The 62,500-nt window shown below is 36.5% G+C and overlaps 2 long non-coding RNA genes across 2 annotated transcripts; both read left to right on the forward strand.

The window, feature by feature from the left end:
• Positions 1 to 27,968: 27,968 nt before the first annotated feature.
• On the forward strand, positions 27,969 to 28,865 carry LOC136829121 (uncharacterized). Its single transcript, XR_010850298.1, has 2 exons — positions 27,969 to 28,527; positions 28,749 to 28,865. It is a non-coding gene; the product is annotated as an uncharacterized lncRNA (long non-coding RNA).
• A 5,137-nt stretch (positions 28,866 to 34,002) lies between these two features.
• On the forward strand, positions 34,003 to 35,585 carry LOC136829123 (uncharacterized). The gene is made up of 2 exons (XR_010850299.1): positions 34,003 to 35,245; positions 35,467 to 35,585. It is a non-coding gene; the product is annotated as an uncharacterized lncRNA (long non-coding RNA).
• The last annotated feature ends 26,915 nt before the right edge of the window (positions 35,586 to 62,500 follow it).

The following is a 62,500-nucleotide window of genomic DNA, read 5'->3' on the forward strand; positions in this document are numbered from 1 at the left end:
AGAGAGAGAGAGATTGAAGTTTTCTTCATCAGCCAAGCAGGCGTGCTAGCAGAGACTTCAGATGAATAAAAAGAGGTAAGTACGTCTTTTTAGAATACGTAATATATATATATATATATATATATATATATATATATATATATATATATATATATATATATATATATATACATATATATATGTGTGTGTAAATATATATACTGTATATATATATATATATATATATATATATATATATATAAGAAAATAAACCACAGATATCGCTTAATATCTAGTTCACTAGAACTCGTGAATAACTCACACCCAAGTGGAATTATACTTGGCAAGTGCATCGTCGGAGGTGGGATTCAAACCGCTGCCTGGTTCAGAAACAACGGTGTGCAGTGACTTACGACCACTGAGCGATCAAGAATCCCCTTGGTGTTAAAGCACTTATCAATTATAATTCCTCCTGGGTGTATAATCCCAAAGTATAGTAAATTAGGTAATGAACGATATTTGTTCCTCTGTAATTGTGAACAATAAAAATGTTAGGTGTATGTGACAAAAAAAAAGAAAGAAAGAAAAAAAAAAAAATATATATATATATATATATATATATATATATATATATATATATATATATATATATATATATATATATATATATATAGTTTTGTCCCATTTATATATAAATGAGAGTGTTTTGTGTCTGTGTGCGTGGGAATTCATGTTTTCTCTGCGTTCCTGCAAAGCCATGTCATAACTAACGATTCAAAACACTGAATCGTTAGTTATGATATGTTTTGCAGGAACACACATAAAACATACATTCTCACGCACGCAGACACAAACACACTCATTTAAGGGAAAATATAAAATGCTTGAGTACTTCTCTAACTGAATTTTAAGAACAGGTCTCTTAATAAAGAAAAACCCTACCACATTTTTTTCCGGAAGTACAGAATTTATTTCAGTAACAACGATAATGAGCAAAAGATAGAAAAAATATTTGTTGACGGGCTTATCAGGAATGGATATTTTATTCGCCTAAAGCTTCCTAATGAGGCAAAATTAATAAAGAAGTTCTCGTCTGGCACTTTACGACGAGGAAGAGCCTTCTCAGAAATGCAACTCGCCTTTAAGAGGGCAATTGCGTGCAGATGCTGGAGCACTTCTCGGACGATCTCAGTCCCAACAGTGATCCAGGAGTGGGAGCAGGACGTATCTCGGTGTTTCATGGAAAAAGGTTAATTTTGAAAAAAAAATTAAGGACCTGAGTTTGTTTGAATAAGTTTTTCCTAGTTGTTTTAAGAATATTGCAATAAAAAACGAATTTACAAATGTGTTTATTTGCATATATATATTCATGCACAAATATACATACAGATATACACAAATTCACAGACACACAGACACACACACACACATATATATATGGGTATGTATATAATGTATGTGTGTATGTATGCATAATGAATATACATATATATATATATATATATATATATATATATATATATATATATATATATATATATATATATATATATATATATATATGTCTGTGTGTTTGTTTATGTGGGTCATCGCCACTTCTGACTCACTGCAAAATCGTTCCGACCTCTCTCTCCCATTCCAATAACATAATAACCGGTACAGCGACTCTTCCGATGAATTTCCAATAGCCTCATAAAATTCCTATTTCGTGAGAGGTTTATCTCACACGCCTGTCCCAAACACGACCAATATTTGTAAATTAATAATATGAGTCCACTTCGTGACAATGAATTGCAGTTTACAACATTGGATTTTTACCTCCCAATAAATGAAAAGGCTTGTTAACTCCTATTCGGTAAAGCAGAACCAGTATCAGGAGCAAAAGGCATTAAATGCCGGCAATTAATATTTCGAGAAGTGATTTCATTGACGTTAACTTCAAAAAGCACCATTCATTTCACACGTTTCAATCAATCAGTCAAGACTGGGAGAACGAGGTTTAATATTTTAATCGCTTATGCACAATGCTCTTTTGGGGATGACTTCACACTAAACTATGTGAGCACATAATGTTCATGCACACGCAAGCACAAATACACACACACACATACACACACACACACACACACACACATATATATATATATATATATATATATATATATATATATATATATATATATATGTTATCACATCCATTTTTCGCTACTTCGGGGATATCACCGAAGGGGATGAAAGTCTTCCCCAGGTAAAACTGAGTTCGACACTTAGTAGTTGTGGCTTAATGTCTGTGAGCCTAAAAGTCTCGCGTATAAGTGGAAACCTATTTCAAGTACATGCATACGTAAATATAATCATATACATATACACACACACACACACACACACACACATATATATATATATATATATATATATATATATGTGTGTGTGTGTGTGTGTGTGTGTGTGTGTGTGTGAAGTTTCTTCACACATACTATGACATCCTTCATTCTGTTGTCACTGGCTAGCGTCTATGACTATTAGAGGTGTGATACCGTCGATAATAGCTTTGCAGTTTTTGTCATCAAAGTTCACATTCCCATCTGAGAAATATCTAAAAATGGGTTTCCAATATTGCTCTATCACAAATTTGGATGTGCCATCATCACATCCCAACCTGAATCGGCAGAATTATCATCTGTCAGTACTTGACAATTTCATTAATACTTTTCTCTGTATTCCATGTCTCGCTTAATTTCTCATTGGACAACTTATTATTCCTATAATGAGAAATTAGATTAGATTTTAACCTCCGTTGCCAAAAATCTACATTAACTCGTCACTCATGAAAAGGTTCCGTTCATCATTGCATTCTCAGTCACACAGTCTTCGGCAGTTCAGAGTCTAGTCTGCTCTGGTCTCTACATTGCACATTTACAATTTATAATGGGTCTACGAAAATTACCCTATTTCCTTTTACTTAATCCCCTTGGATATTTTTTCACTTCCTTTTGCATCTTCATCACTATAAAAATGATTCCGTTATGCCTTCAAGCATTCCCTATAATCAGTCGTTTTTTGTTTATCAAAATAAATATTTTAATCAAAACCTCTGACATGTCTTGATTGAAATCTAGTCCCTCCATGTCGCTCTGGGTTGAGAGACATTATGCCATCAACAATATTTTACTCAACACCGCAACCTTCCTTATGATGCAATTTAGAATGGAAAATCTTCTTTGTCTTTACAGCATTTAAAGTAAATTCCGAATGCCTTCCTTTGCTCAGGATATGATTTAATACTTAAATGTGTTTTTCGTTCATATATTCTTTTATAACATAGCTTTCTGTAATATATAAATATATATATATATATATATATATATATATATATATATATATATATATATAATATATATATATATATATATATATATATATATATATATATATATATATATATATATGTTTACTGTGAATCCGTCCTATTAGGTGATGACCAAGATGGTTTGTCAACATGGATGACTGTACATTCTGAATAACAACGCCCCTGTAGTAACTAATCTACGGCTCATCCCAGTTGTTATATAAAGCAGCAATGGCGATATTGGACGCCTACTTACGAGACACTAATTAATTGCTCTTCGTCGTGAAACAGTATGATGGATTCAATAATCTTACTTATAACCTGTTCCGTAAACAATAAGAGAAGGACGGGCAAGAGAGAGAGAGAGAGAGAGAGAGAGAGAGAGAGAGAGAGAGAGAGAGAGAGAGAGAGAGAGAGAAAGAGAAAGACGGGCAAGTGAGAGAAAGAGAGAGATAGATGCTTTTGTTGCCGAGATGGAGTGGGAGATAAAGATAATTATTATCTTTTTCTTTAAAGATTGTACTCTGAGAGAGAGAGAGAGAGAGAGAGAGAGAGAGAGAGAGAGAGAGAGAGAGAGAGAGAGAGAGAATGCTTTGCTGTCGAGATGTAGTGGAAAATAAAGAGAATGATTGTCTTTTTCTTTAAAGATTGTTCTCTTTGAGAGAGAGAGAGAGAGAGAGAGAGAGAGAGAGAGAGAGAGAGAGAGAGAGAGAGAGAGAGAGAGAGAGGGAGCTTTCGTTTGCTAGGAGAGAAAGATGACTTAAGTAAAAGATATTACCAAAAGTGTGAAGGAAGTGCTGGCAAGAATTCATTAAAGTAACAGAAAGCTCTTGTTTTTGAGAGATTTGCCTTTTAAAATTCTGATGAGAAGAGCGATTATTAAGGCTACGGATACTGAAGCAATTTAGTATCACTGAAACCTTGCATATATAAACCACGAAGTTTCGAAAACCCATTTTCCTTACTAGTTATGTGGTTTCTTTTACCCCGTTTTAATGCGAGAGATTTCCAGCCCTTGGACTGAATTTTTCTAGACTTTCGATAAGAGGATTATCGTTCGTTCTTGTGAAACTCGAGGACTCTCTCTCTCTCTCTCTCTCTCTCTCTCTCTCTCTCTCTCTCTCTCTCTCTCATTTACATCTTGTTTATATGAAATGCAAGAATAATACTGAAAAATACGAGGCCGGATTTAAGACCACTCTAAGACGAGCTTAGGGATTCTAAATCCAAGGTAATGAAAAATGAGATGTCGATATTGCCTCTTCAGAGGAAATTTTAGAGTGATTAAATGTAAGATGAAAATGGAGAGGACGCCAGCCTCAACTCTAATTAAAAAAAAATATACGCGAGATTAGTTCTCCGAAGCATTAATGGAATCATGTCTGTAATGGGAGAAATTAACATCATTATTATTATTTCGTTATTGTCATTAGGAGGAAGAAAAGAACAGTTAGTGAAATTTATGTTTTTGCTATTGTCTTGATAAATAAATAATTTTATGGATGAAATACTGAAAAAAGACTGACCTTAGCTTACGATATCTCCAGCAATCATCTTCAGCGTCCTCGTGTTATCCCAAGGACAGTGAAGGTGATAGGAAGAGTCATCTTAAGATAAGAGCAGTGTTGTATAAGTGGCGTAATGATTTGTTAAAGATGGTGTTGTTATGAACATCTATAAAACAACGAAACCTGAATAACTTCCCTTTCGTCCCTCCTCCCATCTGACAGAAATATTCTAGAAGAAGAGAATGGCTACAAAAAAAAAAAAAAATACGTAGCGTTAGTTAAACATTTGTTTGATAAAAGCTGATCTAACTGTATGATTTATAAATGTTCTCCTGGTCAAGTTCGGTATTTTAGGACGCACCTATTTTGGTAGAAGAGATTTTATCTGTATTTTCATCCGGCAGAATATAGGATTTCGATAATAGAGTAAGGAGAAGAATACAGTGTTTGTCTCGGGGAAAATGAATGGGCATTGTACAATAGGATCAGTGTCCAAATATTAAGGGAAAAAGAAGAAAAATTCTCCCACAAAGCGGATATTTCAAGACGGCCCAATTGCGAGACCATACAAAAGAGAAGCTTTATAATTCATTAATATGAAACCGTGATTAGCTTCACATTTCTTCAAGAAATATAAATCAGTGATTACCTTAATTTTTCGGGTCATTCAAGTAAGAATCCGTCTTCACTGCCTGTTGAATAACTTTTATTCATATAAAATTTAATTGCAAATATGAAACAATAAAAAAATCATTACAAAATGAAACTGAATCCCCCACCGGCAAGCATCCAAATATTATTGCGGGCCATATTTTTCGGTCTTTCTGTTTTGTTTCATAACAATATTTTCCAGTTCGTGTGCGAACTTTATTCCCGCCCCTCGAAAGACTTGTTGAACTGATAAAAAGCAGATCACATTTTCCATATTTTCATATTTATTACAAGGGGTTATGAATTCTCAACAATATTTCGAAGAACATTGCGAAAATAGTTCGCCAATATTCCAGATCTGTACGACTCCAATTAATCACTAGGGGAACCTATTCCTATTTTTCGAAACGTTTTAAAAATGAGAAAAATCAACGGGGTATGTTATTAACAAAGGTAAAATATATTTCACACTTTCACCATTCTGACATTTTTTCCTAACTTTCTTCTCTCTCTCTCTCTCTCTCTCTCTCTCTCTCTCTCTCTCTCTCTCTCTCTCTCTCTCTCTCTCTCTCTATATATATATATATATATATATATATATATATATATATATATATATATATATATATATATCCCTCCCCTTTCTTTATGCAGTTACATTTTTTTAAATGGAAACTTGTGTCAAGCGAATGTATAACTAAGAATAAATTCGTTGCAAAACTTCATAAAATATAATAAAAAGAGCAAAGGAAACGACGGGCTATTCACTGATCTTTTAAATCCACGTTTCATTCAATAAATAAAAGTCTACGTCTTCTTCAGTATTTTATGGACTTCGAATAAGTCCTTCTTGAAATTTCTGCTCAACATTTTACATTTTATATTGCTTCATGTGCCCCGTGGGACTGCTTGCGTTTGCATGTATTTAATGAATAAGTTCTGGTACTGTATCCACGCGATGCTAAAGAAATGGAAGCACTCAGATTCAGTCTACGGAAATCAAGATAAAAACATGCATGGTTATCCTTCACCCAAGACATTACAGTAATACCCTCTGACGTAAACACGATGTTTCTATTATCCTTCTTTTGTATAATTTCGTATCGTTCTCTGTCAATATTCATTCACTATCTTGATTTAGCGTTCTTTAAAACCAACTGTCATTCGGGTATTTTGGTTTGATTTAATTCTGTTATGATTTATCATTAGATTGCATATTTCAGTATAATGTTTGCATTTAGTACCATTTCATGACGACTTCAGTAGCTTTTACAGAGGCGTCATAACTTTCATGCTGGATGTTCACCAAAAGTTCATGAGCTTCATCTTTTAATCGGTATTTAAAATATACTGTACAAAGAAAATTGTTGATGTTCCTAAATTTCTCCCTTCCTCTCCCGCTCCCATTACAATGAAAGCTCCTCAGCCTCAACATTTTTTCTCTAGAAGAATAACCATTGATTTCTCTGGCTTCGCATTTCATGCTCGGGAGATTTTTGCCATACATAAATACTGACCGATCAGTATACAAACAGATTTGACAGTTTCACTGTCTTGGAACTGCTATGAACTAGAGAAACCAACATTATGCGATGGTTCGGTCTCGTTGTTAGAACCAGGTTGTTACTCCGCAAGATCTCTTATGAAAAGGAATGGAATATAAGTTTAGGTCAAAGGCCAAGCACTGGGACCTATGAGGTCATTCAGCGCTGGAAAGGAAGTTGAGAGCAGGTAGGTTTGAAAGGTGAAACAGGAGTAAAACCTCGCAGTTGCACTTTGAAATAATTGTTAGGGGACTGGGGGAAGGGATAGTAAGATGGAAAAACGATAATATGAATGGAGGTACAGTAAAAGGAATGAAAGGGGGTTGCAGCTAGGGACCGAAGGGACTCCGCAAAGAAGCTTTAGCAATGCGTTCAGTGAATCCGTGAGGCGGATTGGCGGCGCTAACCCACCCCCCCTACGTGAATGATCCCTTATGTAACGAGAGGTTCTTGTACGCTAAGAAACTCCCTCGTGGTGAGTTCTCCGCTATAACTAAGGCAGTGTCGAGTGCAGCAATATCCTTGGAATGGGGAAAACTGTTCAGTCCTCTCAGGGACGGAAGAGCTAACGCTAGAGAAATCATTCATTCTATTACACTAATTGTTTTGTGTAATAATCCTCTCAATAGCTTTTTAAGTAGGAAAACGCGCTAGTTAATTTTGTCTCTGCTTGGTGGACGTGCAATATTTAATATTTCCTTTCCCGTGATATGCAAAGTTAGTGGTCACCTTTATTTTCTCCCAAGCAAAATCATTAAATTAGTCGTTTTTACCAAACACTGACATAATGTTCAGACATTTGTGGCAGAAGCTACATAGATATATATATTTCAATAAGAAAACCAGGTGCTCTTTGGCTTGTTATATACGCGTCATCTAGTCCGAGGTGCTAGTACTAAACATGGCGGAAGCTCCTTGGGACGCCGTGTTTAGTACTAGCCCCTCGGGGATCAAAGTGTTATATACGTACACCCGTTTCTATATTGTATGGTCGACAAATTATATTAATAAACGATATCTCCGGGCAGCCGTCTACTTTACATTTACTATAAGGTGTTTAGTACTAGCACCTCGGAGTAGATGATGCTTAGATAACAAACTAGCACCGAAAGTCAATTAAAGCCTTATTGTCCCATTAAACACATAATAAACCATAATTTAACAAGATTAATTTACTGGATATTTATAGCCTTTTGTCTTTCAGTGTTGATAATATGAAATTAGGAATACCCAAGACCCGACGAACTGAATGGTTTTGATGATGTAAGTAGAGAAGAATTACCACGTGTTATTGGCAATGCAATTTCATTTCTGACCTCTGATTTTTTTCACTTTACCAAGTGAAATCCCATATCTGTACGTACATGAATATATAAATATATATATATATATATATATATATATATATATATATATATATATATATATATATATATATATATATATATATATACACACACACATATATATAGGTAAACATTTTCATACCATCCGTTATCTGAACTCACTGTTTTATAGACAGCCAGATATTTTCATCTTCCAGCTCTGGTTACAACTAAGACCAGACAAAAAGCTAAATCTATTTACATACTCACAGAAAAATTTCAATGAACATAGTTTCTTTAACGTTACAGTCACCTTTATTTTTTAAGAGCATCAACAGTAAACCTACTACATGGCATTAATACATCAACATAAGAAAAGAATTAATGATTATAGAAAGGTTAACAGACGCCAGCATGCACATGAGAGAGAGAGAGAGAGAGAGAGAGAGAGAGAGAGAGAGAGAGAGAGAGAGAGAGAGAGAGAGAGAGAGAGAGAGAGAAGATCCCGAAAATGTCGAAAGAGAAAAATCCTGACCAAAAGTTTTCGGGACGCTTAATTTCAGAAAGCAGGAACAAAAGTGTTAAAAATCCATGATTAATATCCCGAACTTCAGAAATTATTCCCATAATCTTAACATCCAAGTAAGAGGCTTATTTCGGGGGGTCCTAATGTTAGAGAATGAAGAGGAGAAGAATTATAAGATAAATATATTTCCTCTCGGTAAAGGATACTGTATAAAAAAAAATGCTCGCTCTTTGTAAATTATTATTTTCTTGCTTACATTGAAAGGTTTCGTTTATTTACAATTTCATCAGCCGATCTGCAGGAAAAATAAATTGGTCAACACATCGCCAAGATGTGTATATATATATATATATATATATATATATATATATATATATATATATATATATATATATATATATATATATATATATATATATATATATAAATATATATATATATATATATATATATATATATATATATATATATATGTATGTATGTATATACACATACACATAAGGCCACAAATATCATTTAATTAAAATAATATCTAAACAGCTGACTGGTAAGTTTGTAACTCTTGACTACTTAAGAATTTTTGTCACTTAAATATGCGAGAGTCTTTCCTGTTCACAAAATAGCCACATAATTTTTTTAATGTCCAGGCCACTATACCTCGGGAATAATTTAAAACTAAGGGGAATTATTACTGATAAATGCTTCGTCACCGGCAGGATTCGAATCGCTGCCTGGTTCACAAACAACGATGTGCAGTGACTGAGCCATCCAGAAAGGTGTAAGTTGATAATCTACTCGGATGCATCTGTGCCTGTCGAATTCAGGTTATGTATATACATACATACATACATGCATACATACATACATACATACGTACATACATGCATACATACATATATATATATATATATATATATATATATATATATATATATATATATATATATATATATATATATATATATATATATATACTTCAATAAGTTCTTCATTTATACAACCTACAAAGGGTATCAAGAATTTATTGCGTCATGGTGAATATTATGTCTTACATGTTATTTGAAATATTGGCAACTATTCTTAACATTCATGTACAGCATTTATTCGGAACACAGCAATGAAATCGAGATTAAAATCTTTTGTAACGCTTCTCGTCCGGAGAGCAAAAGAATATGAGGTTTCATGTTCACATTCATTTATTTTGTCGTTTGGATGTAAAATTGACGAATTGTAGATTTCAGACCAAGGTAACCACTGTAAACTGTAATTCGAAAAGCAGAAAGATTAAGCAATCCTGATCAGCATCCGGGGGAGAGAGAGAGAGAGAGAGAGAGAGAGAGAGAGAGAGAGAGAGAGAGAGAGAGAGAGAGAGAGAGCATACCTTTTTATATCTATTACATTGGTATTGCATTCATGATGTGAGTAAATTCTTATGATAAGACCAAGGGAAAAGGGAAACTCATCAGCTCAACGCAATATTCAACACACCAAAATATCCGTTTAGAATGTCCCCTGTCTTATGTCTCTATATTTTCCACACGTCAGCTCTAACTTGAAAACAGCTCTATCTTTTTCAGCTCCTTTCTACAACTACCACACGCAGCAGTCGTTCTGACAGCGCCTGGAATAAGTGACGTGTTCTTCAAGAAATATAAACTCATGAATATTTCTATATATTTTACGGCGCTTGCTATTGTTGGGCGTTTTTATTCACTTTATATGGAGTTATTTCAGTAAAAAAATAACCCCTACGCCAAATTGTATAAGAAATATGGAGCGAAGAAGAAAGAACCGAAGAATACCTACTCTGTAAACATCAAAATACTTGAGAAAGACAGTTTTTGGCTTCCCTATTTTATTGCATAGCAAAACAATATTTCCAAGTATCTGCATTAATTCCCATTCCTCTTAATATTTGTTTTACTATTTGTTGTTCTGATAAAACTCAAGTTGAATTTTCCAAGTCAGAAAAACTAAGGAGGTGAAATGTTTTAAATGAATACAATATTTTAAATTCTCTCTCTCTCTCTCTCTCTCTCTCTCTCTCTCTCTCTCTCTCTCTCTCTCTCTCTCTCTCTCATACACATACGCACATGCACACACACACACACACACTCACACACGAGTGATGGAGGTCAAGGTAAGAGCTTCATAAAATGTTTAGCAAGAGTAAATATGAAAGGCATTCGAGTGTCAAGATTTAATAATATTTCTCCTTTAACGAATAAAAATAGTGATGTTTGCTCTTTATTTTTAAGACTTCGAACAGTTTATCGGTTAACTTTGTCATTTTATTACTGTATTTTCATCCAAGTGTCCTGTTTGACTGTGACTCCGTTTGTACATTTATAATATAAATATAATATAGATATAATATAGATATAATATAGATATATAAATATAATATAGAAATAGAACTTACCTATAATATATTATAAGTAAGCTCTATTTCTATATGTGCGTGGGACTACAGAAGGTGGACTGTACGCACACACAAACCAAAAATTAAATATCTAAAGAAATATTCAACATGTAAGATAATCGTGAGAGTAAGAGATTACTGCAATGTTTTAATGTGAATTTGTCTGGTAAGATTATCTTAATTTTACCAATCACAAATATATCATGCTGTATCGCGATTTTATCATGTCTGGGTCTTATTTTATCATTTCAGAATACCAATCATTTCTTAAATGGCCTCGCCATTCTTCCAACCTCTCATTCCCGAGTATCATCCAGTCATTAATTGCCATCATTTAGTATTCTTGGGAAGCTATTCAATCAACTTAACATCTTTCAAATTTTTAATTACCCTACTTAAGATGTAACTCTCTTGTATTTTAGCATTATTTTGTCATCTTTAATATAATTCTACGTTTCTCTTTGGTATACATATCCATTATGGCTAAACGTGAATTTACAGGCACATCAGAAGTTTAAAATCTTTACGCGTTTGAAATTCATTACTGATTGGATGTTTCCAACTGGTTACAAAATCTGTCGATAGGTACTGTACTTGCAAATATTAAAGATGTTTTCAACTGCTGACAATATCTGTCGATAGATACTGTACTTGCAAATATTAAAGATTCAAAGTACAAATGAAATACAGAATACGTTGGCGAAAAATTACCACATACGTCTTTGCAAAATATCGTGGGAGAATGCCATTCAGACCTTCACTGCACCTCTCCTCGTTCCTTGCTTTTAATGAAAGTGCTCAGAGCTAAGAGCAAATTGAGCAATATGTGGCTATTAACGGCAGGTATCAACAATAACCCCGGGCATTTCTGTGGAAATACAGTCACCTTTTATGACCTCGCAGGCAGCACAACACTTTGGCAAAAACAGTTTTAGTCTTCTGTGAAAGCAAACTATTGAGATGGCTATTTGTCTGCCCGTCCGCACTTTTTCCTGTCCGCCCTCAGATCGTAAATACTACTGAGGCTAGAGGGCTGTAAATTGGTATGTTGATCATCCACCCTCCAATCATCATGCATACCAAATTGCAGCCCTGTAGCCTCAGTAGTTTTTGTTTTATTTAAGGTTTAATTTAGCCATGACCATGCGTCTGGCACCGCTATATGTGCCAAAAACCCAGGCCACCGCTGGACCGTGGCTGTAAGTTTCATAGGCTGCGGCTGAGAGTCTCATTCAGCATTATATATGTTGTACAGAAAACTCGATTGTGCCGATGAATCTCGGGCGCATTTTTTATTTTTTATGGTATTTAAGTTCTGAGGTGGAGTTTAGGCACTGAGGCGCTCATTACTAACACACTGTAAGTACAGAGGTTCGGATACTTAACACAGGGAGCAACAGAGAGACAAAGTCTTCTGCCTCAGGGACCTAGGAAATGCGTATATAAATAGGACAATATGATGCATCATTAGAGGGACAACAGAGGCATATATACAGAGAACAACAGAGTGAACATTGGAGGAATACCTACGCTTCCAATATCTGAGCACAACTCTTTCATCTCTTGGCATAACAATCTCCGTGTTCTGTGCGAGACTTTCAGTCTGATCGGTTGAAATATCCTCGACTGTTAAAATACATTATTCTCTCCGCATGCCATTTCGTTTTTTCTTTTGGAGTTTATCAGTTTAATGGTTTGGAAATAAAAACGACGGCTTAAAAGCACTGGAAATTCATGTTATCGTTTTATTACACGAGTGGCAACACTTCCTGTTAGCGAAACGTTATTAGTTATAAATGTAACCATGAATAAAGAAATTCTCATTATTCCTGATGATTTCTCAAGAGCCAAGAGAAATGATAAGCTTGCTGTTTAAAAACCATCTAGCATACTAGAGGAAAGATATTCTAATTACTAGATTTAATCATCATAACACATAAATGCACATACAAACACACACACACACACACACACACACACACACACATATATATATATATATATATATATATATATATATATATATATATATATATATATATATATATATATATATATATATGTGTGTGTGTTAGAATAATCAACACACAATCACGTGTGGAACAGAAATAAATTTCTGACTCACATCAGGATCGAACCCCGGTCTTTCAATTGGAAGGCAAGGCCGCTGACAACTAAGCCATACAGGTCATAAAAGAAGTTGGAACCTAAGCACCACTGTACCTAATTTAGGGCTTTACCTGGGCAGGCTAACTGCCTCGCGTACCAGCGTGTTTTCCCCAACTTCCCGACTCACCAGTGACCCAGTTGACAGCATTTTATTCGAATTATCCTTCTGATACACACACACACACACACACACACACATATATATATATATATATATATATATATATATATATATATATATATACTGTATATATATATATATATATATATATATATATATATATATATATATATATATATATATATACATATATATGTATATATATATATATATACATATATATGTATATATGTATCTGTATATAATTGCGTGTGTGTGTGTGTGTGTGTTTGTGTGCGCGAACGTACAGTATGTGAAAATCGACAGGAAATTGCAGGATGCAATATCAGACCTCACATCACGACATTAATGTCTCCGTTTCTTTTCAACCCCGACCTAATGGAATCTCATTATCCCAATGAGCCTGTCATCACGCTTGATATCCGAACCGTTCAATTTCTCCTAATTTCTCCTTCATTCGCGAGAGCCGGTTTTAGACACAATATTATACATTTTCAGATAATCGATGTTGTTGGTATGTTATGGGAGAGGCAGTTGAAAATATCTACAAAAATGATAAAAATTTGTAGCATAAATTAAAATTACGTGATATCTAAAGCTGCTAATTTGAAAATCACTATTATATATGGATTAATATATTCAAGTAAGGATTTCTCCGGTTCATAGTTTTTTTTACGGTTTCGTGAAAACAACTGCACCATAATAAATCAATTTAAAGTTAAAGTTAAAGTTAAAGTTACTGTAAGTCTTCTTGCAACAAGGAGCCCAAAGAGAGTGAAATTAATTATTGCAGAAAATTTCATTAGCCCCAATACCTCACCATGTAACCCTCCTTTAAAGGCATATACAATGATGTCTTTTCCCGGAGCAATGTAAAATTAAATTAATTTTTAATTAGAGTTTGCTATGGTTTTTTTCCGCCATCTAAAAGAAACAGTTATGCTATAGTCTCTACTACACCTTTTTTACGAGCATTATTCCCTGAGAACAGCTTAAGTTCACTGAAGAGGAAATGAAAGTGTGACTCGTAACTAAATCCTCTTTTCTTATTTGTGTAGAGGAAAACGTCGAATATAAATTTCCCAAGTTTGTCGGGACTTCGCCTTGGGCAATTTGCTAGTAACGATTACATACAACTGGGGAACAAGCTTGGAATTTTACATATCGCGGGTCAACTGTGTAGATATCATTGTTCAGACATGACAATTAACAAATGTATCTAATCAACAGTTATTCTTGTAAAGAAATATATTGCGTTTAAAACTGCTAGCGGTAAATCTATCAAAACTAACATCTGAGTGAGGGAAGTTTTAACATTCATAAAAACAGTTGAATATCAATAAAGTTCACAAAATTTGCTCGCTAAAGCCTTTTGAATTTGGGTATATGAACAAATGAAACTGAATAATATATTCTAAAAAACGTAAGAACATTAGAGATGAACTTGAATTCATCCTTGGAATGTAATTCTCGCACGGAATTTACTATTCATTTTTTATACCTCATTTAATGAGGTATTCAAAACAATGATATAACTACATAAATTCTAATTAAGGAAAACATATTTCTCTCTCTCTCTCTCTCTCTCTCTCTCTCTCTCTCTCTCTCTCTCTCTCTCTCTCTCTCTCTCTCTCTCTCTCTCCACACATACGCACAAGCACGTACTTCATATTTGTTATACTTATTATAATTCGGCATTTCAATAATTAATAGATGCTTATAAAACGTAATTTACACATTACGGACCTATTAAAAAGGATTTTATTGGATAAAGAACTCAAATTATATTTGTTCATCTTTTTTACAGTAAACCCAATGACCGAAAAATTCAGTTTATTTCACTCGCTCTTTTTATGTAGGAAAGGAAATCATTACACAACGTGTTAGCATTATAAATACAGCAAGAACTGTTGAATATTCATATCATGTAGATAAATACCCAGTACTTTACACGTGCTGTAATTACTAATTCGCCGAGCATGAGAAAGAGTCACAATTAATTATTTCTTCTACAAACAGCAAATGAAAACGGAAAATATTTTAAGGTCGTATTTGCTTGCATGTTGCGTGTGAATTTTTCTGTTGTAAACGAGATAACGTGAAGGTTACGAAGAAATATATTTAAAGTTTTCCCAATATTCCTTCCATTATTTCAGTGTATCTTGTTCATTTATTTATCACTATTTACAAGTCTTTTTGTCTATATCGAAACGCTGCTTCTTATTTAACGTGAAATTTTAAAATAAGAAAAGGATAAAATTATTTCCCTGTGCGAATGCAAATGACTCATTGGGCCTTGAATGTTACTTATCAGTAGACCGTGTGAGAATGAGTGATATTTCCTATCCATTCTACTGCTTCACAGGTTATTAAGATTTTCTTATTAGGAGGGACTATTTATTGAAAAATCTTATCTATGCATTGCTACGCATAACCCAATCCTTTACAAAAAAAAAAAAGCCAAACTAATTAATATATTTAATCCAGTTTTGGAAAGTGATGCCGCTGCCCATTACAAACTTAATATTTTATATTTTCTAATATCTAAATTTCCCACATGGCCGAAACCATAAAAGTTCCATGTGACGCTAAGCCTTTTTCTTATCGTAAGATGCAATGAAATGACGGCTCTGGAAAATAATCAACGACGTTATTGCCCGTGAAAGAGATTTTAATGATAACCACTTTGATCCTTTCCGATAACTAAAATTCTAAATGCTTCTGAAATATCAGTCGTTAAGTAGAAGAATTTCTCTTTTTTTTATGTTTTAGTTATATAGACAAATAGACAGGATTCCTTTTTACGCGTTCCGGTATGTTTCATGAAAAGCCTTTCATAGCACTCACCACGAAACAATTTCCAGTCTAGACTGCCCACTCTATTTGTGCTTCGTGGGTTTTTTCCTCTCTCTTAAACGAATTCCATTGTTCTCCCTATGGTATTTTCTTATTTTCTTTCGGGATGCATATTCAGGTGACCGCCTTCAACCCGTGTATACTTATGCATATGCATTTTTATGATTTCTATTGAACCTCCCCTAAAACTCTCTCTTGCCTATATACTTATCTTCATTATGGCTCTTCTAAGTTTTTTACTGTTTTTTTTTTTTGCAGGTCTGCCTTTCCTAGAAAACTATCTAACCAACTGTTCTAACTTTCTATCACCTCTGACTTCATGTTTTATTATTATTATTATTATTATTATTCTGTACAAATCTGTCATTCCAATATCTCTATCTTTCCTATATTAAAATCTCTACTGCAACTTTAAGTTTCCTATAGCTATATCGTTCACTCGGCTTTTCTCAGCAAGAGCCACAGATAGATGGCTCTTCAGATAAGCTCCAAATGAGTTTTTCTTCATATAAAAATATAGTTTACCCTCTGCGAGCGTCAGTGCTCACAACATATGAGATTAGTTGAGTCTAAATATATCTATCTTATGCGAAATTTAATCATAGATCCGGAGTGAAAAAAAACGAATGAAATGAAACTGAGCTCTCATCTGCAAACATTAGAATATTATTGCAAAACATATTTTCAGGTCTGTATGTTTTATTTTCCGCATATGTTCCAGTATCTGCACTGACTGCAATCAAATTCCTCGAAATGTTTGTTGAACTGATGAAAAAACAAACTGGATTTTGAATGACTAACATTTTCTTAAAGTTTATTGCTTTGATATCTGAATTCACGATCAATTTCAAAGAACATTTTGGAAGCAAGTCTGGCCCTTTCGTAACGTGTATGACCCAATTACACTTCACGCGAACCTATTCCTATTTTTCGAAGTGTTTGAAAAATCGGATGAATCAACGAGGTGAATCAAATCTGAAACTCTCGCTTTCTCCCATATGCGTATACACGTGTGCGTATGCACGTCTATGAATGCGTCACTTTATACATGAAGTTATAGAGTTTCGTTAAACATGAGCAGAAAGATTTAATGTGAAGGGTTTTGGAGGAAAGATTTATCCTGCTTCTACGCTCACTGGAAAGTACCATTTTATCAGTATTTAATTGACCTGGGATACTTTATTCATTGATTTTTTATGTACTTTTCTAAATTTCATTTTTTAAAGTGACCCCTTTGACTTTGTTTTTACTTGAGTGTATATTCTATACGCACGTGGAGCCACAGAAAGTGAAGTTTACACATACTAAAACAAGTTCAAAAATTCAAGTTCCAAAGAAATCTACCTAATAACATCATATAAGGATGTCGAGAAAACAAGGCTTACAGTGCAGTCTCTAATGTAAAGCTATTATGCATAGTTATACACTTTAGTTACATTTTATTTGTTGTACCAATTATCAATCATGCTTTAGTAATATTTTATCATTCTCAAGTCTTCGGTCATCCTTGAATACCACTCAATCATTCATTGTCATCATTAACTTTTCAGAAATATCATTATACTATTTTTCTCTTGTAATTTCATTATATAACTAAAAAACTATCATTTTTTAGAATTCTATCTCCATATCAGCATAAATTCTCTCTTTTAGTTTTTAAAAGACTGACACATTGGAAAGTCACACAAAAGTTCAGAGCTTGTAACCATTTCAAAACCCAGAGATATACTGCAATCAGAAAATTCAAAATTTTTATGTTCTTTCTCTTTCACATCTTATTGTAATTTCATTCAACATTCGGAGTTTTCTCCAAAGGAAATAACACACTGACATCCCTGCTTAAGAAAAGCTTAGGAACGTAATTAACACATGAGTTTACATACATCACAGACTTGATCTGGGGTTGCATAAGCAAACAAACTGCTTTGATACAAGGACTTAATTGCATAGCGTGTTGTCCGTTGCAACTGAGGCAATATCAAATCCCAGCAATATCTTCCGGATATTGGTCACTGTTTGAGGCTATTAGTGACAAAGAGCCCATAGTAGTTCATGAAAAATTACATTTAATCATAGCAAGTGGCGCTGCTTAAGTGAACATACATTACACTTTTTATTTAAAGAAATTGACTTGAGGCATGATACGCTCCGTGATTTTTTTCAAGTCGAAAATGAGTAACTTGTTTCTTAACAGTAAAGATGTTTTTTGTAATTAGTGAACATGCAATATTTAATAGTTTCTTTTCTGTGAACTGCGGTCATATTGTTCACCTTTCGCTTTCTCATTTATACCTGCATTCTAATAAGAAGATTTAAAGCCTTTGCATTCTACTTACCACATTACGAGCTGTAATCTGACAAATACATATTCACTATAAATTAAGAACTCACAGTTTTTCAGTGTTAATAACATGCAATTCCGGGTGCAATTTACACATTTAATTAGCAGTCCAGCTTAATTTCTGAGAACTTAGACTTTCAGTTTTACTATATATGCACATATATATTCATATGCATATTCACTTGCATATAAGCATATAAACAATCTCATACCGTCCTTCCTATAAATCTTCGTTTTTTCAACTTGTCAAATACTTTCTATTTCAAGTCTTGGCTATTTCATAAATTAAAAATATTACTAGATACAAGTTACGGTCCATTCGTCCAGCCAGATACGTTTGCATTCGGAATTTTTTTATCGGGGTTTATGCCAAAGGCCAACCGCTGGGAGCTATGAGGCTATTCAGCGCTGAAACGGAAAATGACAGCAAAAAGGTGCGAAACGTGTAACAGGAGGAAAACCTCGCAGTTGCGTTATGAATCAGTTGTTGGGGGGTAGGGTGGAAAGTAAGATGGAAGAATTGGAATACGAACGGAGGTACAGTAAAAGCAATGAAAGGGGCTGCTGCAAAGACCCTTAAGTAATGCATGAGGCGCACTGGCGGCACTAATCCCGTGCGGGGTTAAAAATTCATTAAAGTTAAGGCGATAGACAGACAGACAGACAGTAAAACCAGGAGAGGAACAAATGATCCTAACAAAAACTGGACAAAAAATTCTCATATTCTAACACCTTTAGTTCTCGCTACGACTGTCGGCAAGTCGCCCTAATCTAAAAACAAACTTCTGTACATTTTGGACAACGCGAAGGAGAGCGAATCCTTGTGAGTGCGTAACAACGATGATTCTTCGAGTAAAATTCTCTGGCAGAAACTTCTCGTGACAGGAAAGCCAAGTTCGTACTCAACAGAACACTTTTAACTACTTTCGGGAGTAATAAACTGGTTAAACGAGGTAGCATGTACGAGTAAAGGCTAAAATCTTATTATGGTTCATTTTAAGTGCATAATAATATTATGTAAATGTTTGTAGCAATTCTGGCTTTAAACTTCAGAGGCTTGATTTTTGGGCAGAATTAAAGGACGATTTTATCATTAATAATAATAATAATAATAATAATAATAATAATAATAATAATAATAATAATAAAAACAGAACAGAGGAATGGCAGAACAAACCAATGAACGGACAATACATGAGGCAGACAAAAGAACTGGCCAGCTATGAAGCATGGCAATGGCTACAGAGAACTCAAGAAGGAAACGGAAGGAATGCTAACAGCGGCACAAGATCAGGCCCTAAGAACCAGATACGTCCAAAGAAAAATAGATGGACATAACATCTCACGCATATGCAGGAAATGCAATATGAAAGACGAAACCATAAACCACATAGCAAGCGAATGTCCGGCGCTTGCACAGAACCAGTACAAAAAGAGGCACGACTCAGTAGCAAAAGCCCTCCAATGGAGCCTGTGCAAGAAACACCAGCTAGCTTGCAGTAGTAAGTGGTACGAACACCAAACTGAGGGAGTGGTAGAAAGCGATCAGGCTAAGATCCTCTGGGACTATGGTACCAGAACAGATGGGGTGATACGTGCCAATAGACCAGGCGTGACGTTGATTGACAAAATCAAGAAGAAAGTATCACTCATTGATGTCGCAGTACCATGGGACACCAGAGTAGATGAGAAAGAAAGAGAGAAAATTGATAAGTATCAAGACCTGAAAATCGAAATAAGAAGGATATGGAATATGCCAGTGGAAACTGTACCCATAGGAGCACTAAGCAAGATCCCAAGATCCCTGAAAAGGAACCCGTAAAAACTAGATGCAGATGTAGCTCCAGAACTCATGCAGAAGAGTGTGCTACTAGAAACAGCGCACACAGTGCGAAAAGTGATGGACTCCTAAGGAGGCAGGATGCAACCCGGAACCCCACACTTTAAACACGACCTAGGCTCCACTAAACTCATTCTAAATTCAAGCAGAGATTCGTTATATTCGTTTCCATATTCACAAGTTCGCTTCAGGAGCCATAACAAAACATTTACATTTTGACGTGACTTCGTTGTATCAAAATGTTACCAACGTCATTAGGATAGCTTCGGTTACATGGTTGAGTGACGTTGTACCCTGTCAAAAATATATCGTATTTCTATAATCTGCAAATGGAAATATACGATAAATGCTGATCTGTGCTTAACAGTTTCGTGTTACCCCTAACGTCTTGAAACGTTATATGTGTAAAATACTTTTCCCGTTTATAAAGACCGATAGACTGACATAAAATACTGAAGGAAAACATTTGGCTGAAATAAAACTGACTCGACATGAAAATATATTTATCTCCCATACTTTCGAGTTTTAGCTTCCATTTAGGCAGAAAAAACACATCAATGAAAATAGCCCGTTGATGCCATGTTGTTTTTCAGGTTTTAACTTATAGATCAGTTATTTCATTGCTAGCAATAATTTTTGTCGAATCCCATCCCCATTCTTTTCGGGGATACCTAAATCTATTTCATCTGTTTTTTTTTATAAACTCTCAACTCTTTCAACTAATGTTTGGCAATGGATTTCATCCTAAAAAGTTAGGCATTTTTCAAGCCAACCCATAGCGAGAGGTTATATATACAGTATATATATATATATATATATATATATATATATATATATATATATATATATATATATATATATATATGAGTTGTCCGAGGCCGTGCATAAAAAAAACTTCAGGATGGGCTGCAAATACCGAGAAGGATTTACACAAAAGTGTAAAGTACATCTGGTCTAAAACAACGCAGTCAACACTGAAAACTTCTAAACCATCCGCACATACTGAGAAACTAGGTCAGAGAGAGAAACGGCCTCTTTCGCCTTCTAAAACGTACAAAAAAATTTCAGCCTCAGACTGGGATGATATACTGGAAGAGGCAACAAGAGACGAAGGAACAGTAATTCCAGACTTAGTTCTGTGTTCATCCGCTAGATGGCATCACTCCTCAACTGGGATGATGCGTTTCATTGTAATTTAAGCCTAACGCCTACTTGGCTCTTTCCTCTCGCTTTTATTTCTTCTTTTTTCATACTGATATTTGACGTATGATCTTATTCAGCAAATTTAACAAAATTATAAGATATATATATAGAGTCTACAGGCACTGCAAGGCGTGGCGTTTTTATAAAATCAATTCTGAGGGCGCATTTATTAGCTAAATGACCAAGAAACCTTAATATGGGCAGCTTACCAAATAGTAGGGAATACGTCAGAAACAGGCTCATACTTTTAAGAAGTAGATCATCTTAATTTATCATACTGATGAGAGATCAAATTTTGTTAAAGAGCAATTACTTCACTTGATAAATCATAGAAAGTAATTGTACAATATTCTATTCATCCTAGAAACTTACATCTTTTTGCAGCAGAATATTGTGGAATATTGTGTTCAGCCAAGCTAGAAACAGAAAACTAAAGGAAGAAGAGAAGTGATATATTTTCCATACACATTATCAACATTGCCATCGCTTCTAATGCCTTATGAAGCAAAAGGTCCGTGAGATTCCGCTTTCTCTACTCAGTGTTTTCTCTCTCTCTCTCTCTCTCTCTCTCTCTCTCTCTCTCTCTCTCTCTCACACACACAAATATAAACATATATATATATATATATATATATATATATATATATATATATATATATATATATATATATATATATATATATATATATATATATATATATATATATATATATAATGTGTCTGTGCGTGTGTACACATACATTCACAAACACACACACTTACAGTATATAACTGATGTTTCCGAATAAACTGTCGCACGAGTATTACCTTGATACAATATTGGAAATGGTTTCTGTCTGGGAGGGTTTCCGGCGACAGCTGCTCAAATTTATCAGGGTCGCTAGGCACCTACGAAGGATATGAGCAAAAGTGCCAACCCACGCGAAAAAATACGAGTGTATCTGGATATACCAGCGTGAGATGCTCGAACCCTGGTTGTATATACGTACATACATATACACACTTATATAATAGAATATATTATATATATATATATATATATATATATATATATATATATATATATATATATATATATATATATATATATATATATATATATATTAAGAAGCCCCATTTCACTTGGCGACCTACCGCTTATTGCTTAATCTTGCAATTTTTATTAATTTATGGGGTTACGAGGGTTTTTGCAAGGCTAACATTATTAACTCAAAATAAAATACGCAGTCCCCTCCTCGTAATCCGTAAGACTATATATACATATATGTGTGTATAGATATACATATACATGAAAAACAAAATGTACAGTCTATGACGATTCAATTTAATCTAGAAAATATTACACGAAAAAATATTAGATTTCACTTCAAAGCTTTGTATATTTACGATCACTTACTATCGCCAAATATCATTGTATATCGTATTATTCTTTTATTAACCATTTATTTTAATTATACAGTAAAGGGGAATCAATCAATGAATACTAAAAATGAGATAATCAATAAAATAGTGAGAAGTAAGCCATGAAAGTAAGGAAAAAGTTATTGAAACTTAACAGTAGAGAAAGAAGATTTTAAACTAAGTCCATTTAACAGACATTGAATTTTCATTTTCCATAGTATGCTGACATTGTCAATATGTGAGAGGGACGGACTCCATCCCTGTTATATTCGTAGTTACAAGGTCTGATATTTACAGAAAGAAGACACCTATTTACAAGAACAAGAATAGGCCCAAGTGAAAACAAAAGACAGAGTTTGCCCAAGCTCGTTGAAGTTAAACTGGGTCAAAGAGAGATAACATTTTTGGATATACGAGCATATCAGAAAATATTGCTTTGAAAAAATCAACGTAATATAAAACACTGATAGATGGGAAGGTTGTGCTCTCAATGTCATTAAGTAATAAGATGCGCCGCTGTTTCTTCGGCGCAATCGAGTTTTCTGTACAGCGTATAATGCTGTATGAAACTCTCAGCCACGGCCTGGGAAACTCAAAGCCGCGGCCCATGAAAATTTCAGCCGCGGTCTATGAAAATGTCAGCCACGGCCAAATGGTGGCCTGTGTTGTTGGCGCCTATAGCGGTGCCAGACGCATGATCATGGCTAACTTTAATCTTAAATAAATTAAAAACTACTGAGGCTAGAGGGCTGCAATTTGGTATGTTTGATGATAGGAGGGTGGATGATCAATATACCAATTTGCAGCCCTCTAACCTCAGTAGTTTTTATGATCTGAGGGCGGACAGAAAAAGTGCAGGCAGACAAATAGCCATCTCAACAGTTTTCTTTTACAGAAAACTAAAAAGAGTTCTTAAAGTCACAGTGTCAGCAGGATGGTTTGAGTCCGAAAAACTTAAAATGTTCTCGAGACATCTGAAAAGAGAGGCGACATTCCATACCACTCTAAAACGGAGCCGAGGTTTTATGTGGTAATAAAAAAAAGCTTTTAAAGCTTTTACTGAGACACATCAGGTCACGAAAAAAAATACATAATTTCCTTTCTATGAACTTCCGCGCATAACTACTTGAGTATAATTTATTAGTAGTTTTTGTGTTGCTCAAAAACTTTCAACTTGTGTTTCCTTTGCAAATGTAATTCGTCTGGTTTTTACTTCTCAGCTGTAACCCGAATCAGTGAATTAGTTCGTACTTACAAAAGTCAAGCTTTTCAGACTTGTATTATTTAAAAAAAATACCCTTATAAATCCACACGCCGCAAAATGATTTTAAACTTAATTTTTCTGAGCAATCCTAGTCCTGGTAAAAGAGAATCATATATTTGTTGAAGAAACTATTAGCGCTCTGTTTATCATTGCAAATATTCCTAATCTGAGATCATAACAACTTTGGGCTTTCAGAAATGAAGGTCGGTGAGAGAAAATAACGAATTTTTCCTCACTCTTTGTGTCGTCGTCCTCACGGATATTACCCCTGGGATATTCTTCTTGCTTCCTGTTCGTTTCATCTCGCTGGAGTGACTGGGGATTTATTTGAAAAAATAAATAAAGGTTTTGGTATGTGATACATTACAGCAGAGCCTAGCCAAGTTATAAAATTAGAATGGAACGTGATTTACGTGAAAATATGTTGATTGGGTTACCGAAAGAAAAATCACAAATAAATAAGTAATACACTCACACACACAAGTATATATATACGCATATATATATATATATATATATATATATATATATATATATATATATATATATATATATATATATGTTTGTGTGTATATATATATACATACATATATAGGTGGCCAGTATTTCTTACTCATTCGATCTTTTCATTCCATTGTTTATAACCGGAAGTGGAATCTTGTACTCTAGAATCATAATCTACATTTTTTTTTCCAGTAAAGAATTTATAACTTGTGCAAGGTTTTCGTCTCTAGAAATGCTTGAGTTATAAGGAAAATGAACAAGCTTATTTTAATTCTGAAATCTGACTTCAACGAAAGGAAAAAACACCCCTGGTCGATATATATATAAAAAAATAAGCAGAGTGGTGATGGATCTGCGAAATACTGGATGTGCGAAAATCGTGCGTGCAAAGCGAGACTTCATGCAGATGAAAACTACAAAGAGCTTAAGAAAATTGGGATCCAAATTCACGCTTCAACTGCCGCAGAGGTAAATGCAAGGATCACGGTTTCAGATATTAAAGCTAAGTCCATTTCATCTCGTGATGTTCCTCGCTCAGTTATCACTGGTTAAGTTTACAATTTAAACGACTGTACGTTGTCGCAAATACCTCCGTTTGCACCGCTTAACAGGAATATTAGACGTTGGAAGCAAGCTGATTCCAGCTATCCCGCCACCCCACTCACAAATAATGGGTTTTCCGTTCCAAGCGAATACTCCTACCTTGACAATCATGAGAAGCTTTTGCAATATGACAATGGGATGGAAACGAATATTTATATTTGCAAGTGACGAGGCACTTCGACGGTTAAAACAATACAGGAACTAGCCGGCAGATGGAACATTCAAGTGCTGCTCAAGTAAATTTTTTCAGTTATACGAAGTGCACATTCAAATTAACAGTTCTAATGTCCCACGACTGTTCGAACTGCTCTCTCACAAAAGTCAAAACACATACAGTAGACTTTTCGGCAAGATAAATGAATTACTGGGGAATGATGGTCCCGAAAATATGATTATGGATTTCGAAAAAGCAGCCCATAATGGATTTCTGGCATCGTTTCCTGGGTCGAATTTCTCGTGCTGCCCGTTTTATTCAGGACAAAATGTGTACAAGCATATTGTGCAAGAAGGACTGAAATGCAGACATCAAGAAGACGATAATTTTAGTCTTAAAATGGGCTGTTTTGTTGCATTTTCCTTCCTGACGGTTGATGATGTTATAGTTGAATACGAACAAGTTGTTGATGATGATGACATTCCACAGTCATTTACATCCTATTTTGAAAATTATTATATTGGACCACCTATAGGAAGAGGACAAAGCAGGTGACGCCTTGAACCCCCCCTTTCCATTAACTATGTGGAATGTTTGGGATCGATGTATATGTTGGGGATTCCCCCTACTACAAATAATTTAGAAGCCTTCCACAGCGCGGTGAAACACGCGGTGAATATTAGCCATCCAAATATTTGGAAACTCACTGACGTGCCTAAGTGTGAGGAAAGGTTTGCCAGTGACAAACTGCTGAAATTTATCCAAGAAGGAGAACCAATCCAAAAGAAAAAGTACAGAGATATGAACCTGCGTATAAAAAATGTCATGGAAAAATATGATTCAAGCCAAAAAATTAATTTTCTGAAAGCAATTGTCTACAATCTTAAATTTTGATTTTTAATGTCTATAATGATCACTTCTTTCGTGACTTCCACGTTTTTAAATACAGATATTTGTTTTTTTCATTTTATTATTCTCTCGACGAATTGACCAACGACGAATTGTTCGGGGACAAATTAACCGACGACGAATTGCCAGGGACGAATTGATCAGACACCCAAAAAATGTAATATATCTAGTTTCAAGGATGGAGAATAATATATATATATATATATATATATATATATATATATATATATATATATATATATATATATATATATATATATATATATATATATATATATATATATATATATATATATATATATTATATTATATATAATATTGTATGAGCCGCGGCCCATGAAACTTTCAGCCACGGCCCGGTGGTGGCCTGTCCGATATAGTTGCCAGAAGCAAGATTATGGCTAGTTTTAACCTTAAATAAAATTAAAAACTACTGAGGCTAGAGGGCTGCAATTTGGTATGTTTGATGAAATTGGAGGGTGGATGATCAACATACCAATTTGCAGCCTTCTAGCCTCAGTAGTTTTTAAGATCTGCGGGCGGACAGAAAAAGTGCGGAAGGACAGACAAAGCTGTCACAATAATTTTCCTTTCCAGAAAACTAAAAACCGGAAACGTTATTTCATATTCGTCTCCTTGTTCCTCCAATACAAAAGGTACCCTTGTAACTGGCGGAACATCCTTTATTGCAAACCAAAAAGAAAGGAAAAAACAGGAGATCATTTAATACTTATGCAGGGTCTTAATACCTTGTCTTTCGGGAAGAGCTGGTAACTTGCACAGATCCCTTTGAGATTTCCTCGTTCGTTATTATGGTAAATATCAAAGGGGACGAAGATGATACCTGTCATCCTATTTCCCAAATCTTCGCTTCCTTCAGAAATACCTTTAGGTTCGTATCTCTTTTTTTTTAGGATTTTATGGAATATTTGGTTGCCTCGTTTATGTATTAAGTGTCTGTCCAAAGGGTCAGATAATCTGTTATTTGTGTTAATATTAATATTACAATAGCATGCATACTAGTTTTTTTCATCCAGGGAAGGGGGTTTAATTTCTATGCATTTTGTGCCGACTTTTCTGATCGAGACCATTCTGTCAACTCGCTTCACGAATTTCTTCATATTTTATCCAAAACGATTAAGCTCTTTTGCAATATATATATATATATATATATATATATATATATATATATATATATATATATATATATATATATATATATATATATATATATTTATATATATATATTATTATGATTAGCAAGAATTCGCTAGCAAATTACCTCCCCCTCCCCTCCTTTGTTGTTGTTGGTTGTTCATTTACTGCCAGCCGGCCGATCGATAGACCATCTGTCTATCGACTTAAAAACAAGGGTTAAAAGATTAAAGGCGCTCCCATTTTTGATAAAGATCTTTCCTTCGAGGCAAAAGTAATCTGGCTTGGGCGTTTCTCCTACAGGCCAAAACCTCCCCTGCGGGCAGCAGGTGCAATGAGTCAAAGCATCTGTGTTGGGCGCACCCCTGCCCCATAGGAGGGGATAAAAGGAAAAAAAGCCCACGAGGTCTCGACACACGCGGGCTGGAAGATATGGAGTGAACTTGTGAAGACGTCCTCAACACCTGGCCCCATCGATGCCCTTGCATCCTAACCACGTGGCCCTTCCCAAAGTATACTTCTCCTCGTGCCCTTCAACCGTATTCCTCGAGCCCACACGCCATTGCTTGGAGTTTCGAGGAGTCCCCATCGCCTTGCCCCTTTACGGAAGCCCTTACATCTCACCACGTGGAAGAAACTCGCCCTCGGAAATCGCAAGTCATCCACGCACCGCCTTCTACGCGCCCTCGGAAAATCTGCTAAGGTAAAGTGCCCTGGAAGAGCCCCATTTCAGTCACGCTTTTGTCTCGTAATATTTTCTTAAAGAGAAAGCCAGAAATCTCCCTTGTCTAATGTCCGTGCGCCTCTTGCATCGGCAGTATTAATTCTTTATTACTCCTTTGGCACCCTCAGTGCAGCTTCGAATTCATTATTCTTTTGTCTATTTTCATTACTGGCGTATAATGTGCATATCTCTCATTTCAGAGGGATCCTATCGTGGAAGCTTCTCGGGCTGTGGCTGGAATTCCCGTTTCATTCAATCTACTGAGTTCCTCTTTCCCGTACTAATGTCATTTATGTAAATACACTACTTTAAATGTGCCCACGTGTTTTACGTAATATTTCCCTCAGTAACCAGAGCCCTATGCTCATATGAAATTCTCCTTTGTTTCCCTCTTTTTTACGTTTTCCCGTACCCACGAAGTCAGAATCACAAGGCTAAATTAACTTAAATTGTTGCTACCTGTCTCACAGAGCATATTTCAAACTAAAACCACGGAAAAACGTAAAAATGGCGACCTGGCCATAGATCTCGTTTTGCAGTTGCAGTTCCCTAGTGTTGCTTTATTGCATTTGCAACTTGCCAGATCAGCTATTAGCAAAGCTAAGCTGGGTACGAGACAATTACGAACCTTTTGTGTAAAACCAGCACACAGATCCAGAAAATTCCACGTAAGTAATGTGTTTATCTTAGCAAAACCTTTTTACAATCGTGACTGTTCCTAGGAATTAGAAATAGGGACGCATGTATTCACTGAGAGAAAAGAACCGCCGTATTAGATTCGTTAATGCATGCCTTTCAGGATAGGTAGTTAGAAAATAACCAGTGCTAACCATCCTTTGCTTCGAGGAATAGTGCGAAATTCCTCTGTGTTAAAATCCTTGCCATATTCTTGCTTCGAGGAATAGTGCGAAAGAAATTCCTCTGTGATAAATTTTACTTCGCATTTCGAATTAGCGAACTGTTATTTAGGCGCGAATAAAATTCCCACGTGGGACACGACGAAGTCAGCTTGCATTGCTGAAAATTCTCTCAGTGTAGCTAGAATTCGAGTTAGGTGTTAGGAAAGCGAAATTTAAACTCCGCTTATAGGGAAAATTACTAGGCCGTTGTACTGTTATCCTCTCAGACGACTGGGAAATTCCCCGGAATCCCAGACGGTGTATAAATATACGGGTTCATTCACGCAGAATCTAAAAATAACTCCGGTGTTGGCCAGACGACCTGCAAACCCCGCCCCCCCGCCCGCCCATGCCCGCGTGTGTAGCATTTTTTTTTTTTTTTTTTTCCCATTCATTTCCCAGCATACATTTTTCTTTGGGTTTCCCGTTAGTAATTTCTAAGTCCTAAGGGACGAATCGTAATTCCAAGTCCTAAGTGACTCCTAAAATTCTACGTCGCACGTGGCGAGAATTCCTCCAAATTCCACAAATTCCAAGTCCTACGTGACTCCTAAAATTCTACGTCGCACGTGGCGAGAATTTCTCCAAATTCCAGTCCTTAGAGACTCCTAAAATTCTACGTCGCATGTGGCGAGAATTTCTCCAAATTCCAGTCCTCAGAGACTCCTAAAATTCTACGTCGCACGTGGCGAGAATTTCTCCAAATTCCAGTCCTCAGAGACTCCTAAAATCCTACGTCGCACGTGGCGAGAATTCCTCCAAACTCCAGTCCTCAGAGACTCCTAAAATTCTACGTCGCACGTGGCGAGAATTTCTCCAAATTCCAGTCCTTAGAGACTCCTAAAATTCTACGTCGCACGTGGCGAGAATTTCTCCAAATTCCAGTCCTCAGAGACTCCTAAAATTCTACGTCGCACGTGGCGAGAATTTCTCCAAATTCCAGTCCTTAGAGACTCCTAAAATTCTACGTCGACGTGGCGAGAATTTCTCCAAATTCCAGTCCTCAGAGACTCCTAAAATTCTACGTCGCACGTGGCGAAATTCCTCCAAATTCCAGTCCTCAGAGACTCCTAAAATTCTACGTCGCACGTGGCGAGAATTTCTCATTCCCGCTGGAACCCAAGATTAAGTCCTTTTGAGACATTATATAGTGTAGTTCACACATCTAAGCCCTTACGGGACTGATCATTCTAGTTCGTTAGAACAACTCCTTAACTTCACGCTACAGCCGGCCAAGTCCGAGCGTGACAAAATCCAACTACGTCTTCCGAGACGCATATTAGACTTCGTTCGCCAAGAACAACCACGTCTTTCCAAGACACATCCAATTTTAACAAAGAGTCTTTGCAGACATATCCTATACCCATTATTCCAAGATGGCTAATACCAGAGCCCAACAAAACGAGGATTTCAAATTCTACATGTCCGCTGGGAAGGACATGGGACTATCGGGGCAAGATCTGAGAGCATGGGTTCAAGAACGAGTGGACGATGCCAAGGCGGAGAGAGAGAGAGAACGAGTTGCTCAAGAGCAGGAGAAGGAAAAAGAACGTGAGGAGAGAGAGAGGGCAAGAATTGCCCAAGAGCAGGAGAAGGATAAAGAACGTGCAGAGAGAGAGAGGGAACGAATTGCCCAAGAACAACGAGAGGAGAGAGAACGAATCGCTCAAGAGCAGGAGAAGGATAAGGAACGTGCAGAGAGAGAGAGGGAACGAATTGCCCAAGAACAACGAGAGGAGAGAGACAGAATTGCCCAAGAGAAAAGGGAGGAACGAGAATGGGATGATCGAGAGCGACAGCGCGCCCACGAGCTCCAGATGCTAGAACGACAGCCCGCCACCCCCCCGCCCCCTGCCGCGGGAATGAGTGCCCTCAGCCAAGCTCACTCGTTCATGCCAAAATGGACGGAGTCCGAGCCTGAAGTATGGCTTGAAAGGGCCGAACGAGTCCTGGAATGCTGCGATCTCTCCCCCGCGGAACTCTCCCTTGTTCTCACTAAATTCCTGGGCGGAAAGGCCCTCGTTGCCTACCACGCCCTTCCCGCGACGATCGGGAAACTGGGAAGCCGTCGCCAAGCAGTTACGAAGGCGTGCGAGATTACCCCCGAGCGGTGGAGGAGACGTTGGAGAGCAGCCCAGAGAAGCAGGCCAGACTTGGTCCGATTGGGCGTACCATTCGAGCGGGCGTTGACAAAATGGCTCGATTCGAAGGAGCCACTAACACCGCCGAGGTACTCGAGCGGTTTAAATTCGAGCATTTCCTGCGCTACGCCCCTCCTGCCCTCGCCACTCATATAGTGGAAAAAGCCCCAGCAACACTCACCGAGTGTTGCCGAATAGCAGACATGTGGGAAACTCACCACCCTCAAGAAGGATCCATGGGGCGGAAGATAAATCCCCCGTCCCTCCTCGGAGGTTCAAATTCCCACAAAAATGGGAACTCGGGCAAGTCCCTAACTTGCCATTATTGCAAGAAAACGGGGCATTCCTCCGAACAGTGCCGGAACAAGAAACCGGCTCCTCTCTCTCCCGGAAAACCGACAAATAACTCGCCTGCGCCCTCCACAGGGGCAGCGCGGAAAGACTTTAGCCAGACCTTTTGCACGGCGTGCAAGGTCTATGGCCATTCTCCCGCATGGGCGAAATGCCCACGCAATAATAAAGTAAATACTCCCACCGTCGCCTTGGCCGTCACAGATCCCACATCATTAGGCCCTCCCGCCGAAGGGCCTGTATACGTGGCCCCTCCACGAGGTAGCCAGCCCGCGCGCCGAGTCACTGCATTCGAGGACTCGGGCGCACAAATCTCCCCTCATCCGAAGGGACAGAGTTCCCACGGAGCTATCGTCAATAGACGAAAACTCGTCACGATCGAGGAATAAATCAATTTAAGATGATACTCCCTACGGTCCAATTGAGAGTCACAAGACCTCACCAATCCAAAATGTGCAATCTTGCAGTAGCAAGCCATCTCCCCGGAGGCTATGACGTCATCCTGGGACAGGACTTTCAGTCCCCACCGAAATCACGACAATCTAGGGGTCCCCATTCCCGAATCATTCCGCGGGCGCGAGTAATCCTCCCCGCTTCTCCCTCAGTCAAGACTGGCGCCCCTGGGTACCAGGAGGACGTGCAGTCCCCACCAGTGCCCCTGAGTACGATGTACAGTGGCCCCCCCGATCGGTTCCCGATCCGATTCCAGTGCCCGGCCCTGCCTCAGTGCCAGTGCCAGGGCCCCAATCAGATCTCCCTTCAGGAGATGCCAAATTCCTGCCGGTGCCACTTGCATGCCCCGAGCAGGGCCAAGCTTCGTCCGTCCTGACCGACGAGCCCAAGAAACCTCTGATAGCGCCTGCCTCTGCCCTAGTGCCAGCGCCAGAGCGCTACACCGATCTCCATTCACGGGATCCAACTCAGGACCCCCTCTCCCCCGGCCTGGCACCGCTACCAGCGTCGGTCAGAGAGACGGTTCCTCCCGACCACCGCGAAGCTCACCTGCAGGTGCGGCCTCGCAACCCGTGCCTGAGCTGGTCAACGTTACCTGCGAGCCGCTCACGCCACCCCGACCGCCTCCTCTCTGCCTCAGCCCGTCGCCGACGCAATTGCAAGTCAGGATTCTGCCATATCTCACTTGGCCGATGAACTACAAGAGCCGCGACGGATCATGGTAGAACCCGCACGGAACACTCCTGCGTCAGCTGTCGCATCAGCAGGCCCAGGTGGTACTCCGTGCCGCCCTCCGGTCGCGGGCCCTCCGCTTCCCCGGCCGAGGACGACTGTCCCATTTAGAAAGACTCGAGGCGAAATTACCACGGGCGTGGGACATTCCAGGTAATTTACAAAGAGCTCTAGAGCTCCCATGGCACCTGTGCCGCTATTTCATCTTTCGAAGGTCTTGGCACCCCTAATCCAGAAGGGGATGTCAGGCCCTCCTCTATCTTCTTCCGTTCCTCAGGAACTTCTATCTCTTATCACCTTCTATTAATCTTCCCTTAAATTATCCCCACAAGAGGCAATTAAATACGGGATACCATTCCCCACACAATGTATAAATCATTAAGAATAACAGAGTGAGAAGTGGCACGCCCTTGCGCCCATACCTTGGCACCGGGCGTGCGTGTTAGCCCCTCCTGAAGGAGTCGCGCCCTTCGGGTGCACTTTCCTCGCCCTGGGACTGAAGTGATAGTCCGGGCCGTAATTTATAGGCGTAGGACGATAAATTCCCGCCTAACACAATAAAACCCTCACTCTTTTTCCCTTAGCTCTTCTGCCAATATCATTTACTTTCTTTTAGTCATTTAGTTATCTTTATTTTAATGAATCGCGAGTCATAAACTCTTGCCCTTGTGATTTAAATGCCCCTTTCGTAAGCTCTGAGGGACGTGTCCCGCCTTTCATATGCGGTCAAGTTTCATTCGTAACGTCTTGGTAATTTTCCTTTTGTTATTATTATCCCTTTTCCCCTTTCCATTCCTTCCAAGATCGCTGTTTGTCCTACCCCACATCTTTTGTCTGCTCGCCCCGTCATAACATTGAGTTGGCAGTAGACGATAAAATTAGCGTAGTTTAAGGTTAGCGAATTAAAACCTCGCGAATACTCTCGCCCGCACACGACTGTCAAATTCCCGGTGTGTGGGTCATCCCTCAGCTCGCGTTGAACGATAGCTGAGCCAAGTACGTTAAAACGAAGATAAATTATCAATGCGAATATGTATAGTCATTACAGTATCGTGAAAAGGGGATGTCATTTACAAAAATAAACGCTGTTTTTCATTTACACAGCCTCTTCAAGGCAGATTGTACTAACCGCATGCATTTTATCTAAAATTAAGTAACCGTGTATTTTAATTCTTGAACAATAACCTTTCTTTTCATTTGTTGGCCATAGCCTCATATATGTGGTCCTATAATCTTAATTAATTCACAATTGTTCGAGTCACTTTATAAAGTTACCAGTGGGTAACCAAATCTAAAGTAATTATTCTTTTGCAAGTGTTTAAATCACTTTGCGTTCTGTTAACGAAAATTGTCCCAATGTGTTATTAACAGTAACCAAGCTTCATAAAACCCTTAGGAGTAAAGTTCATAGCAAGGCAGAATGTAGAGTAACGTAAAGCATTTGCCGCTCATTCTTGAATATCGATGTACACACCCGAAGGAGGTATGTACATCATCTTGTATGGGGAGGTATTATGATTAGCAAGAATTCGCTAGCAAATTACCTCCCCCCCCTCCTTTGTTGTTGTTGGTTGTTCATTTACTGCCAGCCGGCCGATCGATAGACCATCTGTCTATCGACTTAAAAACAAGGGTTAAAAGATTAAAGGCGCTCCCATTTTTGATAAAGATCTTTCCTTCGAGGCAAAAGTAATCTGGCTTGGGCGTTTCTCCTACAGGCCAAAACCTCCCCTGCGGGCAGCAGGTGCAATGAGTCAAAGCATCTGTGTTGGGCGCACCCCCCCTGCCCCATAGGAGGGGATAAAAGGCAAAAAAGCCCACGAGGTCTCGACACACGCGGGCTGGAAGATATGGAGTGAACTTGTGAAGACGTCCTCAACACCTGGCCCCATCGATGCCCTTGCATCCTAACCACGTGGCCCTTCCCAAAGTATACTTCTCCTCGTGCCCTTCAACCGTATTCCTCGAGCCCACACGCCATTGCTTGGAGTTTCGAGGAGTCCCCATCGCCTTGCCCCTTTACGGAAGCCCTTACATCTCACCACGTGGAAGAAACTCGCCCTCGGAAATCGCAAGTCATCCACGCACCGCCTTCTACGCGCCCTCGGAAAATCTGCTAAGGTAAAGTGCCCTGGAAGAGCCCCATTTCAGTCACGCTTTTGTCTCGTAATATTTTCTTAAAGAGAAAGCCAGAAATCTCCCTTGTCTAATGTCCGTGCGCCTCTTGCATCGGCAGTATTAATTCTTTATTACTCCTTTGGCACCCTCAGTGCAGCTTCGAATTCATTATTCTTTTGTCTATTTTCATTACTGGCGTATAATGTGCATATCTCTCATTTCAGAGGGATCCTATCGTGGAAGCTTCTCGGGCTGTGGCTGGAATTCCCCAGTTTCATTCAATCTACTGAGTTCCTCTTTCCCGTACTAATGTCATTTATGTAAATACACTACTTTAAATGTGCCCACGTGTTTTACGTAATATTTCCCTCAGTAACCAGAGCCCTATGCTCATATGAAATTCTCCTTTGTTTCCCTCTTTTTTTACGTTTTCCCGTACCCACGAAGTCAGAATCACAAGGCTAAATTAACTTAAATTGTTGCTACCTGTCTCACAGAGCATATTTCAAACTAAAACCACGGAAAAACGTAAAAATATATATATATATATGGATATATTTAGATATGTATACGTGTGTCCTTGTGCGCGAGTGTGTATATACTGTACATATATATACGTAATACAGAGTCAGTTTGTAATGTAATCTATTCTTTGGATATTTGGAAAAGTCCTTCACCGGTTGGGGTTCCTATTTTCCTCTGGTAAGGAAGATTATCGTAGGTGGATGTGAAGAAGACCCTAAGATGAGATTTCCGCCTCGTATCTTGTGACGCCTCAAACGTTTTGGATAAATCTGGGGAATTGTCGCTGTGCAGAAACAATCCCATTGGATTTTGTGGGGGGAATGAACATAACATACGCACGATATTACTTTCTAAAATACCAAAGGATAAAAGTTTTCGATGTCGACTTTTCGCCTTCTACCTCTCCCTATGGCCTCGCAGCCAGGTGGTAGCTCGTTTTGTTCATAACTGGACGACCCAAGTTCTAGTCTCGACGAGAATGGAGGGATGGTCGCCTTCCCTAAATCCAGTTTGCCTTAAATGACCAAACCAGTGAATTATGTAACTAGTTGTTAGTCAGCTATCGTTGGTCGTAGCTAGCGTCTAAGTCCACAGGTCCACAATAATATTCAGTGGTGAATTATGTTGATTTTACAAAAACGTTACAAGAGCTTTCGAACCCTTTCCTGGTAACAAAATTACAATGAAAATTACTGTAGAAGACTAAGTTAAACCTGTGTTTTAGGGTACGTATGACGATAAAAATCATACATTTATAAAGAACATTATTATTACTTAAGTCTTATTCCATTTCTCTTGTTTTAACTTGAGAATTTCCTCCCCAAAGCTCAAATGGAACCAAAGAGACTTACATCCTTCAGCACTGCTTGGATATCTTCGATTTTTATAGTTCACACCTAAGTGGTTTCCAGAGGAAAATTTGCCAAAATTCTCAACCCTTCTGCCTGTGTCAAAAGCGCTTGCCTCTTCTCTTGCATCATCCGTCATCCCCTGCATCAGTTCTAATGGATTCCGGATTATGGAAGCTTTATGTGTCATTTCTAGACGAGGGAGCCGGGAAGTCTTGATGCTTCATATTTCCTCATCGTTTTTCATATTCTTCTTTTTAGTTTTGGTCGAACGGTATTTAACGAAAGTTAGTCTTATCCACGACTACTGTTATTATTACTACTGTTGCTAATCCTTTATAATTAATCCGGCTTAGGTCTCGTTTCCTTCGTTTTAAAATTTAAAAACAGAGCACTAATACAGTCATTTGCATATAATTACATTCGCTAAAGAAACCATAATAAAAGTCTAACTTTCTGACGTGACCTCGCTCAACCTTGTTCTACCTTCGACAGACGTTGGAACTACTGGAAACATGAACTCGGCTTTAATGTCATCAGGAGTTTTACTGGGAGACTTTCGAGCTAAGGATTTCCGCTGGTTTTGAACTTACTAATCTTAGTTACACGGGAGAGTGATGTTGCGTACAATCTATGAAATGCCAAGCGTACGTAATCTGCAGACGAAAATGTACAATAAATGTTGATATGTGTGTGTGAAAATTATTCCTCCCTATATAAAATATTTTTACACCCACCTTCCAAGATTGCTATATGGGTAAGATACTTCTCTCATTAATACAGGTATAGCTCTATAGAGAGATAAAGAATAAAAGGAAAAAACGCTTTGCTTGAAACAGGTGTGGTTGAACTTGAGTCTTTGCCTTCCCTTTGACTAAAGCGAGAAACGAGTCAAAATGATCTCGAATGTCAGATTTTATCGAGGCTTTAATTCACAGAGCCGGTATTAAATTATTGGCAGTTATTCTTGCGCAAACCCATCCCTATTTCATCTGAGATATCGAAAGTTATTTCACAGATCTGCTCTCCTGATCCCTCGAATGGAAATCGCGAAGTGAAAATCAAAATCCAGAGGAATGCAAATACTGAGAGGTTACAAGAATATATTGTTCGAGATTTACAGTTTTACGGGATGTCTCCGACTCCGAAACAATGCAATTTACGCTGAAACGCACAAATTCAGTATGTGAAACGCAGTCTTAGAGGTACAGCCTTGTGCCAATTACATTAAATTCTATCTTCTGACTTGGATATATGTAGAAAGACTCTCCAAGCGTTGAGGATGCGCAAATGTGAAATCTACCTGTTTTTATTTTCTTGATCGGGGAAGTCCTTCCCAAGCCGCGGGGTGCCAAGAGGTGGCTCTTTCGACATTTATTGGTAGACTGTCTCTACTTCACAATAACAAAAACAAGTAACATGGCAACAAATTATTGAACATAGGCAGAACCAGTGACGAATAAAATTATTGTAATCTATATAAACATATTATTTAGTATGTGTTTTTCGTCAAAATTCATACAAGTTCATTACAACGTTGTTAATTTCCTTTTGTAATATAGAATTAGACTGGTGTGCTTGCTTTTTCGTTTTATAAGAAATGGCACGCTGGCAAAATAACTTGAACAGCTCTGTTCGAGATGTTATCATTCCTTATTAATTGCAGGGTGAAATAGGATGCATTTTAACAATGTTTTAGGCCCCCCCTCGTTCTATGTTGTAATTTGACCATAAAATGTGATAATTAAAAAAAATAAATAAATAAAATTAACGGAGGAGAGGAAAGAATATTCATATAAAAGTAAAGGCCAAGATAGAGAATATTAGTTATATGGTTACCTTGCAACAAAAGAGACCAGAATATCGGGCAGAAAACAGCAACGCAGATTAAGAATGGTGGAACGGATAAGAGAATTGGCTATGGAACTGCAAAGTGAATAGATATGCAACGAAAAAGAACATTTTTGTGGTTATATGCTAGTGAATATATCAGCTATATCCAAGTGAACGATGACAGACAAATACGGGGAAAAACCATCTAATTTTATCTCAGCGTTCCTTATTTGAGGCCATGAAATAGTATTTAAAATTGAATAAGAATTTTCCAAAGCGACACCGACCAGTTTAGTGTTCACACAACAAATATATTATTCACAACGGCTCTCCTGGAAAAGAGGCCGATGAAAATTGAAGAAATAGACTTTACATGTTTAATTTGCTTTGAAAGCTCTGTTGAAAGAGACAGAGAGAAAGATGAGGAAGAGAAGTTCCTCTCGTGTTCTTTAAAATTTGATCCTGCAAATTAAAAATGTATGAATTTTCGGTGAAGTATTTAGCCTCGACAACAGCGAGAGGAAAACGGATTATCCTAATCTCCAAAACATTAGCTTAAAAAAATAATTTTGTTTTTTTAGAAATTTTCACAGCCAGCGCTCTGTGAACATTTTAATAAACAAATCTCGCAGTGACATTAATTATTCATCTGAAAATAATAGAATAGGAAAACATGGGCACTTGTGTTTTTAAACGGATGGAAAGTAATGGGAAAGAGTATACGTCATATAATAAAGCTTCTGTTATTTACGGGTGCTATTATTTCAGACTGCTTTTGATGAAAGAAATTAGATTATAACTTACATATAAACAAGAGTTTTCACAGTCTCTCTCTCTCTCTCTCTCTCTCTCTCTCTCTCTCTCTTTATAAAGCCTATTTCCTGGCGGAGGGCATTGGAGACAGAAAGGAACAGTTTTTCCCGTTTTTCAACAATCCTTTAGGGGTGGAGTTGCTGGCAACACGCCATTTTTCTTGCCAACAGCAGATGCTAGTAATCTTATATAATTGGGTCGACTGATGGGAGATAAGTTGGGATAATGTACAGATATATATATATATATATATATATATATATATATATATATATATATATATATATATATATATATGTATATATATATATGTATATGTATATATATATATATGTATATATACACACACAATACATACACAGACACACACACACACACATATATATACAGTATATTAGCATAGATCTTTTTAAAATATAACATAAAAATTCCGAATGGATTTCAGATTTATCGTTCTGACTTATATCGCCTGAGATAATTTATTCTTTTGACAAAAGAACTTTATTCTTCATCTTTATTGTAATCCTAATGACAGAGAGAGAGAGAGAGAGAGAGAGAGAGAGAGAGAGAGAGAGAGAGAGAGAGAGAGAGAATTCCCATTTCTTCATTAGTTTATACTTAAACGCCGAGGAAAATCTACTGAAGGACATAAACAGTCTATGAGTGTTTTATTAACGCAGGTAAGGAAGACATCATTAGGTGGTACTCCCAACTGTTCGGTTTAAGAGTGAAATATTGCTTTCATTTACGATGTTATGGAAACTATTTATTTTTGCATTTCGTTTCAAGTGCATATCATTAACGAAGCGATTAATTAATACTCGAAAAAAGACAACAAAATGGAAATGTAAAAGGAAATGCATATAGACACATAACAGAAAAGGAAGGTAAGTTCACTTGAAAAAGATTATAAAAAAAAAAATGTCCGTTTAACCAAAATTAAAACTAGAGTGTCTACAAACGCGTCATTTCCAGCACGTAACACGGAGTCCGTTCCAGTTGTGTGATTCGCAGCAAAACCTTCAGTGAAAAGAAGAAATAGAGTTTATCAGCTTTAGTCAAAGTAAAACTGGGGACGGGAGAGAGGAAAGTTCGGAGACTGGGCGAGGAAAATATTTTATGGGGAAGGTGTGGCCTTAGAAGAAGGACTGATGGATGGAAGGCTTGGGCTCTCAGCGTCATAAAACGCTCGCTCCAGTCAGTGTCAGCTGGAGGGCTGGAGTCTGGATGAAAGGGAAATGGCCCAGAGAAGAAAATCTGAGAAGTGAGAGACATATTTGGAGCGATGCCTTGATGTCATTCTGAAAATGATCATCTTCTTAATAAGTCTTCCTTCAGAACTGGAATTCAGACTTTACTGATAATTCGGAAGAAATGAGAAATGAAATGTGATAGGGGACACATTTGCAAAAATTTCATCAGATCATAAAAACGTAATTGTTTCAAACAATTATATCTTTAAAGTTGATGTCCAACTTCAGAAATATTTCATCAGATCTCGAGTGAAACTCTCTCTCTCTCTCTCTCTCTCTCTCTCTCTCTCTCTCTCTCTCTCTCTCTCTCTCTCTCTCTCTCGCTTGTTGCGAACTTCTTCACAAGAGGTATCGAGGAAAAAATTGTCCGCGGAAACGTTGCCACCATAATCTGCTAAAGTTACGTCGACATTACATTATCAGTGACAGCTAACGACACACTCCTACGTCTGAGGTTTTGCCAACTCTTCACAGCACTAGAGAAGAGTAACTTGTCCCCTCAACTTTCTTGAAAATAACATCGAGAAATCGGTTTAAGCAAAGACTACCAATTTAGGACACTCTCAGCTTCCCTAGTTATTCTCCGACCGCTTACTTGCAATCCAGCATCAGTGCATGCAACCAACCAGCCACACACACACACACACACACACACACACACACACACATATATATATATATATATATATATATATATATATATATATATATATATATATATATGATTATTATCACTTTTTACGTGATTCATTTATCACACATTTTCACCTGTGGTAATGTGTGATATATATATATATATATATATATATATATATATATATATATATATATATATATATATATATATATATATATATATATATAAGCAACCTGGAATGTGCAAAATGAAAGTAATTCATGTTGTGAAAGAGAGAGAGAGAGAGAGAGAGAGAGAGAGAGAGAGAGAGAGAGAGAGAGAGAGAGAGAGAGAAGAGAGAGAGGTGCAGGAAATTAAATATGTTTGCACACGATTAATTACTTAACTTTATCAGTCACTGATTATTAGCAATGGAAAAAACAGTCTGCAGGTGATGGTTTTACCTCTTCATTGCTAATAGATTCCGCGCATATTTACGAAGTGTCTTCTTAGCAACACCAGTCCTCGTTTAGTATTTAATGCTAATGAAACGATATATTTTTGACCATTTTATTACAACTGGCAGCTCTGATGTAGCTGAGAGAAAAGACAAAACTGATGAAAAAGAAAAGCTCCCTCAGAACTTATAATGATTAGATGGAAGTTTTGCCAGTTAAATCAGGATAAATTCACTTTACTTTCGTAATCATTTAAAAGCAGAAAATGGTCACTTTGATAATCATTTAAAAAAATAAAATAATTCCAGGTTTTAATCCTCTGAATTGGAATTCTAAAAGAAGGCTCTTTAATTCTCTCAGTTTTTCCAAAGGGATAAGAAATAATTTTGGAAGAAACTCCAAAGATGAATTTTTAGCAATGGTAGGACATGGCATCTGAAGTAGAGGACCATTAATTACTTACATTAAATTGAAATCAATAACAAGTACCGAAAAAATTTATCCTAAGCATATGTAGATACAAAGCGGATTTATAAGAATTTATTTTTCTTATCGGAATCTCATTAGCAAAATGACGATTTAATTAAAGTAGCATAATAAAAACATTCATATCCACCTGCCGGACAGGAAGGAGGCGCTTGATTAATATCCTATGTGGTCTATTTACGAAACGCCAGGAGAGATTTGAAAGTATTTAAAGTATTTCACGGGGAAATGCAAAGGCGCAAGACTTTTCCTTGAGTGTAATGAAAAGGCAATCAAGAAGTGTTAAAAAATTACCCCCGACGGGATGGAGTGCACCAGCTGGAAAAAGTAATGATCATTAGCCTCAGGGAAAGACGGAGACGCGGAGCCTGAGGGTCCGAGGAAAGAATTCGAGGCAATTGACTTAATTATACCAGTGAGGTTTTTTTTCAAGTCGGGAGAGTAATTTACATTCCTTAGGGATTCGATAACCTACAGCTTGGCTTTGTGCTGGAGACACAAAGAATAAGGTTGTCGATGCTGTAAATATGTTTTTGGGTTTCGTGTAGTTCGGATAAAAAGTCAAAATCTCGATAAATTTTCAATATGATATGCTGATTCCATTTATGTTCAAAAGGTGTTAGAATCTGTGCGAGATGGAGTTTAATGGCCAGATTTGATTGAGAACTATTGTCTTTCTGTTCTCAGAATTGGGTACATTGCGTCTGTTGACGCTTCACCACAGGAAATTCATCTCTATTCCACCAGTTGGCAGCGGCTCTCTCTCTCTCTCTCTCTCTCTCTCTCTCTCTCTCTCTCTCTCTCTCTCTCTCTCTCTCTCTTCGAGACACTCCTTGAATGTGTATTGTGAGAAAATATGTGATACACATAAAGAATATTGCAGTTCAAACTTGATAAGCAATTTTACGATACGTGGGAAAGGTCTACTAAAATACCTCAGTTTAGTGAACAGATAAAGATTATATCTGTGCTAATCCCTACTCTCACCTGTCACCACACGTCGTGAACATGTCTAACAAAATTCCCATTGGGCATCAGAGCTTCAGTTATTTCAGAAATACACACATACATTTTTAAGCTACACATTTTCAGTGTACCTTAAAAATGTGTAACAAATGCATGAGGTACTTGGTACTTTGCTTTTCATTTTCTCTTTCTTGTGAACCTGAAAATTTTATGTCACATGAATGTTTTGTAATTTATATATATATATATATATATATATATATATATATATATATATATATATATATATATATATATATATACAGTATATTATAAATACATATATATATATATATATATATATATATATATATATATATATATATATATATATATATATATATATATATATATATATATATATATATATATATACTGTATATATAAATTACAAAACAAAGTAGCCAGTACTTCATGTAATTGTTATACATTTTCAAGGTACACTGAAAATGTGTAGCTTAAAAATGTGTAACGACTACGGAGAGAGAGAGAGAGAGAGAGAGAGAGAGAGAGAGAGAGAGAGAGAGAGAGAGAGAGAGAGAGAGAGAGAGAGCCATTTTAAATGCGGTGTTTATTAGATGACGTATATCCTCATACCGTGGCCATAACTTCTATTATAGAGATGAAGAAAAGTGTGAAAAAAAATCTCATTGCGTAACCACAGACTAAATGATGACTTGGGAACTATTTAACCCAAACGAATTGTCGAAAACTGCTCTCTACATCAAGGTCTATATTAGGAACTCGGGAACTATTTAACTCAAACGAATTGTCGTAAAATGCTCTCTACATTAAGGTCTATATTAGGAACTTGGGAACTATTTAATCCAAACGAATTGTCGAAAAATGCTCTCTACATCAAGGTCTATATTAAGAACTCGGGAACTGTTTAACTCAAACGAATTGTCGTAAAATGCTCTCTACATTAAGGTCTATATTAGGAACTTGGGAACTATTTAATTCAAACGAATTGTCGAAAATTGCTCTCTACATCAAAGTCTATATTAGGAACTTCAAATTTTTACCAAATAATCTTGAACGGAAATAACAATAACCGCGGCCCCCCCCCCCCCCGCAACAAAAATCCACCGACTAAAAATAAAATCCAAAAGAAAGGGAGGGAGAATGGAGAACTGGTTTTATTATTTACATGATACCCTAGGACCACTCATATTTTTTTAAGTAAAACATTTAAAATATGTAACATCACGAGAAATTCATTATTTCTGAACTCTACATTTCAAAAGAAATTACTGTCATTTTAAGACTTTATTCAAGTTCAACAGATAGGAATACATGAAATATTGATTAACATTTTTTGTTAGTCACTTTTAGTCACTTTAGAATGAATGTATCCTCACGAATTATTATTATTATTATTATTATTATTATTATTATTATTATTATTATTATTATTATTATTATTATTATTATTATTATTATTATTTTTCTCCTAAAAAAAGTTTCTTTCCAGGAGGGGATCCAAAGTTAAAAAACTGTCAAGATCCCACTGAAAGCGCTGAAACGACAAGAAATATTTTTGGGAAAAACACAAACACAAATAAGTTTTACTTTACCACCACTTCAAAAATCTTCACAATAGGATCATCACCTGAATGTTGACCTTCTTTACATTATATATTTATCTAAATATTGAAAGTACCATTGATTACTTAACTTCCTTCCAAGAGCACATCAATAACAAATACATTCTTACCCATTGTACAGTCTCAGGACTATAGATACGACCATTTTTGGCTGTTATTCCAACAGACCCACCCCCAAATAATTAAGTTATGAGCTCTTTTCACCATTTATGTGGAATTTCCTTAATCCAACCCCTCACAGCTCTTGCCTATATACTTCTCGGCCTTTGGACGTCAAACATTCATTTCAAGAGTCATGCATTTATCGAACTTCAGGTTGCCACCGAGTTGGAGGAAGTATTTAAAGCAAGAAAGTTCCTCGCTGGACGAGTCGGTAGAGTTCTCGGCTAGCACTCTGCTAGGCCCGAGTTCGAGTCTCCGGCCGGCCAATGAAAAATTAGGGGAATTTATTTCTGGTGATAGAAATTCATTTCTCGGTATAATGTGGTTCGGATTCCACAATAAGCGATAGGTCCCGTTGCTAGGTAACCAATTGGTTCTTAGCCACGCGAAATAAGTCTAATCCTTCGGGCCAGACATAGGAGAGCTGTTAATCAGCTCAGTGGTTACATTAAATGCTCAGCTTTCAAATTCTGAAGACACTGTCACACTCAATCATTAATCTTTTTTATTTTAATTCATCCTAAATTAGTGACGTATTAATTGGAAGCACCAGCAAGTCCATACTTCATTCAGATCTTTTTCCTTCCTCTGAATTCTCTCATCACTCCTACAATGCAATATATATTCGTTTTTTAATAGATACTTGCTTTTAGCCCAGTTACAGTCTCCACAGTCAAACACACGTTTCGTTTACATCTTAAAAGCGTTTAATACTGTCCAATATTACCTAATAAGTGAGAATGTATATATATATATATATATATATATATATATATATATATATATATATTATATACATACATACATGCATACATATATATATATATATATATATATATATATATATATATATATATATATATATATATATATATATATATATATATATATATATATATATATATATATATATATATATATATATATATATATGACGTACGTTTACGTGTCTGTAAAAACCCGTTCGGTAGTTTCCTACTCACATAAATTAAATAACGAAGTTTAAAGAGTCATTTTAGTTGCGAATCCCCTATCTCAAAAAAGGAAATAAATTACGTACCACTTCATCCGCAAAAGCCACGGTGGCCAAGTATTTACAGAATGATAAATAGAGAAGTTTTTATTAAACAACGAAAGCAAACATATGAAATAATTATATCCCAGTGAGTGTCACCAGGTAATGGCGAATGTAATTAATTAATCATCAGGTAAATAAGAGGAGACATTTTAAATGCCTTGGAACAGCTGTTCACGAGTTGAGAAGCAGAGTAACAAAAATACAGAATAGTAAATATCTCTCTCTCTCTCTCTCTCTCTCTCTCTCTCTCTCTCTCTCTCTCTCTCTCTCTCTCTCTCCATTATGATAATAGAATACGTAGTAAAACGTAGATGGTTTCTTCGAGGAGAAAGGAAAGGAACGAATACTACCGATTAGTTATTACAAATTCTCTCTCTCTCTCTCTCTCTCTCTCTCTCTCTCTCTCTCTCTCTCTCTCTCTCTCTCTCTCTCTCATAAAAGTGAAATTATGGAGAGGGGTAAACCGTTAAGGATCATCGGAGAGTGTTGTAATGTGCTGTAAAGAAATGACATTATCTAAATTGGGAAATATAGGAAGAAACATTTTTGAAAGAACAGAGGCAATTAAAGAATGAAAAAACGCCATGAAATGAGAAACAGGGAACGGAATTTGCGTCGGGTGAATTTAGAAATAAATAACATTAATGTTATGGAAGATATTAAGCACAAAAGAATATCGGAATGCTGATGGAGCTTAATTTGTTAGGGAATATACGTTCCATTTGGGAGAGGTGGAAAAGTTAAGCGAAGTGTATTAAACCGGAAAGGAAATAAGTGATGGAAAAAAGTAAAAAAGGGAAAAAAATTAAAGATGTCATTAAGAAGAATCCACTCACAGATAGGACAAAATGAAATTAAATATATAATAGGAAAGGATGTTTTGTGAAGAGCAATGACGGAGAGAGAGAGAGAGAGAGAGAGAGAGAGAGAGAGAGAGAGAGAGAGAGAGAGAGAGAGAGAGAGAGAGAGAGAAAATCTGAAGAACGATCTTATCTCTATGCAGAGAAGTTGACAAAGTTATGATCTTCCCATTTTTTTATATGTGGTTTACATTTTGATGGAGCACTTATGGATGTAATTTTTCCTCCTTCTCTTGTCCTTCATTCTTTCCACCCTCGCTGTGACCTACAATACTAGACTTACAGCCAGGTACCTAATCAAATGCTTAGCTCAACAGACGAATCCCGGATTCCTGTGGAAATGATCCATCCCATACCGTTCCTTTCCTCGCAAAATTCAGGGGTCGAATGATGGCGTTTAGAGACACAAGCTGCAAAGCGAGAGAGAGAGAGAGAGAGAGAGAGAGAGAGAGAGAGAGAGAGAGAGAGAGAGAGAGAGAGAGGGAAGGGTGGTGGGTGAGGGAGAAGTGGGAGACTAAAAGACAATGGTATTTTTTTCTCAAAAGTGAATCATTACAGAGACAAGGAACTTTTGTTAATGAACGTCCTAAGCCCCACAACATACTCCATTTCAAAACCTGCAGTCAACTCCCTCAACCTCTCACCGTTTTCTCATTTTCCCAGTCAAAACTGTCCTTTGTAGTATTCAGAAATATTGAGCATTAGAAATCTTTTATTCTTCTATACCATATTTTGCTTTCAGGAGAGGGGCAATGATTCCTCATCTCGAATCCTTTGAAAACCTTTCCACCACCATCGACCAGCAGTTCCCAAGTAATCATATCTACTGTACACCTATAGCCGTTAGAATATTTTTTCTAATTTTCATAATGTTTTCTATATCCACAAAAGTCACAGCGACACCTATTTTAAGATATTCCGCTTCCCCCTTAACTCCCACAGGCCGTCCTCTTTTCTGTCACTCACATTCAACTAGATTTCGAACTATTCACTGACAAGCACACTCACGACAGTATATCTTCAATTATATCTCCTATTCAGTTATATCGCCTGTTCAATTATATCTCCTATTCAATTATATCTCCTATTCAGAATCCTCTTTGCTCTTCACCCAGGTTTAAGGCTAGTCGAGGAATAAACAAAATAATTATTTACATCCTGGAGAACCGGCTGATATTCCTCCTAAACCCATTTGTTGGCTGTTAAGTTTGTTTCTCACCTTTTCCTAATCTAAAACCTCTTTCTCAAAATTCTTTCAGCCTCATTCTCTTTTATCTCACAATGGCAATCCGTATGATTTCCTTACACTAACCATCTTGTTTTCGTAAATTCAGTTCATCTTCTCTCTCTCTCTCTGTTTCAAGATTCCATGGACAATTCTAACCACACTTCCAGCTTCCAGCTCCTACCTCCAACTTATCCTTAAGCCTCTTTCATCATTATTCGTCCAACTCTCGTAGGTGGAGCTCAATCTTCTCGATGATATTCACAGTCACATTCGGACTCAGTCCGCTGCAGCAAGCAATTACATTATTTTTTTTTTATTTTCAAATAATGTTGTTTAAATATAAATAATAATAATAATAATAATAATAATAATAATAATAATAATAATAATAATAATAATAACAATTTATTTGTCCAAAACCTCGCCCCTAAGCCGGCTTTTCGAAAAAGAAAAACTTCTTGTGTTATATTGTAAGAGAAAAGAAATAGCAGCCCAGATAACCAGGAGTCCCTATGGAATTATTAAAGGAGTATCAGCAGGCTTCCAACCAGGTATATAGATGCGACCTTTAGTCTCCTGTCTGTGAGTTTGCCAGTTTGTCTGTCTCAAGTGACAGTTGAAAAGGAAATCGGTTGTTCGACAAAATCACCGAATGGCATATCTCGAATCGTGGGAAAAATGACAAAGAATATGAAAACGAAAGACACAAAAATTCGTATAAATCCGCGTTTTTTTCAATTTTCGGTAAAGGAAAGCTATTGACATGGCTTTGTCTGTCACGTCCGCACGTTTTTTTTTTTTTTTTGTCCGCACTGTTTCTGTCCGCCCACAGATCTTGAAAGCTACTGAGGCTAGAGGGCTGCAAACTGGTATGTTGATCATCCACCCTCCAATCATCAAATATACCAAATTGCAGCCCCCTAGCCTCCGTAGATTTTATTTGATTTAAGGTTAAAGTTAGCCATGATTGTGCATCTGGCAACGCTATAGGACAAGCCACCACCGAGCCGTGGCTGAAAGTCTCATGGGCTGCGACTCATACAGCATTACAATGAGACAACCGAAAGATAGATTTATTTTCGGTGACTTTGATTACACGCTATACAGAAAACTCGATTGCGCCGAAGAAACTTCGGCGCATTGTTTGCTTATTATTTAATGGATTTGCTCTCACCTTAGTTACGAAATCAGAACCGTCCTACAAAGGTGGAAGGATGGCTGCTTCAAAACAATGCAACTTAATGAGCCCAAATCGGTTCAAAAGCGTTTCGATTCTAACAATATTGAGTTCATGTATTTCGTTTGTGCACTTTACGAGGATTTTAACCATCAAACGTGCAGGCGGACATATAGACACATGTATATGGATATAGACTAATGTTATTATCATTATTATTAGTAGTATTACTGTTATTTTTGAAGCTACTTTTCCAGTTCACATTTGAAATAAGACTGTGTACGCGATTGTATTGAGACAGAAAATAATTGTGATTGTATTGAGACAGAAAATAATTATGAATATAATACTACTTTTATATTCACAATTACATGGAATACTACTTCTTACGTGTCTATTCCGTGAAGAAAAGTCTGGCGCAGTCACGTAGATTATTCCAGGAACGCATCCTGAGACTGGGCTGTTTGCTAATGGAAAAATATAGGTTAATCTAAAGAAAGTGGATATTAGGCTTGTGGGATAATTCCATATGAACGAACGGAATGGAAAATATAAAATCCCCATTACAAAAGTCAATTTTTAGTCGTCTCATATTATATCAAAATTCTGAAGAAAGCAAGATATCGTTGCCCTCACCCAACCCAGCTTTACAAAATGTGAGTGAATTTAAAACCCCCTAGTCCTGGTACAGAGTCTTGCAATTGAGAAAAGCCGAGTCTGAAAGTGAAGATTAACACTCTCTCTCTCTCTCTCTCTCTCTCTCTCTTGAGAGACGACTGTTGATAACCGCTCATATCATTCTCCGTGCATTCAATTTAGGTACATCAGAATTCATAATTGTATATATAATTTATATATATATACATATATATATTATATATATATATATATATATATATATATATATATATATATATATATAATGTGTGCGTATATATATATATATATATATATATATATATATATATATATATATATATATATATATATATATATATATATATATATATATAGAGAGAGAGAGAGAGAGAGAGAGAGAGAGAGAGAGAGAGAGAGAGAGCGTTTGTCATAAAAATTTACCAGACGGTTCTTAACATCAAAAACATCAATGTTTATCGCTCGATATCAATTTAATTGATAAAGAAATTGAAATGCAAGCGAGGAGCTAGGAATGTAACAGCTGAGAACAAAGTCGACTGAATATAAATTGGTAACTGATTCGAGGCAAAGGGCCAATGACGTTGTTCCTAAAACCTCTTCATCCTCTTCACTGTCTTTAACCTGTATATATTAAATAATGTCAACTGACACCATTAAGGAGTTAATATCCTTTGACTGTCTTTAACCTGTATATATTAAATGTCAACTGACACCATTAAAGAGTTAATATCCTTTTCACTGTCTTTAACCTGTATATATTAAATAATGTCAACTGACACCATTAAGGAGTTAACATCCTTTTGACTGTCTTTAACCTGTATATATTAAATGTCAACTGACACCATTAAAGAGTTAATATCCTTTTCACTGTCTTTAACCTGTATATATTAAATAATGTCAACTGACACCATTAAGGAGTTAACATCCTTTTGACTGTCTTTAACCTGTATATATTAAATGTCAACTGACACCATTAAAGAGTTAATATCCTTTTCACTGTCTTTAACCTGTATATATTAAATGTCAACTGACACCATTAAAGAGGTAATATCCTTTTGACTGTCTTTAACCTGTATATATTAAATACCGTCAACTGACACCATTAAAGAGTTAATATCCTTTTCACTGTCGTTAACCTGTATATATTAAATAACGTCAACTGACACCATTAAAGAGTTAATATCCTTTTCACTGTCTTTAACCTGTATATATTAAATAACGTCAACTGACACCATTAAAGAGGTAATATCCTTTTGACTGTCTTTAACCTGTATATATTAAATAATGTCAACTGACACCATTAAGGAGTTAATAATGTTTCTCAGTAAATGAGGTACTTGTTGACAAATTCCTTTAAATAATTATCTTTTCACCTGTTAAATGTCAGTCAGAAATATTGCGTGGATGAATAAATCAATAAATAAACAAACTGCTTCCTCCTTCAAGTAAATGGAAAAATGCTTGTAAATCAGTATAACCCGATCATTAACCAACGAGATAATGGTATACGAATTAAAAATCAAGAATTGAAAGGATGAAATATGAACGCCTTTTAAACCTGGGTTAAATAAAGACATTGAGTTGCCACAGCATGGAAAATATATATATTATATTTTCCATTCTCTACTGATCCTTTTACACCGAGGAGAAGAATAAAATAGAGTAGCTTTAGTTCAGTACCTGAATAAAAAAAAAAAAAAGTGTTGCCCTACCTACTTTTTTTTATACAGGTTACATGAGCCGGATTTAAAAGAGGCCTGGTAGTGCGTGTCTTCGGTAATTGTTAACCCGTCGTGTTTCCTTCAGAGTTGGTCGACTCCATTTTCATTTTTTGATAATGCAAAAAAGATTAAGGAATCTGGTTTACATGTAAACGATTTAGGATCGTGGCTTGACTTTTGCTTCCAAAATTGACGGGTTACTTTATCCCGGAAGGATTTCAACCGACCCATTTACATTTCGTCTAGAACTCCCTTCCTCTCCTCTTTGGTCGTTTCATATCGTTATCTCTTTTTTTTATCTATTCACTCTAAAGAGAACTAGATCTTGCCGGTATGTTCGGTTCAGTTCGCACAAAGTAAATCGAGAGGATATATTGTGAGTGGTGCTGATTTCGTCATTTATTTAATTCTTAATTAGTAAACTATATCAGTCACAGATAATATTATCAAAGTTTTCATGGTTTAGCCCAGTGAACAAAAAAGGTATAAAGAATCTGTTGCTTTTAGTGGGTATGAAAATTTACCGTTCAGCGTTTTCTAATTCATTTCCCGAAAAAAAAAGGCTGATATCAAATTTCTTTGTAATTGGTTCCACAGATGCATGACGGCTGACAATTGACTTTTTTTCGGTTTGTTTGTCTGTAAGTTCGATATTTTTTCTCATTATCCAATTTCTGCAGTACTTTTTCCTCAGCCTGAAATGCAAACAGACTACATAATTGTTTAGAAATTAACATAAGTCACTTCATGAAAAGGGAGTCATAACGTAACGCGGCGATTTCAGGATGCTAACATTCGACCAAAGCAGCGGTTTTCCATAGAGCCGTTTATTTTTCCTTTTCAATTGCCAACTAAACGACAGAAAATTCCCGGAATTTAGAATAGTACTGCAACAGTACTGAATAATGCTATAATCATCTACACTGAAACGTTCACAGTATTCGCTGAATTGACCAGCGATATATATATAAATAATAAAAACGGTAGGGTCGAATTTACGTGTTCTTGTTCTCCATGGTAAGCCGATTGGCGCGGCAACTAGCTTTTATGAACGTTTTATTCATTTGCTCCAAGAAAATCTGTTTGTCACTGAAAGTGACATTTACCTTGATATGAAGGGGAGAAATAACGTTTATTCAAGGAGAGAAAGTTAGGGAGTTTTTTTTTATTCACTGTCGGATTTTTCACGTCCAGAGGTGAACGCATAACCATCCCCATACCTCCAAATCGCATCAAAATAAAGAGTAAAGAATCGGCATCCACGTCTTGTTTATTCAAAGACATTCAGTGTTGTTAAGCACTATCTTCCTCGTCTCCTGGGTTTTTTCGAGCTAGCTTTTATGTCGGTGTTTCTCCACTCAGTCAACACAGACGTTTCTGTGTCTGTCTGTCTGTCTGTCTCTCTCTCTCTCTCTCTCTCTCTCTCTCTCTCTCTCTCTCTCTCTCTCTCTCTCTCTCTCTAGCTACCAAAAAGTTCGTATATGTAACCGTTTTTCAGACCTCCCTTCCCTCATTCTCTTGACACAGCAAACACCTCGAATCACCTGGATCTATTTTTATGCTCCATTGCCTTATTTCTTTGCCTTACTCCATTCACCACTCTCTCAAAACATTTGATTCTAATTAAACCTCTAAAACGATATTTTTCTCGAATTATTCGATTCATAAAATTATTAGTATCAACCAGTCCATCCCGCAATTAAATTCGGCCCACCAATTGCCCCCATACGCTTCATTACGTGAAACTGTCCATCTATAATTTTGTTCTTATACTGGAATTAAAATGCTTCCCCCTCTCCCTGGAGACTCTCCATCAAACAACTGGCTTTTCTCTGTCGCTTTGCTCTTCATCCGTCTGTGCTAACATGACCCCCTTTCATTTTTCATCTCTGTAAATACACTGAACAATTCAACATGTACCCTCCTCGATGTTCCAAGGACGTCAAACTTCAGGTATTCTTTTCTGTATAATTTCTTCTGTAACCTTGACTTTGTTTACTGTTCTCAGAGATTGCTGACGCAGCTTAGTCTTTCTGACAGTTAACCTAAATATTTGTCTCTCGGCAATTGGATATTTACTTCCTTCATGTTTGCTCAGTTAGGACAAGTTGAATATCTGACGGCTACATTAACCATTACCATAATTTCAGATGCTTGTGAAGTCTAAATAAAAAAGAATAGAATATAAGAGAAGAAGTGAGAAGTTTTATTTCATTCTGCACATGCTTCTACGCGAAGGCATAATGCACCTACGCATACGTAAGAGTAGCTCGCTCAAAGGTACGTTGGCATACCTTTCACCGTCATGATAGGAAGAATGTCATCTATTTAAATGTGGACAGAGTCTATCCTATAATTGCTTGACTAATACAAAATCCAACGCAAGGTCTGATGCTACTTTTAAATAATGCGAATATTGGGCATTATTTTACTTTATATAGCAAATACTGTAATGAAATATGACATTAATCTAAATTTATTAGGATTATGAATTTTCCTGATATATCTCTGGCACTTTGGGGCTTTACTAACTTTCGATTTAACCCTTTTTCCTGCGACCCAACAAGTGCTAAGGAAAATCTCATATTGCTGAAGTTATATATATATATATATATATATATATATATATATATATATATATATATATATATATATATATATATATATATCACACATTACCACAGGACCTACACCCTGTTTCTTATTTTTCACCTGTGGTAATGTGTGATAAATGAATCACATACAAAAGTGATAATAATCATATATATATATATATATATATATATATATATATATATATATATATATATATATATATATGTGTGTGTGTGTGTGTGTGTGTGTGTGTGTGATATAGGATTACTAAACTCTCGTATCCCACCGTTCTGGACAGATCCACAAGACGGTATATAGCTTGACGGAGTAATTATAATTCACGATTGTTATATATCTCATTCATCTTACTCTTTTTCAGTCTCGCCACCCTAGCTGCAACCCACAAGTCTCAACTACAGCCACTTACTTAATTTAACGATTAGGTCAACAATGAACTTTTTTTTTTTTTTTTTGGACAACGTCTCTTCCCTTTCCCGCCCTGGTTCAGGAGTCGAACTTTGGTCTCATAGCTCGTGAGGCGTTCCCGGTGCCAATTGTGCCCCAAAACCTAGAAGAGTCTAAGAGGGAAGTAAAGTGGAAAGCTAAGGCGTGAGGGGTATTTTTTAAAGTACACCATTGTGGAAATAAGGAAAATTGTGCTGATAATGAACGCCTTGAGCCCAACACCGTTCTCTATTCAAAATCTTCACTGACCTTTCTACAGAGACCATTACGTCGTTGATTTTATTTTACCACAAATATATTCAGGGGTATTAAATATAATGACTTTTTCATACTCATAATCGCCCTATCATACTTTCCCTCTTTCAAATACTGCAAGACGAGACTCTCCCTCTATAGTCCCATAACTCTTGGATCTGTTCAATTTTTCAGATTCACGGTTGTCTTTGTGCCCTCAACAGCAACTGCGCAACCATTCTAAGATATTCAACAACCTCTGCAGCTTTCACAGTTGTTCCTCTTCACTGTCCTTTACAGTCATTCACAGTTGTTCCTCTTCACTCTCCTTTACAGTCATCAAAATTTCGAACTACTCACTGACCAGTACATAAATCCAATTTCTAACTGACCCTATCTCTTCTTTTATACAGTTTGTTTCAAGACTTCTTTGCTCATTCGGCTTTAAAGATATATTAATACAGAAAGATATGTTTAATACAGAAAAAAAACAATATTCCCCTCCCCCAAGGGTTCTACTGATATTCTTCCAAAACTTTTGCCAGACCCTCATTTATATTTGACTTTCTCGTAATCCCAAACCTTTGTCTGTAATTCTTATATTCTCGTTCTTTCGCTACCATGCATTTTCCTCCTGCAAAATCTCACATTTCCCGATTCTTTTATATTCGTCTTCTCTGTTTTGCTTCGAGATTTCCCTCAAAATCTCGCCCACACCATTAGCTCCTACCTCGCCGGAATCAATAGTCTTCTCCGTTTTTGGCGATTTTTTTTTTCTTATATATTGCTCTCATTTTCTTTAAATGGAATTTATTCTTCTTGAAAACATTTATTGTCAAGTTCTGATTCTTTCCCCTCACTCAGGTAATTGCAAAGCATTTTTCGACATCCTTATAATCTTTACTAAAAGTATAGTAATACTAATAATAATAATAATAATAATAATAATAATAATAATAATAATAATAATAATAATAATAATCCAGCGAAAGAGGACATTAAACTCGTGGACAATTTAGGAACGAACAGAGTGGAAAATGTAAAATGTCCGATATTAAAATGGAAAGGTAATTTTGCAACATATTCCTATATTAACATTTTTTTTTAAATATTGCTTTCTTTGCTTTCAGCTAAATCAACCATTGAAAAACCTGAATGGATCCAAAAGTTGAAAGGAGTCTTTTCATTGAAAAAGGCGTCTGACGCCCCAGATATAATCTCTCTCTCTCTCTCTCTCTCTCTCTCTCTCTCTCTCTCTCTCTCTCTCTCTCTCTCTCTCTCTGCTAAGAAGTGGTAGAAATGTATACGAAAGAAGCTGGAAAAGCAACTTAAATTTTATATTTCTATGGAAATCTGTTTGATTTCACTTCATTTGACGAATTATTTTCATTGTATCGAAAACTTCATCTGTTTTATAAGGGTATAATTATGAACCGAACTCAAGCTTCAACAGAAAAGCAACACAATCATCAGTTTAATTATCTTAGAAAGTAAAACTAAATGAGAACACTTGAAATGAATTTACTGCGATGGACACTTGTCAGGAGACTGACAAACAATCTTGATATTAAATATCTCATTGTTTATGGTACAATACGGATTTAATTAACGAAGATAACATATAACCCAGAGAAGCAGAAATATGATCGCCTGGCACGGAGGCAATTAATTGTTATAAAAATATGTAATTAATAATTAATGCAAGTGAAAATATCAAAGACTACATCCTGAAATGAACTGTACCTGAAACCCCGTGACATTTCCATCTTCCGGTCAATAACTCTTGCACTCAAAAAATCTATCAATTAACGCCAATAGGAGTATACCATCGACATTAAACTTATGACAGGTAAGGAAGGAATACATAAATACATATAAGAAGCCTTGAAGTCCTGCGGTTATGAATTAGATAAGGCCATTAGGTGATCTCGCTCTATCAATCAAAGCCCGAACAAAATAAAATTTTGGCTTCAGTTCAGTTACTTGAAGATAACAAATATTACTTAATTTACTTATTAGCACGTATGACTCTGATTAAGAAGTGGAACGCCAGTGCATGTGATCAGTAATTGGTTGGCCACGTTCTCTGCTTTTCAGGAACATTCAGTTCCAATTCTTTGATTTTAATAACGCGAAAGGATTAAGGAGCCTGGTCTAAATGAAGGTGAGTCCTGCTTGAGCCTTTCATTGTTTCTTTTAAAACACGATGAGAGTTTGCTCAGATTTGCAAGTTAATTTCTATGCAGCTGTCTATAGACGCATCTATTTCTATTCAGACATCAATTTCTGAAAATAGTTACGTGTTTGTTAATTCATTTCTTTGACGTTTTATTATTCTCATCTGTATATTCCTACCTTTCTTATCGAATTACATTGTGTTTTTATCTATAAGTATATGATCCTGGTTGTGCTTGATTTTTAGCTAAATTTTATATTCATCCGTGGAATATTTGATTAACAGCCATCGTCAGCAATATCTGCATCGTCATAAGATATAAAAATTCAAATACGTTACTAAAGAAATATTTTATCATTGATCAAAACACGGCAACGGTATCGGAAACATTGATTCTCAGCCAATCTCGAGCTATCCATGGGCATGTACGGTACCTACCACCGTTCTTCTTAGCTTCACTAAAACCATGAGTTGGGCAGGCTGTACCCCTGTGCCAACGCAATCGCGCCTGCAAAGGATTCTTCACGCCTATCATCTATAAATAACTTAACCTCTCGGGGTACGTTGTCCTTGAAAATTCATGAAGCACTAAGTTCTTAAGATCATCAAAATCATCAGCTTCAGCAGAAGTTGACTAATCCTGAAATAATCTTTTTAATTACATTTCATACCCCACATACATACTGCCTTCATTCTTTTTCAGTTTTTTATTTCTTACGGTACGCCTCCTGCAATTTCTGAGAGAGAGAGAGAGAGAGAGAGAGAGAGAGAGAGAGAGAGATTATCATGAAAGTCTTCAGCAGTAAATGATACCGCTATTATTCAGAGAGAGAGAGAGAGAGAGAGAGAGAGAGAGAGAGAGAGAGAGAGAGAGAGATTAGCATGAAAGTCTTCAGCAGTAAATGATACCGCTATTATTCAGAGAGAGAAAGAGAGAGAGAGAGAGAGAGCATGAATTTGATTAAACTCGGGTGAACTTGAAAGAAAAAATCAAATCTCATCTCCTGGGCGAGAGAAGGAAAGAGAGGCTTAAAGAGAGAGAGAGAGAGAGAGAAAGACCAGTTAAATTTTTCACTGTGAAAGTGATAGCATACGATATAACTACCAATAACAGAGGAACAGAGAGAGAGACAGAGACGCAGACAGAGAAACGGAGGGAGATATTGCTTCATTTTTTATTCTGAAATCAATTTATAGAATCGAGTTTGGAAGACGCTTCAACTATATTTCTGTGAACCAATTTACTTGAAAGCTTCTGATTATCAGAAATGGAAAATCTTAGTTTACCAATCAAATGGGTCTTACTATTTCAAGGGTCTCCTTACGTGCGTCTGCCTTTTAGATGATTTGATTTCAGGTATTTTGAAAATCTAGCATATTCTTCATCGAAGTAAAATGCTTAAATACAATACAAATCTTTATGATTATGTTCCATAATAATTCTGAAAATTTACTTTCATTTTCCTTGATTGCGTGATAAAAGATCACTTTTTTATGATATTTTCCTCATCCTAATCCACAGTCCATTGTACACATACATATATGCATACATATATATATATATATATATATATATATATATATATATATATATATATATATATACAGTATATATATATATATATATATATATATATATATATATATATATATAAAGTGTGTGTGCGTGTATGTGTATGAGTGTGTAGATATACATACATACATATATGTATGTATGTCTGTATGTATGTATATATGTACTCCTAAGGTGTAGGTAGTAGAATCTAATACAAATCTCCAACTGAGATTATAGCCCCGCGAACATTGAAACCCAATTTCCCCTCCAATCTTTGACCTGACTTCCTTCAAAGAGGAGGTAAGGTAAGTCTAATTAATTCATTGATTGCAAATCGGATTAAAGGCAAAAGAGAGAAATGTGTTTGTATTTAGGGAAGGGAAAATATGCCAGTCTCTCGTTTCATTCGTTCGTTTGTTCGAAAAAAAAGAAAACTTCTGGTAATTTCCTGAACAGGAGAGAGTTGCAGGTCTGGTCGAGATAGGCGATCCATTCAAACTAGATCCTCCAGCTCTCTTGTCCGAATATTGTTTAATAAGAATAAGGAAAACAAATGAAGACGTAGTTTGTTTCAGTTGTGAATTTTAGATGTGCACAAAAATCTAAGCACAGCAATTTAAATCTTTTGAACTGAGATGCGTACAGTAAGGCAATATTAGTTGTCTTTCTTTAGAAAGATGATTACGCCTCTTTTCTAAATGATAATCTGAATTGAAAATTTCCAATGAACAGGTTAAATGGAACAGATAATATATACTCCAAGTTATTTGTGTTTCACGTTTTATCGCCAATATTTCCACCAGCTATATTCCAGAGAGAGAGAGAGGTATTTAATTCCCCTGAGTTTCACAAAAACTGGAATAACGGCGGAGATTAAATTAGAGGCTTAAGAGGAAATTACATGTCCAATTTACTTCAGGTAATCAAAAAGATGAGGTTTTGCTCCTTTGATTACGGCCGCGGTAATGATGCGGCCTTCGTTACCAGGAGGGTAATGGCTAGATCTGTGAATAGGAACTTTATTCTCTATTTTATGCTGAACAAATAAAGTATTTTAGATGCGATGATTATGTTTATAATATAATGTGACTTTTAAATTAACCCAATTCCTGTTCACATTCCTTTACTCTGATGGACCTTTAGCCTCACTTAAACTACTGCAGCTCGCACCAGACATACCAGTTGTTGCAATTCTCACCAGAACCACACCCCCCACCCCCGCCCTCCTATCCGCCACTTCCCAATGCTTTGAACCTGAATTATCAATTGCTTTCAGACTCCAAGAAGTAACGTCCTTAAGGCGTTCCAGTACTAATGAGTGCTTCCAAGGGAGGCATTTTTAACTATGCAATTAATCCTTCTATTTCGACCTTTTAAAAAGTACCGCTGATCAGTTCTATGAGCCACACCGACATTATTATACTTTTTTGGCTCATTAGAGCATCTGTGGCTCTAACCTTGGGTATGCTGTGTCATCTCCGGTGCTCCATTCAGTCGCCTGTGGCCATGTGATGACCATACAACCAATGATCCCAAACCTTCATCTGTGCCATAATTGTGATTGTAAATACAGTCAGTTCTAGTTTTCATCTTCCTTTGATACTTCGTTAAACACTTTCCGTTTCCTCATCCTTTTTTTATATATTAAACGTAATATTGTCTTTTGTTTTTCGCTTAATATATAAAAATGTATTGAAGACTTTTACCGTAAATTATATGACTTGTTCATAAATTGGAGATCATTTAATAGAAGCCTGCTCGACGTCCACATTTTGCTAAGCATTTCGAGAGGATCTAACCCACAAATCCTCTAGTTTTCTTCGAAAATCTCTCTCTCTCTCTCTCTCTCTCTCTCTCTCTCTCTCTCTCTCTCTCTCTCTCTCTCTCTCGATTTTTGCCGCATGATAGCCTAACAATATATATCTTCCCCGAAAGCTCTTCTCCTTCGCAAAGATGTTTTTCTCACGCCCGTTTTTTTTATGCGGTGCTTTCCTCAAGCCTTCGAGATCGGGCCAACGGCTTCCTATTTCCTTTTTCCTCGGATTCGCAGTTCACCAGGAAGCACACTTCACTGCTTTCTGACACTGCGGTTTTCTGGAGCATCGTCGAAGATCTACTGGCCTTCAAGAAACGCATCCTCTGTTTTAAAAAACGTATATTTCGTCTTTCTTGAATCTTATTCTCGGGACTCTTGCTTTCTTTGCTTATCAGGAGAGATTGACGGTACCTGAATGTATTTGAACTTGTGCTTTTTGTGCTGTCCTTTGTCGGTATTGCTAGATAATACACGACTAATGTTTATCTAGAAAATTTTATGGCACTTAAAAATATACGGAAAGTAGTCAAAATAAAGATAAACATATATAAAAGCAAAATGACATTCAATAATTGCACGGCAAATGCTAATTTTGCTTTTTTTGGTTTTGTGTGTGTGTGTGTGTGTGTGTGTGTGTGTGTTAGCAGGATGGAATCGAGTCCCCTTTTGTATAAGGAGTTCGTTTGCGAAGAAAACAAAGCACTTGTTATTCCTCGCATTCGGTAACTGGTGTTGCAGGAAAAGCTGATTTCGTCTTTTGTGAGAAGTTTCCCATTCTTTACGATAAGAATGTGATCTTAGGGCGCTGTTGTATGGAATCAGTCTTGAAGGCTCTTTTTAGAAAGTCTATCGTTCGTTCAGTAAGACTGATTGTTCATTCCTGCTTATAAAAATATAAAAAAAAAAAAACATTCCGACATGTAACAGGCTATATTAAGAATTTGTGTTCCCGTACATCTCGAAGAAACATAATAAAATCACTTTTAATTTTTACTAGAACCATAAAAAATTTTCTACATTATCTTTTTGAAAGCTACAAAAAATCTGTAAATTTCCAATAACCCTAACATAATCATTTCCGTATTTGCTTCTTGAGACATTAAAATAATAATAAAAAAACATTTTCCAGACATACAAAAATCCAGAATAATAGATTTTTCTTTTTATTCTAATTTATCGAATTCCAGAGTAAAAAAAAAAAGTTACTTAAAGAAGCAAGAAATGTTAACGTACCATTTTCTTAGCTGATAAAGGCACAACATTTGACATTTCACAGCGTAAGGGACGACGATAGACCTATCTCTTAAATATTATGTGAAAATTACAGATCAATAGTAATTTCTCTTCCTGTGATGCTCTCAGTCGGAGGAGAAGCAATTTATTAATTTATTAAATAATCTCCAACTTATCAACAAGTCATATAATTTACAGGAAAAGCCTTCAAGACATTTGTATATATTAAGTGAATAACTAAAGACATTCTTACGTTTAACAATTACTTTAAAATCCATATAAAAAGGGCAGAGGAAACGGAAAGTGTTTAACGAAGTATCAAATGACGACGAAAACTAGCACTGCCTGTATTTTCAATCAAGACTATGGCAAAGATCAAGGTTTGAGATCATCGGTCGCATGGCCATCACATGGCCACAGGCGACTGAATGTGGCAACGGAGATGACACAGCACCCAAGATTAGAGCCACAGATGCTCTAATGAGCCAAAAACGTATGATAATGTCGGTGTGGCTCAGAGAACTGATCAGCGGTACTTTTTCAACGGGCGAAAGAGAAGGATTGATTTGATAGTTAAAAATGCCTCCCTTTGAAGCACTCATTAGTACTGGAACTCCTTAAAGACATTACTTCTTGGAGTCTAAAAGCAATTGATAATTCAAGTAAACAACACGGGGAAGTGGCGGATGGGAGGGGTGGGGGGGGGGCTTCTGGTGAGAATTGCAACAACTTGTATGTCTGGTGCGAGCTGCAGTAGTTTAAGTGAGGCTAAAGGTCCATCAGAGTAACCGAATGTGAACAGGAATTGGGTTAATTTAAAAGTCACATTATATTATAAACATAGTCATCGCATC

This window comes from Macrobrachium rosenbergii, chromosome 44 (genome assembly GCF_040412425.1).
Source record: "Macrobrachium rosenbergii isolate ZJJX-2024 chromosome 44, ASM4041242v1, whole genome shotgun sequence".
NCBI classification, from domain to species: domain Eukaryota; kingdom Metazoa; phylum Arthropoda; class Malacostraca; order Decapoda; family Palaemonidae; genus Macrobrachium; species Macrobrachium rosenbergii.